Raw genomic sequence first — 72,089 nt, forward strand, 5'->3', positions numbered from 1 at the left:
TGGGACACTGGTAGCCCCTGAGACACAGAAAAAGAGAGACAGCATGAAAATGAGATCTATAACATAAATATGAAGCAGCACAAGGATCTAAAGGTGAACCTAAGTGAAAAACCCACAGTTGCATTAAGAAGTAATTGTTTGAGAGGTTGAACAGCAAGATGGAAGGAAGCAAGCAGGACTGGAAGTAAAAAGGATATACTGTACGTGGTTGCAGCTAGGGGCCTAAAGGACGCTGCAACCCCACTACATGGAGTCTGTTTAGGAGTTCAGAACTCAAGCAACCAATCCTTGAAGAACACCGTAAGTTTTGGAACATTTCACTTCCATAATAATGAACTCCCTCTGGATTTACTATACACAAAAAAAGGAGGGCAAAAAAATTTTTTTTAAAGATTAAAGGTGCTGAATATATTTATGGAAATTCTCAACATCACAAAATACTAAAAATAAACACAGAAAAAGTAACATTACTTCAGATCCAAAAATATTCTTTAGACAATTAAATAATTAAGTTCATTTCAAAAATAGCTGTCACAGTCATTTCAATGAGCTTTTGCCATCTAAGCACAGGCTATGAAATTGGTCATGTAGCCCATTTACAATCAAATTCAATCTTGCACACTAATGAGAGGTCAGCTGATTCTATGAAATGGGTCAACGCAAACTGTGATTCCTTGTTACCCTGACTTACACACTTGCACTTTTTAAATCTCAATTTTCATGTAAACTTCTCAAATTATGCAAAATAATTTAACCTGAATACTTATCAAACACATGTACAGTAAGAAAATGATAAGAATACAGAATATAAACAAGCATAATTTTCTCCAATCGAGAGTAATGCCATTGTAAACTGATCTAAATATTAACTTTTCCTTAGTTAGTTAGTTATAAATGATTTGTTTAACCAGACCTCTGAACTCTTAAATTAACAAACAACTATTTACTCAATATTTAAGACTTTCTAAATTAGTTACTAATTCAACATTATAATCACATACGTAAACATCTTACGTTCTCAGTAAGTTATCTTCAAGTACACCTTTTTCACGATTAGATTATAACCTGAAATGTCATTGTAGAAAAAGACCAATTTGTAACCAAACAAAATACATATAAAATAAGAAGTCACTTTTTCCAATAACATATTCTCTTCCTCATGCAACTGATTATTACAAAAAGCAAAACAAAAAGCATTTCGTAATCGTGGGTAAAGTGTAAAAGAAAATATTTACTACTTCAAAAATATAGTGACAATGGTAATCTAATTATACTGCTATTTCATCCAGGAATTAAGGGACACTTTTAATATATCCTTTATATAACTGATATTGTATCCCTTAATTTAGTGATTTTGGAATCAAACATTTCAGGTACAAACAAAAATTCTAAAACTCAAGAATAATACTGTAACTGCTTTCCAATATGTATCCTTGAGTGCCAATTTACATATTTATTGAGTTCCATTATAGCAAATGATAAACATCAATTTCAAAAACACACTACTGTACTTGATTACATCAATTCACAAATGATCCCATAGAATTAATACATGTGAATCAATATTAACAATGTTTCAAGCTCAGCTCCTGACCCTTTTAACATTTCTTGTTAGGATTCATATCTGAAAGAGCACTTCTCTAATTTTGTTATTACTGACTAGTTTTATCAGACCACTGAGGTGACACCTGCATCTTTCTTAAAACTGCCATTTTCACATTTTGATATGAATTCGGTTCGTTATCTCTTGATAATTGTACCTCACTCCCTTTCTTCATGACTTTTCTGGCTAGTTCCACTACTTGATGCACATAAAGCTGGATCTGCAAGAAACTGGCCGCTTGATGCTTTAACATACTACAGTGAAAGACAACTTGTTATTAAGATAACACTGTTAAATTACAAAAACAGTTTAGCCAGAACAAGAGCTATATTTTTAGCTCTCACATGGCTGGCCAGTGTTAAAGGAATGTCAGATCAAGCCACCTAAAATTTATTCACCCACAAATGGGCAACTGGTCACTGAGGTGAAAGAAAGAAAAAGGCTGGCTGGAGAAAAGACATTCTAACTAAAGCTTGGATACTGGCTGCTCTAACAACGTTTCATGGTCAATTAGCGCTTAAATCTTTCAAGCTTAATCAGACTAACAGTTTCCAGCAAATCCCTCAAAGGGCTCCCCAAAGGCTAAGTCAACATTGTAAGGTATAGGTGATCACCTGACATGAATTTGTATTTACCTCATCGTAAGTAACCTGAACGTTTAGCTGTAGTTTGCAAGAATGACGTATATACTGTAAGTATATCTAAGTTTGAAAAATAACTTATCATATCTAAAATGGTAACATGGAGAGAGAGAGAGAGAGAGAGAGAGAGAGAGAGAGAGAGAGAGAGAGAGAGAGAGAGAGAGAGAGAGAGAGAGAGAGAGAGAGAGAGATTCTGTAAAACAATTTCCAAATGTTAACACAATATAAATTCCTAATCTAGTTTTCTACAGCATGGTACACAGCACTACTCCATAAAATCTCTTGGTAAATGTCATTCCCAGGTAACAAAATTATCTACAACATCAACATTCAGCAATTAATATTAAGCAGACCCATAAGTAATTCCTAACAGTTACAAACTACAAAGTACTGTATCTTCACTCAAGCTACAAAGACCATCAATTCAAAGATAGAATTCCTTTCATCACAATAGAATATAACTAAGATGAAAACTTCATTTGAATTTTAACAAAATCTACAGACCAGTTACACACTAACTCCTGCTGCAAGATATCCAAGAATTTCCTTAAACACTGACAAACACTGATAATTTTTCTGGATGCACATAACCATAAAAAGATGTACCAAACTCTTCACAACAAAATCTGAAATACTTCACAGGTAAACAAATAAATCATCAGCAAGGGGGAGAAGCAGTTTTTGCCAGAAGGAAAGTTACATCACAAAACTGGAATACAAATTTTGCTAAGTCACTACACCTAATATCTAGAGTGTCAATAAGGGTAAAATGATTTTAACAGGCAAGACCTGATAACTGACAAATTCTCTTCTTCCAAGCAGCTTACACAATATCAGAAGACAGTTGCAAGAAAATTCCTAGTCTGGAGTCATGATATCTCCTCACATTATATGTTACTGCACTAGAGTGCAGTTGATTAACAGTATAAAAAAGCTAGTAACAGTGTTGTGTTTCCATCTTAGGAAGAGTTTACTCCAAAGTTTCAGCATGATCATAATCCTTTCTGGAAAATCAACTGACTGAAATGAGATTCAGTTCCCTAATAAAACAATTGCATATTAAAGGTAGAATGCAGAAAAGACTACCTTGACTATATCTGCATAATACAATGTGAGAAAAAATCACAAAATATGGAAATGGCTTATGGCAACCTTCTACACATTTGGAACACATAATAAACATGAAGTTTTAGCACAGATAATAAAAAAAAAACTATTCCTTGCAACGAAAGTGAATTACAACACCTATTTGTTCCCTCATTGAAATACATAATTTTATCATTATATTGGCAGTACCTAAGATTTCTTTTATCACCGGTTCACTTTAAGATTGCATAAAGTTTGTTCGATGTTGAAAAAAAGGGTGTTAGATTAGACTTGTGCCAACATGGGTTCTTGTTCATTGAACAGCCCCTGGATAAAAACACAATGTCAGCACAAACTATTTACAAAAATAGACAAACTAAAGAGCTTTGCAGAAAAAAACAAAAAGTTGTAAACTTGCAAACAAGAACAAGGCACCATCCATAAAGGAAAGGGGAGGTCATGAAACAGACTAAACTGTGTCTTGTCCCAACTGTAACTATAGCATAAATCTGTTTTGAGAATCCTATGGTAACTAAATAAGAAGGTGATTAACTACAGTTATCACAAAATCCAAAAGACATATACAGTACTGTAATCATAGCTAAATTTCTACATAATCTGACACTGTAAAATGCATCCTATTGTCTTGGTGTATTGCAGATCACCTCCTTAAAAATTAAGTTTTTAGAAAGGCGTCGCTAGTTAATCAAACAGATTCCCCAGCAATTCACTAACTACCACTAGCATGTTATCAGTTGGGTAAGTCACAACTAACATTCTTGGCACACTGTAAGTATAATGATGGCATACTGAATTCCAATGTATTAAAGCCTGTCAAATGTAGTGAAAAATCTCTCCTAATGAAGCCGGATTATATTTGGGAAAAGAAACATTGTATAAAAAAAGCACCACATATTTCAGCAAAGCAGTGAAGTCCCAGTATCCAACTCTGTTGAATATACAACAATGCATGCTTTACTGAAGCAGCAAAATACCATCACTTACTGTCAGAAAATGCTTCAAACAAATCTGACTTTGTGCCAAAGGACATTTCCAGGTTATAAAGTATGTTCCTCTTTACTACTGAAGCAGTGTGAAAACTATACCCGAGTGTAGTGCTTTTTTTCTATCAAATCTCTAGAAATTTGCTCTGAAATTACATGAAAAATAACTCCTTTTACTTAAATTCTTTTTATAAATATAGACAACAGTACTTTGATTGTTATTTCTTGCCATATTGGCTTGGCACAAGTTAAGGTTGAAAGGTGGTTGGGACTATGATTCCCAGGATGACCTAAAGGGTAATTTCAATTGCTCTTTCTATCTTAAATCTGAAATAAAATACACCAATTATATATCTGGAATTATACTAATCTAAAGATACTACATTTGTTCTGTATACTCAAATGTGCTAATGGGTTATAATTCAAAGTTGTGTGTTTTTAAACATCAACAGACATTACTAAAGCATAAACTAATGCCTAATGGAAAGCAGCTCAGGAAACCTGGAACTTATGTCATTTTTGACAAACAGGTCAATACCTCAAAACGGGAAAAGCATCCCTATTCCAAGTTAATTCTACAGAGGAATTCTTACCACGTACATACTAGAATGCAGTTTCCAAACATTATATGCCAAACCCACTAGTACAGAGAGTCTAAGCAATGGATTTTAAACACTTGTGTGTGATTACTCCAAAGGTTCCTAAACATTCAAACCATCACATCATAGTATTACACGGAAATTCAAATGTTAATCAATTTTTTCCAGTTTTAAAACAGGCATGTTTTAGAAACAAATCATTCCAGTTACAAATAAAAAACAACATCGTCAACTGAGCACATTCCAGTTTCTTAATTGGGGACAGCAAAATGTCTACAATTCTAGTGCATAAAATATTTATATAGTTCCGAGAAAGTAGGAATAGCTCATAATTTACATAACCTGATATCAGATAAACTTTTTTTTTTTATAAGATTAACCTTTTTTAAGCTAACAGCATCAAATAAAAAATCTTTTCAGACAAAATATAGCAAAAACATATCTTCATTCATTTTAAATTTTGAGTGTCAAAACCTGAGGCAATGGGGGTGGTCAGCTCTCTCAAGCCTGGCCCAAAGGGGTTTGCTTTTAAAAATAAAATTTATATTTTATTTTTAAAATAATCATCCAGACCAATGAGTTAGTAACCTTAACTATCACGGGGCTGTCCCAAAGGTTTATTCTCAACAAGTAGAGTACTGTATATTAAATCTTACTGAATAAATTACCTCAAAATTTCATTACAGTAGTGGATAAACTGAGTGTTTCAGACTGACAATATGTTCCAACTCATTAATTACCTAGTCTATGCATTTGCTGTTGGTCAAGTTTGGACAATTACATAAAGTATGTTTAATGGCTGACTTAGGCATTGCCTTGCATTCTCTGTATACATAGAGTGGGTCTTGTTGGCTTTCCATCAAACAAGTCTACCTAGTGTGACCAGTTTGGAGACAATATAAAATTACTTCAATATGAAGCTGTTTTTTTGGTATAAGAGACTCCACAATCCAATGTCAAATTTTTGTTTCAACCTGCTTAAAGTGATGCCATCAATTCATAATAATGTAGTCTTCCAAATAATGAAGATGAATGGTTGAAAGGATTTTAAATAATGACAGATAGCAATGGCTACATTTTAATGTCATAGTAGTTACCACTTTGGCTGCTATATCATCAACAGCTCCCCTATTGCTCACAATAGCAGGGATCCAATATATTTCAAAACTTAACCAACTTCATATAGGAATGGCCATGCACTGTTTGTATGCCTTCCTAAGTTCAAAGACAAGATAATATTCATGTCAATGGGGTTAAGAGCTTTGGTTATTACCCAAGTTGGAATATTTCTCTCATGTTTGGATGTCTGCAGCATCCTGCATCCTTAAACATACACAAAATTGCTCTAAGAGGTTTTTTCTTAACAACCGATGCTAGTGACAAAACACTGCCAAACTTTCTGCCATATTTCAAGAACATCTTATTTCAACAGGAGTGTCAGCAGCTGCAGACACACTGCTAAGTGCCAAGATGTTTTGTTTCTTGAAAGAGCAGTTGATCTGTAGAACAATCTTCCAGGCAGTGTGAGGAATCTTGACGCTCTTTAATTTCAGAGTAGTTGTAATATGACTTTAAAGCATTATGTTTTTATGTCTTTACTTTCCTGAAGTGTTATGGTACAGAACTTAATTTTAGTTCACTCCACTCATGTTTCACTATTTATTCTCCAGGTTATCTTTCCTCCCATATGGGCATTCTACAAGAGTTATATTTAAGCTTGCGTAACAAGTTTATTACCTTTAAGACTTGTTCCTATGACTGCAAATTATGAAAAATAAATGTCTGACTACTACTAATGTGTTGAGTTGTGAGGGCTTAACAACTTGATCCTTTCACTTAAAACATTCCTAATTAATATGAATATTGTGATGATAGAATCCATAATCATAAAGGAACAAATAAACAACTTCACACAGCACAATGATAACCAGGAATGGATAAACAACTAAAAACGACCTCATAATCAATACCAATCCATTCTTATCTCATATGACTGCCTATACTGAAGTTTAATCCCATTGCAGGGGTCCTTCAAGATTCAGTACCGTTTCCTACATCAACTGTTCCTAACCTTACAAATATTACGTAAAAGGTGCTTCAACCTGAGCAAAAGAAAAAAAACTTGAAATTTTTACAAAGGTGAACCACAGCCAATAAAAGTTTAGGTTGAAGGCCATGTACTATTAATACTACCAATGATAAAAATAAAAAATTACTCAATACATTTGAAACTTACTCTAATAATCAAGTCATACACGCTTGCGTTGCCATAACAAAACAATTAATAATAATGGCAGAACTGCAATACTACACCACAACCAGCTGGAAAGTAAATTTCTATTTCTTGGAACTTTTGGGGATATCAACTTACCACCCCGAAAGTAGCCTAAGCTCTTTAATATACATTGGGCAACTGGCCACATACAGAGTCAACAATCTACCCTGCGTCACTAATATGCCCAGAGTTTTACTTAATTGCTGACCACTCCTCTAAACTTCAGATCTGAAAATATTTTGAGAGCTATTATCCCCAATACAAAAATTACTTTCTTATTTTTTAAAATTCAACAAGCAGCTCTGGATTGGACAGCATTTATGATAAATGTGTTTTTCCCCATGAGTTTCAGATTGACTACGAAAATATCTTCAAACTACATATGTAAGTATAGTTTCCCAAATTTATACTCCTTTTACTAAGGGTTTACTGCATCACCAAATACGGAAAACCAAATTAAATCATACACTTTCACCCAAACTGCAATCAATAAAATTCTTATTTCTTCTTTACAGCATTAACCATACAGAGTATGTCATGCATAAAACACCCCTACCATCTTACAAGCCTAGGCTTAATTATGTGTATACAGATGGATGGGAACCAAACTACTCTTTAGAACATAAATGATGATGGTGATATGCAGATCCTTCACTGATTCTCTGAGTGAAATCCAAACTGCCCAAGAGGCTTCTTGAACACATTATGGTACAGGAACAGAGTTGGGTGCAGCATTATCTGTGTTCATAGTCTTGGCCTTGAAGAACTGAGTTTCTTTGTACAAGAACCACAGGTTACTTCCCCATAGGAACAAATTTAGGAAGCCCAAAATCTGAAAAGAAAATAACTATCTTATAACATCAAATTAGTCTTACATGAACCACCAATCACATATTTATGTTTCCCATTTGCAGTCTTCAAATGTCCCTCAACTTGACAATCTTTTGTCTACTAAACAGAATAAAAGTAGCAATCTCATAGAGCATGTGACACCTGGATGAACAGTTAAGTGAAGTAAGCAATACAGTCAGGTCTGAACATAAGCTAAAAACCCTCTAGTACTATCTATAATGAGCTGGTAAGCCTCATTGTAAGCAGTCGCCTCATACTTACAATGGAGATGACCAACTTGGCATAGTTGGGTTCTGATAAGACATCACAAGGGTACGTTGGTAGACATATTTCTGGATTCTCTTTCATGATGACTGAGACTTCTGTTGCTTGTCGCAAAGCTGTCAGGCTGTTGGCCCAAGCACTACTTCCAGCTAACCACATAATTGCGAAGAAAACATGGGCAGCAAAGTCCTTGGGAAAGAGGCAGAAATTCTTAATATTTAGCAGCAACATAGTTCAACTAACAAATAGAGATTCCATTTAATCATTCTCTGCCTAAACAAGCAACTAATCTATGCCCGGTTATTACTTGGAAATACTGAACCTATGCTGTTTGTTCCTGTAAATGTTCCTGTAAACTCCTCACAATCAAGTGACTTTTTCTTTACCTATGAGCTTTTCTTTTTTCTTCTCTTGTACTAAACACAACCAATAGACCTAAGGCACCTTTTAAATTTGTCCTGTATATATGTTGGATTACTCTGTACAAAAATATATAGAATAAAATTACATGCTAAAATAGAAAAAATATCAAGACAAAACAATTACTGATATACAAATTATGAATGATAATTTTTCAGCATTTTCAGACCACCATTGCTCTCACCTCGGAATTCACGACTGCATGATGACTATCTTAAGTACACAAAAGTTAGATACAGTAGCAGATTTTCACCTACTGTAATAAATGAAAATTTTAATAATAAAATTAATTAATTGGATACTTACTACTGCTAAAGTTAGCTCATATCTTCGTGCGACTAGGTGTGATCGGCATTAAAAAAAAAAAAGGCTTCACTAACCTGCTAGGAATCACCTGTTTCCCACCAGGTGGCATTGGATTGTTTACATTCTTGTCAGAATTCATGACCACCCACTAAAATGTGGGGAGGTTGGGTGGGTTTCCACTTTATTATTATTATTATTCAGAAGATGAAACCTCTTCATATGGAACAAGCCCACAAGGGCCATTGACTTGAAATTCAAGCTTCCATAGAATATGGTGTTCATTAGAATGAAGTAAGACGAAGTAAAGAGAAATGCAGAAAGAAGAGATGCCACTTATTAAAAAAGAAAAAATAAATTAATAAATTAACAAATAGATAAAAATTAATTAAAATTCAAGGAGAATAGTATTAGGGTAGTAATGTACTGCACCTTCGCTTGAACTTTGATAGTTCCAATCGTATGACTTCTGGGAGGCTGTTCCACAGTCCAACGGTGTGAGGAATAAAGGACGTCTGGAACTGAGAAGTCTGACAGCGAGGCACATTTACTGCATATTGGGGCTGCTGTTCAGCAAATCTGGTTGCTCTCAGCAGATAAAGGGGATAATGGATCAATTGTGAATGTGGAAGATTTCTGTTGAAATACAACTTACAAAAAAGCGACAAACAAGAGAACATCTATCGATGGTCCAAGTTGTAACTACTACTATTAGGAAACAGAAACCTACCAACACAAACCACTCTATCTAAAAAGAGATAAATCTCTGGCAGAAGCAGACATCCACACCAGAGAACAGTATCCTCATAAAGGGAGTACAAATGACCTAAAACAGGTTGCACTGTTATAAATATATGAGGACTTACGAACAATACCTAACTTTCGTGTGGCATTTGCTGAAACTTTCATCAGATGTTTCTCTAAGGTCTCACCTAGAATAGTTAACGCTTCAGACTCGCTCAGCAAATTTCCATCCACCTGAAGGGGAGGATGGGGTGGGAAATCTGCACGAGATCTGCTTATCAATGGTGTTTTTGTTTTGCTGGAGTTAAGCCTCATACACCACCAACTAAACCATTCCCTGATCTGGTCCACGTCCCGATTGAGGCTGAGGGCAGCTTCATTTCTCGAGAGTGGAGACTTTACTACACCCACAAGGCATACTGAACAAGCTTGTCTTCCAGGCCAACAACCATGTCACTTGTATACACTAAAAATAAAAATGGACCAAGAACACTGACCTGTGGAACTCCAGACACAATAGGTCTTGGTTCACTAAAGCTCCCATCCACAGCAACTCGCTGCTGCCTACCCGTAACGAAATTTTGAAGTACAGTAATCCTAAAACATACCCACCCACTCCAAGATTCTGAAGTTTATAAATAAGTGCCTTGTGATTTACTAAATCGAAAGCAGCACTATAATCTATCTGAATTACTCTGCACTCAAAACCCTTATCAAGGTTACTTTGCAAATGGCATGCTAAGTCTGAAAGAGCATAGGAGGTAGCTAGCTGCTTCCTATATGCATATTGACTATCAGCTAACAATCCTTTAGATTCAACATATTTATATACTGTAGTGGCTTAAAAATAAGTTTTTCAGCAACTTTGGAGATCACAGGGAGAACAGAGATTGGCCTGTAGTTACTGCAGTCTGCAGATATGCCACTCTTTGGAAAAGGCACCGTTTTACTAAGCTTGCACTCATCCGCAAAGATACTACGTCGACATAAAAATCTAGAGTCTACTAAACTTGGGAGATGACACGCTAGAAACTTTTTTAAAAAACAAAGGGAAGAAACCATCAAGGTCTTCAACCCTGCTATCAAGATTATCCAGAATTTTCTTAACATCCCTGGAGCAAAATGCAAATTTTGTACCATAAAAATGTTCATTATTTGGAATGATTTTTACCAACTGCTAAAGTTAGCTGACTACAACACTGAATGAGGATGGTGGGTTTAGTGCAGCCAGAGAAACAGAGTTCAGCCAAGTGAACTAAAGCTTTTAATGATGGGAAAAAGCTTCTTGACATTCCTGCCTGTTGTATATCCTTACTGGCAAGCACTGTTGCCAGGCATTGGAACCTTAACAGGGTGTAAAGCCCTCGTAACGAGACTTGTCAGAGGATCCTTACAGGGAAAAAAGGACTACTGTATCTCATAAAGTACTAGTGACTCCTGTGCCTGAGTCGAAAGCCCATAACCGACAGTCTAAAACTAAAGACAACTACCACCTTCATATATGAAGGTTCACTCCTATACGCCAATGTGTACTTTCATGCTACCCAAATTCAATAGTCGGATTTCCTAACTACTGATACAATAGAAAGCAAGGTTATGATCAGGAGGAGTCCCCGCCGCAACAACAGGACTAAGGGCTTTACACCTCATAATAAATTTGAACAAGTCACAAATAATAAGAGGCAAAAAAAATTAAATTTCCCGACTTGTGCGATGACCTTCTCAGAGAAAGGTTTTATAAAGGAAATAAAGATGTGCTTATGGTATGGAAGCCATGAGGATTATTTTACAAAATGGTAAAAGCTCAGGAATCAAGTGTGTGTTAATTGACTTACGCATTCTTGGGCATAGGAGTGTTTGGCTTCCTAACACCACACATAAATTCTTAACTCCTCCTTTTAAAGGTTTATGTCTGTCCCGGTAAACCCTTTAGAATTCTAACTGGACGTAAGACAGCCATTCTTCATTGCCTAACAAAGCAGATATGGGGCATGCTGACTGCCAAATTTCAAGGAATTATTGAATTTTAGTTATTTACATACCCCAAAGCAATACTGCTGAAAAAAAATTTTGGACTGGCTTATTGACAATTTTGTTCACTGTGAACCACAAATTTTAAAAGATTTATAAAAATGTCTGTATGAATAATTCCGGATAGGATCAAGTAAGTTATACACTGTTTTGGACTGTTAAATGTGTCAATGAACTTATCTTGAAACGTTATTGCTATAAAAATGTTTAGATTGGTTCAAGGACAATTTTGTTCATCACTTGTGAACAGCAAATTGTAAAAAACGTAAAAACGTCTGTATGCATAAACCTGGATACGATCATGTGTGAGTTATGTTATTACTAAAAAAAAAAAAGTGTTTAGACTGGTTATGGACAATTTTGTCCATTGCTTGTACAGCACTGGGAATGACAAATTGTAAAAAAAAAGCATGTAAATCAAGTAAGAAAAAAATTTATTCAAAAATAATTGTCACCCACTAAAATATCCCATTCTCTCTACAGGACATGTCAGAGAAAACAGGTTATAATGATAAGGGATAACTAGCTCACAATGCCCTGATTCTCTCAGGATTACTTGCTAACAATGCCCGATTCTCTCAGGATTCTTTGAAGTAAAAAAATGATATTGTTTTGTCGTTTTCTCAAAATTACTTTTTTTTTTTTAAACTAAATGCTTATTTCTCCTGGAAGACTGAACCAAATTCAATGAAACTTTTAAAAAACTTAGTATAACTATGTTCAGCATCTTTATTTTCTTGTTGGGAAAATCACTTTTCTGTGCAACTTTTTATTTTTCAAAATTATTTTTGAAAAGTGACGTCATGATTTTTTCAACTGCAAGACAAATGAACTTAGAGGCTGAATTTCTAAATTTCCCCATGAGAGACTTCATTAGTTATAGAATAAGTAGTAAAAATTTGAAGCAAATCCCTTCAATCATAAGGTAGAAAAAGTCACTTACTTTATAATGGGACCTTATGGCATAGGAGCTCCCCTTAATTAGGCACTGTTACAAACCTGGGAAGGGCTTTCACTTCTATATCTTTTCTCTAAGCAATGAAAGAAAAGAGAAGTTGCCACTGGAATACAGCCCACACACAAGAAAGGGCTTGAAGCCCACTAATATAAACCCTTGAGTTCTAACTGGACATAAGACAGCCACTTCATTGTCTACCAAAGCAGTTAAATTAGGCACTGTCACAAACCTGGGAAGGGCTTTCACTTCTATATCTTTTCTCTAAGCAATGAAAGGAAAGAGGTTGCCACTAGAACAAAGCCCTCACACCAGAAAGGGCTTGAAGCCCACTAATATAAACCCTTAGGAGTTCTAATGGACATCAGACAGCCACTTCTTCATTGCATACCAAAGCAGTTAAATTAGGCACTGTAGCAAATCTAGGAAGGGCTTTCACTTCTATACCTTTTCTCAATGAAAGAAAAGAGAGGTTGCCACCTGAACAAAGCCAACATACAAGAAAAGGGTTGAAGCTCACTAACACACTTTGCCACAGCAAAAGCTAAAAGAAAGGTGTCTCCATAGTTCTTGTGATGCCTTATCTAAAGGCTCAAACTGGTTAAGTTAAAATCTGACGGATTAATTCTAAATTTCATCGTGAATCATGAAAAGAAGATTAAAATTTCCAGCACAAAAGATTGAAAACCTATTCAAACTTTATTTTATGAGCGATATTCCAGTCAGCACAGTGCAGAACTGAATGCAATGTAAAACGATATCCTTTGATCGCTGTGACAGAAAACTGCTTGGTGTACCCGAGATACTGGCAGGACTTACATCAGGATATCTAATGGAATGGGAGCTGGATATCACTCTGGACAAGCATCAACATCAATAAACTAACCAATGTTATTGATACACAAGTCTAACAGTGGAGGGCCTTCTAGACTTAAGGAATGCTTCCTTGGCCATTCTAGAAATGCCCTTAGCTCTTAACAGACAACTCATAATCTCCACACAGTCAGAAGAAGCATGTGGAGGCTTGATGGAATCTTCTCAAATAAGGCTGTCTGAAAAGATATTTCCTGAACGGAAAAAGATGAGGAACATCTACTGCCAGGAAAGGAAGTTCGGGGAACTATTCCCTTTGGGGCCACGAATGAGCTCTCAAAATCATCCTTGTGTTCTGCACAGCTCACAACTTGTTGAGTATTTCCTCAAAACAGCAAACAGGTAAAGCATAAAGGTCTAGATTCAACCATACTTGAAAGAAGGTATCAACTGCCCATGCCTGAGGATTCTGGCATGGAGGGCAGTCAATTTGGGAATAGTGTTTTGGGCAGTCATGAACAGATTGGTGTTTGGGTCTCCCCAGAGGTTCCACAACTTCTTGCAAACCTGAGGAAAAGGAGACTATCTGACCGAGGACCTAGCCCTTTTCTGCCGAGTTGGTCTTAAATAACAACGTTTTTCCCTAGGACAAAAAGAGGTAAAGGAATGATGTTGCTGGACTCTGTCCAAAGGAGAAGGAAATTTCTTTGCTAGACTGAACAAATCTCTTGATCTGTCTCCCCTTGTCGTCTAATGTAAGAATCAAAAGGTTGAACTGTTGGAAAAAACTGCCACTGTAAGTCTCTGACTAGATGTTCTGCTTGTGTAAGACCATTCCAAACTGTCAAAAGCTGTAGGCTGTTTGCCTTCCAACTCCCTGATATCAAATGTTTCTCACAATGGCCTCCCAATCTGCCTCTGAGACATCTGAGGACAATGTCAAGGTTCTTGAGGTCTACAGGCCAACCCATTCAAGTTCTCAAAAGTGTAGTAAATTATCAATCCATGTCTGTTAGAAAACTCTCAAAAAGAAAGAGCTGACCTTCATCCCCAGATAAACAACTGACTGGATCAGCAAAGCATAGATTAGTCAACACTGAACAAAATGCCCAGCCCTGAGGCTAAACATAATACAAAATTCTTCATCCTCAAGGTCGGAAGAAACAAACTGGTGAGAACGAACCAGTCGTCCAAATATGAGAAAACTACTCTGATACCAAGCAGATGACTCCAACCTGCTAAAATCTCCAACACGCAGGAGAATACTTTTCTTTGACTGAAGGTGTATGTGGATATGGAAATACGTGTCCTACATGTCAACAAAAATCATCCTTTGCCCTTCCAAAAGGCTGCCATTACCAAACTGAATGACTCATCAAAAAGGGAGCAATATGAATAAACTTGTCAAAACTGGAAATGTCCAAAACTGACCTCCAGCTCCCTTCCTGCTGAGACATTGGGAAAAATAAAAAATTATGGTAAAACTTTGGCAACTAGATTAAAAATGGCTCAATGGCTTCGTTGCTTAGCAAATGTCTTATCTACCCCTCCAAAACCAGAACCTATATGTGTGAAGAGTGTGGAGAGAAAGGTATCAGGAAGCTGACAGAGGTAAAAACATGACAAAAGGTACAAAATATCCTTCTCTCAGAACCATCACTATCAAAGATTCTTCTTGAAGCCTTGCCAGACACTTCTGAAACTCATTCTGTACATGGCCTTCTGAGGATCCGCACAGCCTCCTTGAACTGGGAGTTCAAAACATCAGTTATGGTTACGTGTCATTTTTTCACTTAGAATGTGCGCCAGATCACTACTGAAGCAGAACTCAAGAGTGGTTTGAAGCTCTGCATGGATATAGTTTATCAATGAAACTTTCTGACTGAAAAATATAGAAAATGGTGTACATAATGCAGTACATGTGAGATAACTTGAGAAATCTACCAAAATACTGTGAGCTATTTACCATTTGTTGTTTAAGTTTTAACACAGAAAAGCTCCATGGGACACCATGTTTAGCACCAGCCTCTCAGTGAAGAATGAAAAAACATTAGCAAAAGACAGTCAATATCTCTTATTTTGGTGGATTTTTCAAACTATTTCATCTGTACTGCATCATATACACCATTTTCTATATTTTATTAATAAAAAATATCTCAATGTGCAGCTCTTCCTTAGAATTACCAAACTGTGATGTACTACATTATTATTAATACTACAAGTAGTGCTTGAGTTACGATAATTTGTTTTGCGATGGGGTTAATACTGATATAATATTTAGAAAATATTTTTAAATTTCGCGCGGCCGCAGGCAGCAGCGTACAATCAGGCAGCGAGAGAGACCAAATTACAATAGACCAACTTCTTTTCCTCCATCTCTTTATCCCACCTTCTAGTTAAAAAATACAAGAGAATAATAAAAGTACTGTTGGTAATGCTATACTCTTGCGTAAATGCATACAGCCATAAACAACCGAACGAGAAACTGCTGTTTTGCTAATAACCGAATCGGATAACAACAGCTGTTTTCCTTGTATTTCAACCATTGTACGATAGTAAACAATTACCGTAGTTATGTTACAAATGACGTTAAGTAGAATAGGACCAATGTATTTTTACATTATACCCTTATTCATTATGGAGAAAAGATCGGCAAGGAAATATACTGCTAAATTTAAGCTGCAAGTCGTAGCAGAAGCTGAGAAAACAATGTTCAAGCTGCTAATGACTATAAATTATCATGCAACGGCAACATGGATGAAACTTGACTATGAATATAATTGGAGAGAAACGTATTTTAATCAGAACTACTGAGCATGAAAGAACACATTTATTATGCTGATAAAATCACGTGAAAATAGTGAATGGAATCTTGATTTTTTTTGCACAAAACAAACATGCCCCAATGGCCAAAGTCATTTATTACTGAAAAAAATAGGTAAATTAATTTCAAAATGAGACGTATTTAAGTTATATTTCAACTTAAAAACGCTTTGTATAACGAAAAATAACCTTGCCCCATATAAACAAAGTATCTAGAGATTCGTTTATCCTAACTAAAAGCAAGAAAAGCACTCTGAACTGAGTTAAATATGGCAAAATAAACTTACTGTGTAATCGATTTCCAACCCAAAACATTGATCGCTATGATCGCAATTTATAATACAAAAGCAATATGAGAACACATACAATATTATTGGATACAGTAAAGTAAAATAAAATTTTTTAAAAGATCCATGGAAAAGATGCATATTTATTATGTTGTTTATAAAATACGATATTAATATGTGAATACAGAGTACAGTATAATGTAGCCTAGGCTACCGTATATGCATATGATAAATCATAGTGTAGGCTAAGCTAATCTTTGTTTGTTATTCAATTTCTCTTTATAATGAATTATCATCAGACAATCTGCATGAACCTCCAGAATTAGCTGATATTAATAATTACTATACCGTATACTTATAGAGTATACTTTATAGTGTAGGCTAGGCTACCACATATGTATAGATGGTCCTGAATACCATAGTGTAGACTAGGCTATATTCGAGATAGGTTTTTTCCAACAAACTATGCGTTTTTTTGGAATCTAACCCCATCGTAAGTAGGATAATACCTGTATTAGTAACTCACAAAGTGAATACTTATACTGTATTCGAGATACTACTGCATAGCTAATTGCACATCACCCCTACTCATTGGTTATGAACTTCAAGCCTTTTGTGCTCATCATTTTATCAAAAATACAGGCCTACTAGACAATGTCATTTTTAAATTTTTCTTTTTGCATCTCATCGGATGACAAATATGGTTATCCGAGCATCCTTTACATAAAATACTCAAGATAAATACAATTCGAGCACTAAATTTTAAAACAATATTAATACTGTATTGTAATAAATGACCAACATAGCAAACTGGTAATGACTGTATAAACTAAACATGTTTACAATTCTGAAAGAGTTAATAAGAAGTAACTTGATAACTACAACAATTACCATTAGATATACTTACTGCAAGCGGAGCTAAAGGATTGTTTTCATAAATTGTGTAGAAAAGGCAATAGAGTACCAATGCAGCAATAATATAAAAGAAGGCCAAAACTCCAACAGCCACAAAAAACCTTGAATCAGATGAGAAGTCCCCTCTCATCATCAGTGTTTTTATATTTCCCTCACAGATGTTAAGTACAGGTCGTATCGTATCTACCCTGAAACACAAAAACTATGGTCAGAATTTTTCTACAAAAATAAACTTCAATTGAAAATAATTTTTTTTAAACTGGTTTGTTTCAATACAAAACTTTCCAGTCAAAGGCATAGGAAAAACCTGTCTTCAACTCAAAAGACTAAAGAGCTGAGGCACCCCTACAAATATTATGTATTCCCAGGTCTTCTGCAATTCAATGCCCAACTTTGTGTGTCTAGTGCTGTACACAGCTCACATAATTCCCAAGATCTTTGCTGAAATCAGAATGCCTAAAAGCATTAAATCAATCAGTTCATTCATGTAAAACATCTATTACATCCATTTGCTTATTTTAATTTCATCAGGATCATACAGGAATTGGTGGTAACTTTGTTGGCAGGACGATAATTTCTCAGCCAGATACAGGGATTTTACTTTGGAAGTTAGGAAAAAATATTAATCAGAAGTTTGAAGAGCAAGGTGAAAGAATGAAAGTGAAACAGGCAGAGTAAACTGAGACAAAAAGAATCCACTTACAGACTGAAAGGATGCTACAAAAAAGCAACAGTTGATGAATACAGTGAGACCTATCATGTACTCTGAGGGCAGCACCCCACAGGGGACCAGGAGATCTTTCTTATTATAACCAATAGGTCTTTGGAATATAAAATTTAGGCCAAAGACCAAGTGGTTGGACCTAAGAGGCCATTCAGTGGTGAAATGCAAAATCGAGAGTAAAAAGGTTTTTTAAAGGCGTAATAAGAGGAAAATCTCAGAGTTGCACCATGCAACAATTATTAGGAGAGGGTGGTAAGTAAGATGGAAGAAATAAAACATGAAAGGAGGTGCAGTAAAAGGAATGACAAGGGTTGCAGCTAGTGGCCAAAGGGACCCTACAAAGAACTTAACCCTTAGAGGCCAGGCTAAAATATATACTTAGAACATCCCAAGACCAGGCAAACTTTAGGGTTGGTCAATTTAGAAAAAAACACATCAATGGAAAGAGGAAGGCATGCAAATGCGCATGGTGTAAGAAATTCTATATATTTTCTGTACCTTGGCAGAAAATATATAGAATTTCTTACACCATGTGCATTTGCATGTCTTCCTCTTTCCATTGATGTGTTTTTTTCTAAATTGACCATCCCTAAAGTTTGCCTGGTCTTGGGATGTTCTAAGTATATACTTTAGCCTGGCCTCTTAGGGTTAAGGTTCTTTGTAGGGTCCCTTTGGCCACTAGCTGCAACCCTTGTCATTCCTTTTACTGTACCTCCTTTCATGTTTTATTTCTTCCATCTTACTTACCACCCTCTCCTAATAATTGTTGCATGGTGCAACTCTGAGATTTTCCTCTTATTACGCCTTTAAAAAACCTTTTTACTCTCGATTTTGTATTTCACCACTGAATGGCCTCTTAGGTCCAACCACTTGGTCTTTGGCCTAAATTTTATATTCCAAAGACCTATTGGTTATAATAAGAAAGATCTCCTGGTCCCCTGTGGGGTACTGCCCTCAGAGTACATGATAGGTCTCACTGTATTCATCAACTGTTGCTTTTTTGTAGCAATTGCAAGTAAATATTTCCCACCCTGTGTCGAGCCTCTTTCCATGACACTCATAAAAATAAGCTAATTTTAGTGAGATATACTGTACATGTTATAATTTTATTTTCATTCTATTTTGCGAAATGACAATTACAGCTCAAATAATACCATAACGGATAAGAACTAAAATTAGCAACAATCCCTGAGTATATTTATGGTAAAATATTTATATTTACTGGAATGGGAAGATGCAGTACCTTTTAGTACTAAAGAGTTATATATGTTCTTTCTAATATTTTTTTTTACTACGTATTGAAAAGATGAGAACTATAATCAGCAACAATCCATGAGTATATTTATGGGCAAATATTTTTGAGACGGGGAGATGTAGTGGAAGATTGTTCTTTGGATTTCTTCCTCATATCACCAGCAACGGTGTGAGTGTTGCCACAAGAGTTGCTATAAGTCATTTATGGCCCATTCAAGTGATTTGAACATTTTCCCACAAAATTCATTTGAACTGCATGGTGCAAAATAATAATTCTCACATGAACCAGTCCAGATTGCAACCCAAAGTTATCATTATGTTTCATATGATCACGACCAGACACAAGGGGTTAAGTAATGCCTACAGTGCACTTCACGGAACTATCCCCCCACCATAGGTCCCTGAAACAATTCAACAACAGTCATGCACTGCATATCCTACAGACCGCTATAATCCAAAAAATTAATACAAATAATTGAATATTTGCATGGTTAACCATTTCCTCATGAAGCCTACTTACTGAAATGGATAGGCAATGCCTGCAGAAACAGTGATGTTATTGTTATCATGAGCTGGACAAAATATACGGAAGGAGAACTCAGTGCTAAAGCTGGTAGTTGTAGCAAATGCACTAATACCAAACACCTGAAATATAAGTAAAAATAATGACAGGGATTATATTGGTACAGGTTTATTGTTATATGGATAAGACACAAAAATTGCACTTACAATGTTAACCATAATTTGGATAATCTGATGCTCCCTAACACTATCCTCTTATTCCACTTTTACTATGGCATCCAGAATTTGTATTTTTCCTAACCCACGAACCTACATTTTCATAGATGGAGTAATCCGTGCTTACCTATCTTCGGCTGTTCTTGAATTTTTTCTGAAAAACAAAATCCTAATGCTATACTTGGGTCATGTGGTGTGACCTGGGTCAACCTGCCTGCTTCCATTGTGTGAGACAGCCGGTATGCAGTTATGCTCATCTTCCTAGGAGTGAGCAGTCGACACTACGTGGGGTGGTACAAGGAGGGTAACTTTACCTATATGAAAGCGTAGGTTTATATATTAGGAAAAATACAAATTTCTTTTCAATATGGTATTTGTTTTACACTTTCATATACGGGGCCTCACCTGAAAGTGGGAGGACGATCTCTTAGGTAAACATGTGGGGGTGTTTCCTCTCAATACCCCAAGGGAATGCAAGAGATATTATGTATGACATTGCTGGTGATGTCTTCCCCTCTTCAAGGAGCTCTCATATGGATCTACAGTGTTGCATGACCTGCTGTGCTGTCACTTCCAGGCCCAACGTGAAGGTATCTAAGGACTTGTGTGGTATATCCTTGAGGCGGTAGAAAGAGGTGAATGTTGTCTGCCTCCTTCAGACCCCAACCCAGAAGACCTGACCTATTCCTCCGATGTCAAGAGCCCTGACTCTGGTTGGGCCAGGATCTTTGCTACAGTCCAAGTAGTATGCCCTCACAATCACCTCTCTCAGCCAGGAGGAGACATGTTCCTTGAAATCTCCTGCTTCTCCTGACTCATACTTAAGAGAAGTCTCTATCTCTAATAGGCAGTCTGTGTGGGGCTGTACGTTAAGGTAGGCTCTCAGGGCTCTGACTGAGCCTAGCAATATTTCGTCCTTTCGTTCCCCACAAAGTCCTTTAATGAGGGGATGGAAAAACCATCGAACTTTGGGTTGTGTGTGGAAGGGTTCTGTGTCTTCGCCACGACTCTGGGAGGAAAGTGGAGCTCATCAATGCCCATCCATGGTTGTGGGTAACGTCGTATGTGAGGGCACGAAGTTGCCCCACCCTCTCAGTTAATGCCAATGCCAACAGGAAAACTGCTTTCAGGGTCAAGCCCTGGTTGGACACCCTTCTGAGCGGTTCTTCAGGCAGTTTCCTCAGGGAAGCCAAGACCTTGGTGACGCTCCATTTGGGGGTTTTCAATTACCAAGGGGATAAACTCTTTTTGAAGTTTCTGGTCATGTCTGACAGTTCCCATGACGTTGAAAGGTCTATGTCCCTAGGTTTGAATACTCAGGCAAGGGAGGGCCTGTAACCTTTAATTCCAGACACAGAAAGGTGCTCCTCCTGACAAGGAAGATAAGGAATTCCGCCAAGTCCCTCAAAGACGTTCTGAGGGGTTGGGGATCTTTCCCACAGCACCAACATTAGGATACCTTCCATTTTCTCCTGGAAAACTTTTCTTTCTAAGGAGTTGCTGGATGGCCTCCACCCATGAAGATGGAGGTGGGGTAAGTTGCCTTGGTATGACCATCAGCAGGTGGAGGAGGTCTGCGTACCATTCTGCTTGGGGCCACTTTGGAGCTACTAGTGTCATTCATAGACCTTGGACGCTGCCTCTATGAGCCTCGCTGCTCCCGTTTTTTTCATAATGTTCATATTCTGTACCTTCTGCTTGCGCATGAGATCTGACTTCTCAAAGTTGATCACTATACCAAAGTCGTGACAAAAACTCGAAAAGTTGATCTCTGTCCTAACAACTGCAGCAACAAGCTCGCCAAGACCAGCCAACCGCTCTGGTACTTTCGTACCCATGCAACCAAGCTTGAGAAAGATAAAAACGAACACTCAAGTGAACCCTTGGGGAAATATATACGAGTCCGAAACACGTGCCTTGAACTAGAACACCGTCTTCCCCATGAGGTAGAGAGGAGATACTTGCAGGAGGACTGATGGGTAGGTATTGAACATCAACATCCCTCAAATCCCTGAAACCCAAGAAGACGCCCTCTCTGATCCAATCGAGAACAAAAACAGACCATTCCATCTAGTACAGGTTCTGATGAACGAACCAGTTCAGTGGTAAGAAGGGAAGACTCCTACAATGCCTACCGGGAGCATCGCAGTCACCTCTTCCCACATGGAGAGGTCCTTCCGTGAGCTGGGAATGAACAGTTGGAACCGGATCAGAAAGAGGGTGAGGGATGATGAAGACTCTCAAGATAGCAGAACCATATCTGATGGCATCCACTACTCATACTTCCGCTTCATGTTGCTGCCAATATTGCCCAATGGCTTGACAGGCACCCACCCTCATTGGCAGCAATCATGAAGAACTACCGTACCCACGACATCCTCTGTCTTCTACTGGGGTAGAAGTAGTCTGGGTATCTCTATGAGGAGTCAAGGAAGTCTGGGACTTTCTCGGACTGAAGGGGAAGGGCCAGCCTGACCCTAGGGTCCAGCTGCAGTGCCAAGCAGACTTAAAGGTCTTAGCCACTGACTAGTTGATGAGCCGAAATTTGTCCACTGCTGCCTCCCCCTCCCTTTAGCAGAGGGGGAAGGGGATGCTCCCATAATCAGTCTGTCCCTGAGCATAAAAGTCGACTCGGGACTAACACACCTACAAGTCTGAAACAGCACAGTTTCTCTCCCACCCCCGCTCCCCAAGTTGCTGTCTAGTGGAGGAGGTAGATCATATTACTACCTCCCAGAGTAACAATCTCTTGAGGCCTGCATTCTCTTTGGGTGTATGTAAGCCCAAGGATAGAAACAATCTTGACCAATCACAGACTCAAAGATCATTCTACGAGACTAACTGGAACTCTGCTCTGCCAGTCAAATCCAATGTCACTGCCTCTGCTTGCAACAGGGAGACTCCCTCCACACACACAGACACTCTAGACAGACTGGAACACAGCGAGTCAGATCCAGGCCAACATAAAATATGGCAATGATCTCTCTGAGAGAATAAGATAGTATTTCCTCTGGTGGTTTAGAGGCAGAGGAAGTGCCTGGCATGAACGGCTGGACTAGGGAGCATTCTCTTGCCTGGGGAAGCATGGAGCAAGAAAAGACATCTCTTCCTCAGGATCATTAAAAAGACACATCATTCTAATGATCTCCATAATAGGCCTCCGTATCTCACTAGGAGAGAAACACTCACCAGAGCCCCTGGCGATCTCTTAAATCATTTGGCATACGTCCTGTCCAGTCCACGGACCAGACCAGGGACATAGGCCTCCGTGTTACGGGCCAGAATAGGAACAAGAATGTTCCCGGTCCCAAGACCCAAACCTGTCCAACTCCCATCTCCTGGGCAACATTCTGAGGAGGAGGGAACAAGTGAGAGATTGCAAACACCCTCGCCCCACCTGCTGAAGACCGAAGTCCCAGCAGGTAAGCAAGGCTGTGGGCAATCCTCAACACGCGACGACGACATCCGCCCGGGTCAGGGAGGGTGGTCCCACTCACCTGAACATGAGCAGGGGCTGTCCCAGGGACGTGCTTCAATCTACTTAGAAGCCAAAGCTTATACAAGTGAAGAAGACTGCCTTGCCTTGCCCGAGTGACCAAGCCAGTTGCTGGCCACCATCCCAGGACCACTGGTTCATTCTCTTGAAGAGCAGGAGGGAGCACCTGCAAGAACTCTGCTCACATTTCCTCACTGGCTTGCTCTGGCATCTGGGACAGGGTCCGCAGACCCTGTACCCTTGCTGACCCCAGCAGATGGGCTACCAGGGTTAGTACTGGCGCAGGGCTGGTAGCAGTGGTCCAGACAGGTGGCCTACTGGGACTGGTACCAGTATACCGGGGGTCCGAAGAATCCTGGGTAGAAGTTGCACCCATGCACTCTGCAATGGGAGAAAACCAGCAGAAACAGTGGGGGAAGTAATTTCTGGGACCTGGAGGAGGTTAAGGACCCCTCCTTTCCCACTATTAGGCTGTCCAACTCCTTCATGATACCTGCTACCAACGGGGACCAAGGTAAGTGAATTGTTTGCTTGGTCTCTGGAAGACTGTCTATCATGCTTCAGGTACAAGAAGCTGAGGTAATCCTCAGGTGTCACGCTGTCCGGTTCCGCTAAATCCAACTTCCTGCGAACCTTAAGGACAAAGTTTGTAAAACTCCTCTGCTTGTCTGGAAGCTCTAGGAGTGAGGACTCTACCCCTTCCTCCAGGCCTGCTGCACCTACCAGAGCAGCAGGTTCAGGGGTGTGTGTGTGTGTGTGTGTCCAGTCTGTCCTGTTCCGCCGGGTGGTTGTCCAGTAACGGCCATTGTGGGGAGGCTGAGGCGTATCTGGCGCCACACAAGCTGTCCTGTTCTGGTGACTGGTGTCTGGGACAATAGCAAGATGTGTGGGACCCTGCTCTGCTGCGGCTGCCCTTGTCTACCAAACAACAGTGGCAACGTCTCCCCGACTTCCCATCAGTGTTCCATCTTCGTGAGCAGTGTCAGGAGCAGTGCAAGGAGGGAGTGTTGCTCTGCTCTGTCCTGCTCCTGCTTTGAGGAAAGGCACCTCCACAACCTACCTCTAGAGTGAGATCAGGAATTCCCCCCTGGAAGAGTACTGGGATCAACCACTCCTGCAATGGAGCCAGTATTCCTGTTCCAATCCATCAGAGTAGCAGAGCCTGCTTCTCCTTCTTGAGTGGCTCCTTCGCAGAGAAGAGCTTCATCTGCTGGATGCCAGTCTGGGCGGTGTTGAAGGAGGTCTGGAGGAGAGGTCTGACTGTTGTGCAGGGTCTCTGTCTCGCCTGGCTACATGAATGGTGGTTCAACTCTTCCACCCTCTGATATATGATCAGCTGGGAAGGGTTGTAGGCGACTTCAGCCTGCCCCTTTTCTTCGTACCCGCTCTTGGCTCCCCTGACTGTCATGCTGCTGTTCTGTACCTCTTCCCTAAGGAAATGCAAAAGAACTTGCAAAACTTGTTCAGGTTTCTTCTTACATGCGGGCTTAGAGGGAGGAAAAAGATCTTTACCGAGAGTCACGGGGAATGGAGAAGTTTGCAGCAGCACCAACGATGGGGAAGGGGGGAAGAATGGAGAAGGTTCTCTGGGGATGGAGGTGGTCTTCTTCCTCCGCCGTCGTCTTTGATATTTTCCCGAGGCGATGGCCATGCTGTGCACGCATGGCGCCTCGCGGGAACATTCCCGGCCCCTGCACGAGATACACACTGAATGGGGGCCTACATCTATCAGTGACCTGAATTAATGAAGAACTTATCCTTGCCTGCACAACGACACAGTTCGGGCTTCTTGTTCTCTTCCATCACTGCAGGAAAAGAGAGAGAGAGAGAGAGAGAGAGAGAGAGAGAGAGAGAGAGAGAGAGAGAGAGAGAGAGAGAGAGAGAGAGAGAGAGAGAGAGAGAGAGAGCACAAGAACACTGGGGTGTCAGGAAAACACGACACATGTGATCATGTGGATACAGAAATCGCTCTTCTGGAACCAGTAAAGATCTAAAAAAACTTCTCACACATTATTTAGGCTATATGGACTGGGATGGAATCCCCGACAAAGAAACAACACTTAATCTATGCACTATTCTCTTCGCTCCAAGAGGAAGACACACATGGGTCACTTTCTAGTCCACCACTCTTTGTCCTGCACCAAAGGACAAAAACCAATACACATAACACAGAAACACCAATATACAGTACTGTAATCTACAGAGATGAAGGTGCAAACTAGATGCAGCAAATATGGCCAGACAATTGCTAGGCATGGGGAGCACATACAGTGCTCCCAATCACAAGGAACAGAGAACAGTATGAATGAAAATGAGACAACTTGGAAAACGTGCAAACTCTAGGACGGCTGCAATCACTAAGAAGGCAAGTTGACCCATGTCACACCATGTGACTTAGGTATAGCATTAGGATTTTGTTTTTCAAAGACAATTCAATAATAGCCAAAGTTAGGTAAGTGGGGATTACTCCATATATGAGCGCATAGATATTTCATTAAGGCTTGTATGGGGAAGGACCAAATTTCAATTTAGGATCAACTATGTTGGGCTCTCAACAGCACCTTAATCATTAAAAATTGATGGCATATTTCATATGGGTAGTTATCAAACTCCTAAAAAAATCTAACTATGCCGTTAGCCAGGGATGAATCGTTGCTTCTCGCATTGCTTGCTGAGGACATTACATGAAGTTTCAAATCTGCAGTGATCTGGTCTAATAAAACAGATAATTAAATAGACTTAATTGACTTTAATCATCTGCATATCAAGAAAAAAAAAAAGAGACACCATGATGAACCTTCAATTCTCACAATCCAACAACATTTTACTCCATGGATGGGAATGCTGGGTCAAACTTTGGATTGCCTTTCTCCTGAATGGCACACTTTTGCAAAATGTTAACATGTACTAGACAATGAACAATGTAAGCAGCAGTCTAGGGTGTCAGAAATTCAGTCAAAATACCTAGTGAATGAATCATAACCTGTGAATTTCTGAGGTGCTGTAAAGAGCCCAATGCAGAGGGGCCTAAGTGAAAAATATCACTTTTCCACACACAACCCAAATTTATTTCCTGAACGATAGAAAAAGAAAAACCTAAACCTTTAAGCACATATCCTTCATTTCTATGGCTTATGTAATGTGGCCCTCCTTGATGAACAACAGTAAACAGGATGAATAAAAAGTGCTTGTACACCTGTTGTGTTTATTTAACTTACAGTATTTCAATATGACAGCCTTATGTAAGAAAATTCTGGGACTTTTTTTTTATTTTTACCTGCTCATGTGTACTTAACTTACAGTATTCAAATACTAGATTAATACTGGAAAACCTGATTGTGTATCATGGGTTGCAAAAACACTATCTACAGTATTCATCTATACACTATTACAGGCACAAAAGGTTTTGTGACTAATAAGAAGAGGAAGAAGAATGGCAAGAAAAACAAGCACAATGCTGTGAATAACAAGAAGCGGGAGAAGAAATAGAAAGAAAAACAAGCACAATGCTATCATATTAATTATTTAAAGCGCAATTCTCACGTATCAAGCATGTGTGACTCATGTTTAATTTCCTTGGAGTGACAAAACTTTGGCTAGTGTGTTTGCAGTTAAGCTCAATATGCTAGTAAGTGGACTAGATATACTAAATTTCAAAATACATTTTAATTATTGTACAGTAGTGTTTTACTTAAATAAAATCAACCACATCAGTAAGTTATGCTTTTACTTAAGAATAAATGAATAACGATCTTCGGTAATAATAACAATAACAAGTGGCTATCTGGAAATTTGTAAATTTGTAAATTTTTGTATTTATAAATCAAATATGAAAAGTACTTACAAACTGCAGAATTTTCATGAAACCTCTGGGCTCCTTTAAAACTCTCGTATTCATGCCCGCAATCAACTGCTGTATGCCCTGAAATAACTCCAAGTTAGTATATTACAATTAGAATATTACAATTAGTACTGAAACTGAGTGTTAGCTCAGTTTTTCACCAGGAAGATATGCATCACAAAATATGCACACCTAAAGGGATTACCGCTTCTACAATTTCACAGACATTAAGTCTGGTTCCACCAGACATGTGCTAAGTAGTTCTTTGCTATTGTTGAAGTACTCTGCCGTAAGTAATCTAAATAGACGAGAGTATCTCAAGATTGACTACAGTATTGTTTGTAACCAGTGACACTGAAAATATAAAAGCAATGATTACAGTATCTTAAAAAAATTTAATACAAGAATAAAAATATGCATGTCAGATTTATTTTGAAAATTTTTGTATCCAACAACTGTTGTTAACCCTCAAAGCTAGAAGCATAATATTTTACAGTAAATATTGGAAACCATTTTCTATTATACAAGCACAGATTAAACTTACATACTGTAGTTATCAAATAAGGTTTACAAGTCTTAAATCATTTAGCATAAGTCACAATTACTTCAACTTATTTCATAGAAATATATGCTTATGCCATTCCTCTGGTATTCAAGCCCACCACATGAGCTCCCCAGCCTTGATTGGCGGTACCTGTTACTAAAAGAACCTCCATTTCCCATTTGAGGCTGTTCAATCTTGGTCCACCAGCATAAGCCAAAGAAGAACCTCTCCATACACTGAATGAATCTGAACTCAAGTAGAGGTAAATAAAACAAATAATCAATACAGCCTACAATACTAAAGCATGTCAAGTGTTGATTTACATCAAGTTAAAACAAATTATAAAAATCTTATTGGACTTCTTTATTTCCATTAATAGAGGCACACATTTTTATGTAATAAAAAGGAATAAAGTTTCATTTAATGGCAACTGCAGAGTAGGCTGAGAAAATACAGTTTTCAATTACTCAAGTTCTTTATATTTACAAACATGTCCTTTAAGTATAATAAAAATAGAGGGAATAATTCAAAATAATATAGAAACAACAAAAAACTATAGATTCACAGTATAGAAAATGCATGAAACAATGAACCGTTTTTTTTTTTTAAATAACTTTGTGAGAACATAACCATAACGTAAAAACTGACCCTAGCCCAAAAGCTGTAGTAGTAAAACAGGCAGAAAAGCACTGGATCAATTGACTATATCGTATTATACAGTATATCAAAACAGAGGTCTAGCATTATACATTATCCAGCAGCAGAAAATCTGTAATCCCTTTCCATGAGTACAGTTCATGACACTGTACTGAAACTAGAATACAGGGTTATGGAAAACAAAGACAAAAATTCATACATTATGAAGGTGTCCATTCCATTCCCTTTCAGAGATATATACCAATGACAAAGAAGCTTGGATGATGCATGGCTGAGAGAACATCCACTGAATAAAACTAACAATCCAAAACTAGGAGTATAATCCAATTGTTCCATCACCGTACACTGCATTTTAGATTCATGTGCGACTACCAAATGGAATAACATAACTATCAAGCCTGTCTATTTCAACCATGCAAGAATGCAGTCCTGAAAATCTGAAGTGGCTGTATCTGCTGTTTTCAAGCATCTGGAAATACCCTTAGAGCTAAAGTAACTCTGGTTGATCTATTAACTATTCCATAAAGCTTCTGCTATACAACAAACCACACTTCCTGTAAGGCAAAACTTTACCAAAAGAGTAGGTTGAAGCTAAATGTACACTTTGACCACAAGCACAAAATTCATCAAAGCCTTACCTGTAAATTAGGCAATGCAGGTTTTGGCTGCTCCATATATACAGGAGGTGGCTGCATGTAACAATAAAACAAAGAATTTATGAGGCAATAGTAACAAATGAGCAATAATGTACCACTTCTGTACCTTCATCAACACAGAAAAGATGTTATCATAGTTTTTATGACATTGCCAGTTCAGCTGGAAAAAATCTTAAAAACTACACTACAAAAACAGTTTACAGTACCTACATTCATCCATAAAAACCATGCAATTTACAAAATATGTTTTTCTGAACAGGTCATGGTAAATCCATAAATAAAGACGTAAAAACATCAAGCAAACTTCATGACGGCTGTAACAGGTGAAGCCAGACAATAGTTCATGAAAACACTGTCAAAATCATTCGGCTAAGAGCCTTGTACTACATCATGAACCATACTACACTCAAACTGATTCAAAGGGCATGATTTACTAAGCATCATACAACTTGACAATATGTTGCTCACACAGCTCGGGTACCTGAATAACAAAGACTGGGCGATACCTTGACTACATATGATAATCTACTTTTCTGGTCACTATGATGGCAAATTGGAAGGACTATAGTTTTAAAATACTGGATGAATAATTTTCTACAATTTTAAAAAAGGCAACTCAAAATAGTGTAGTGGGCAATTAAAAAATATTCCAGCTGGGGGTTCTTCGGTATCACAAAATATATACAGTAAAGTAACATAGGACTTTTTTTATCAAGCTAATTACATCATTAGTAAATCATTGTCTGTGTACATCACATACCCATGTAGTTACATTACATTGCAGGAAAATTAATTACTATTATATTTCAATTTGTAGTGAAGAGCAATGTACAACTAATGGAAAAATCAATAAATATGAATTACTATGAAATAAAAATGGCTGAAACATCAACATCTTGCAAAATTATACCAGAACTTTTAGGCTTTAACAAGGCAGACAAATAACAATGTGTGTGGTACAGTAATAAACCATTTCCAATCACTTGTAAAATCAGGTAGATTTCATGAATTAGAGCAATAATACAAAAAAACCATAATAGAAATCAATTAAGGCAAAACTACAGAATACTCATGACATTTAATATGTACTCTACAAAGTTATAGCTCTTTTAAAAATGTTTGCAAGATTATTGTTGTAAAGTGCTGAAATAAGTAATATGAACATAACCCTTTAAGACCTTTCACAGAGCAAATGAAAAAAAAAAACATTGTACATTCACTGTATCATCACATGAAGACAAAAGAAAATGCAAAAGGAAAACAAGTACAGTACCTCCGTCCATGCTCAAACAAAAAAAAAATTAACCTTGTCCTTACTCAGATAAACTTATGGTTAATAAATTTTCATCACTTCTTAACGTGAAGAAGAAATTCAAACAGGCAGGAACTTTTACCTATACAATTTTTTAAATATAAATCACAGCAGAAAATACCTATAAAATACAGTAACACCTCACTATTCCTGTGTAGAGATACATTCTGGATTTGTCAATTGTTTGGACTTCACAAAAGTCTAAATGTAGCCTAGCCTATGTTACTATAAGTCCAAAAGTTACCAAACGTTTATGCAATACTGAATAGAAAGCATGCTATAAATGTATTAGAGGTATTAAATGCCAAAGATGTTCTTTGTTTTACCCAAAGTCTATTGTAACTTGCTCAGTCCCACCCTGGCTACAGGGAGATGTCAACTGCATGGCGGAGATAGGTGTCTGCGGTGTAAACAAAAGATTTTGCAGTGCTTAAGTTTTGTAAGCAGTATACTATTAATAAAATAATTCTTAGATCTTAATGTGTTTATGATTTATTTTACATGCAATTTTAAACTGCTAAATTACTAACTTTATCACTTCTTTGTCTCATATCATGCACATTTCAAAATGTTAAAACACAAAATCCATTTTCCAGGACTTTTTATTCAAATTTACTTATTCCTAAACGCTTTCTAATAGAGAACAATGTTTTAATCTACTGATGTGCATGTTGCCACCCTGAATATAGTGCAAGCTTCCTTTTTAGATAACTGTTTCGTAATTTCTAACTAACCAGATTATCTGGGGGTTAAGATTTTAGGAAATCTGGATTGGCAAGGGTATGCTATTACAGCTTTCAAACATCAGCAGAAGTGCTCTTTGCCCTGAAAACAAAAAAAATCATACAGTAATTCCCTTCCAACCTTTCAGTATCCTTACTGAGTATGTACTCTTCACTCAATTCTAACTTGCTGCTAATTCGAGGCACAATACTATACACAGTAGGCCACTTACAATCCATTTTTACCTCCTTAATTTTATTCTGTACAAGTTAGTTCTAGACAATAATGTGAAATATCCACACAAAAATTGTGACGGTTGAACTATAATAATAATAAGTGTGACTACAACTTGAAATGTCCTAATGCTGTACAACTAGAGCAACAGTATCTATGCGAGGCGTTCCTTAACATACGTTTTGTTTCTTAGCTACATTAGTTACTAGACAATGTAATTCCTTTGACAAAACACATAAAAGTTTGCAATATAATCCCTTTAGCAAAGCACATGTGTGTTTGTAATGTGTACAAACTTTCATCAGTATTTTTCTGCTTAACTTTGCAATAAACTACTATGTGTCCAAGGCAAATGCGGTACAGTAATCCAAAATAACCATGATTAATAAGGTTGGATTCCATAGATTCTCCACCATAAAAAAACATGCACTGTTGAAAGTTCTAAGTACAGTCTGTATATAATGAACAACACTGTCGTAAACAAATACTGAAACAATTTGTATTAATAAAAAAATACTACCCCAAAGGTTATAAACACTCTAAATACTAAAAGTAAGCTCATCTAACAGCAATTTACTTTAGCAAACTACATAAGCTACATAACAATCTACTGAAGGAGTTGATCACATGATTGAAAATGCTACTTTTTTTTCTACATACCTGCTGTTCATACTGCATAGGCATTGGCTGCATGGAAAGTGACAGATTGAAATTTTATGCAAATATCAAAAATTAAAACTACCAAACACTGTAGCTAGCCTTGAAGGGATGTCAATAGCTCAGCAACTTAAAAAACCATTACCATAGAAAAATTGAGTGCTTTTTCCACCACTTACAATAAAAATAGCATCCTGGAGTCCCATTTGGTTAAAGACAAATAAACAATGATATAATACAGTGTATACAGAATAGTACAGTATAACCAAAGATAATGCATACTTCCATTAACATGTAAACAAAGCCACTGAAATAAACCCAACTTATTTACAAGAGGAGACATAAGATAAGAATTTGTTGACAAATATATGTACAGTGAGTGATTTTGAAAACATGCACTGCTGTAGTTTCAATACCTGTGGTTCATCCTGAGGTTGTCCCTGTGAATGGGGAAAACAATTTTCTTAATAAAAAAAAAAAATTTATGAGACAATAAATTCTTGTGTTTGATGTAAGACAAAATTAGGTTTACTGTAGTCATTACATATTAAGAGATTATGTTACGTTTAAAGCTACAAGTAGCGAAAGCTTTCCTAACCTCATGATAATATCAAGGCTCTAAAACTAGAGCAGGGTATTTAAATTACATAAAATATGTAACTCCTTACTGCCAGCAACAATAACTCAAAAGGTATCTACCATTATATTTTGATTTAGTACAAATTCCTTCCTAAAAATTCTAACGTTCCCAGAAAAATTATGCAAAATAAATCTTGCTTAGTTTTAAATACTGTATGTGCTTTATGTCTTATGCATAACCTGACAAATCTGACAAATTCATCTTGATAGATTAAGATTTTCTCCTGGTACATATTTGGCTGTAGATTAGGAAATCTAAACTTGTTAACGACAAATAAAAATACAGTAGCTATCAAAATTTAATATATTATAGCTACTTGACCCCCTGACTTCCCTATTAGGAGGTCGTCATACTATTTGTGTTAGTGGGTTCCTTTCCTCATGATATCCAGCTCAAAGATGGCATTCTAACTCGATCATAATTAGATATTACTGTAATGATTAATTCAAACTGTACCCTCTTTCAACATCTGATGCCTTATTGTTAAGGCCCAAAGCTGACTGACAATAATTTTTAATTATAATTATCACAATCAATAATATCAAAGAATACTGTACATACTTATATCACAAAATATACACTCCAGAAATGTTGGTTTTCAAAATTTTTTTATGATATGCCCTGTACCTTACATTTTTTTTAGTTTATCTTTCTCACCTTTACAAGAGTATATTTATGTATGAGGGTGGTTTCACATACCCTGCGATTGGGTATTACCCTAATCAACTGAAGTACCTGATCCTCACTTGGCCAAGGTCAGTCCGTAACTGTACTTGTTGTTTTACACCGTCTTTGCTCCAATTTCTTGGCTTATAGTTTTACGTTTCATTTATGGCTTCCCCTAACTACTAAGACTTATTTTTTGTACGGTGCTGCTTTACAACTCTCTCTTCCTCAGAATATTATATAGAATTACAGTTGGGCCCCCTTTTTTTTTTTTTGAATGAACACATACACAGTCACTATTGCTACAGCATTGTTATAAAACTTAAGAACACTGAGTAACAATTGTACACTTGGCAAGAGCTGAAAACTGAAGAAAGTCGGTCAGCTGAGTAGGAAGAGCTTAAAGGGAGACACAAATAAAGAAAAAAAACATTAGGTAATACAAGGGGAGGGGAAACAGATGCTGTACGCAATGCTGGTACCATCATTCAAATTTTAAGATATCCCAGGAAGTACCATTATACATTTGGGAGAAACAAAGTGGTTGGGATATGTTCTAGTAATTACCACACCACATTTTCCTGCTTTTTGCCTCATGTTTTTTCTTTACATAATTTTTTGGGAGTTCATAAGAAGCATAGGCCTACATTTTTTCAGTTAGTTCCCCTTTGTTTTTAGCATATTTCACTACTTCTGTCAGCTTTACATATTCAGTAATTTTTGCTTCTCCCCAAAACATAAGTGTTTCTTAGATTCAAGGAAAATTTGGGAAAAGGACTCTTGATATGAGATTCCAATTATGTTTCTGAAATTCCTCTAATACTCAGTGAAAATTTGGTGCACAATCAAAAATATAGACTAGTAGGCAAAAGGGATGTATGAAATGATATCAAGAGGAATGCTCCAACACAAGCACCCCAGAACTTTGTCAGACAGGAGTCAGAATGTTCTTTGTAAAGGAAAACACAGAAGACCCAATATACAGTAGACCGAATATAGAGAATGCTAGGTAGAAAAGAGCGAAAATGCCTTAGCACAACAGAAAAGAAAACGTACACTATGGTAATAATGAAACTCAGGATGAACACACCTTAATTGCATGACAACTATGGGCAAGGAATGTTAACCAAGTGAACATCGGTACAAATTGGAAAACTGACTTTTTAAAATTCCAGACTTATAAATTCAGCCATGAAATAAGGAGAATAAAACAGAAACAAGCTTAGAAAAAAAGGTGATTATTCACAAAGAGAAGAATGATCATTAAAACAGGCATATGTGTTTATGTATGTTTTATTTATTGTGCAACCTCCCAAGGCTGCCTGTGGGTAATTTAGTCATAGCTGAAACAAGAGCTATGAGGAACTAGGACCCAGCACTTTGGATGTGACAAAACACCAAACTTAGTCTGATTAATCAAAGTCCAGACATCAAAATAGGCAGTTCTAAGTGTTTTTAGAGGGATTTTATTTATTTGCGGATCTTAGTTATTCACGGGGCGGGGGTGTGGTATGCATCCCCCACGAATACTGGGGTTTACTGTAACAAGTACAGTATTTCCAAAATGTGTGACGTTAAAGTAATCATTTGAAGACTGCCAATACATATAAATATATATTTTCTTGGCTGATAAGAGCTTGGGGTTCCACACCAATCATTATGCATACTCTGTTTCACACCTAACAACATTTATGGGCTGATTTATGGCAAGAGCCTTGCATGTTCTGACACAATCCAGCATACCCTGAACCAACCAATCAATGACCTATTTTCTAAAATCTTCAGCCCAGCCATGCCTATGCTAGGCTAAAGCAAACTATTAAGTAGCCTACCCCAGCTGATTCCAATTTCATTACTACCTTGGTAATTACAAAAAATCTTCTGTGTGTTAAGTCACAAATGTACAGTTACAGAAATACTGTATCTGTATGGATGCAAAAATTATACATTTTGAGGAGCATTTTTCATGTAGTAAGCTAATTCAGTCTCATATAATGCCCTCTATCTATCTCCTTAAACCAATTACGTGATCCTTTTGTTTTGTCCGCACTTTTAGAATACCTGAATCACCTGTATCTGAATCTTCACAGGGTCTTCAGTCTATGTTCAACCATAAACACATTAAGTTTCTCAGGTGATTATCAAACTGGTAGTTACTGAACCAGAGGGGTGTGGTAGAAGTCCTCCATTTTACCATTTTTCAATTATTTTTTGACGTTTCAAATTGCTCTCGACAGTAACTTCTATTGGAAAGGCTTCATTAATGCTTTCCCACCACCCTGTACCCTACATTTATCAATTTCCCCCCCCCCCCCCTGGAAATGTGCCAATACTGTACTGGTAGTGGTAATGTTATACAGTATATAATTCTATCATCTTGAAGTGGGCGTGTATCCTTATAGGCTATATCCACTACTGAACTATATTTCCATGACTAGGTGTGGGTAAGGCTAGGTTAGGGGGGTTCATCATACTACAGGCCAGGTAACAACTTGAGGTAAAGCAGCAGACTACTGCTGCAGCCTAATTACAGCTAGCTGCTGACTCATGTATTTTGCTTTGTTTTTAGTTTTTGCGTATGTTTATCTTTTTTGTTGACATTCATAGTATAGTACTTAATGTCTTTTGCTCAAGTTTTTACTTTCATCCCCAAGGGGCGGGCACTAAACACAGTGCCCTTTGTGCCCATAAACTGGTAATTACCAAACCAGAGGGGCAAGGTACAGTAGTAGTCTTCCATTTTACCATTTTTCAAATAGTTTTTTATGTTTCAATCACTTTGACAGTACCTTTCACTGGAAATGTTTCCCCTCACTACATCATCCCTAGATCTATCAATTTTCCCCTGGAAATGTGCCAATATTAGTAGAGGCAATGTATACTTTTATGCATTTAAAATAAGCACGTATCATACTGTAAATGTAAAGGAGATGGCCACATGATGATATCTTTTAATAAAATAATTTTTTGGTTAAACAACTTAGAAAAAAGTACATAATGCACTACAAGTGAGGTAATTTGAGAAATGTACCATGATAAAGAGATTTACCATTTTTTTTTTGTTTTTACATTCATCCCCAAGGGGCTGGTACCAAACATGGACGAAGCTCCGCAGGGCACCTTGTTTAGTACCAGCCCCTCCAGGAATGAAAGTAAACATATAAACAAAAGACTGTAATTTTCTCATTATCTTGGTATATTTATCAAATGATCTCATCTGTACTGCATTATGCATATACACCCTCTTCAATCTGTTTCAGTAAAAAAAAATTAACATACGATATCTGTGTGCAGCTGTGTCATTTACATTTAACCCACTTTAATCTATATCCACTACATTTTCATGACACCAGTTACTGGTGTGGTTGGGTTTTGGGGGTTCCTCATCCACCAGGCTGGATAAGGACTCTCCACCCCAGTTTGGGTTAGGGAAAGAGAGCCAACATAGGTGATGACAAGGAAGGTTATACAGTATTAGGATGCATCCCTGAATTTTATGGTAAAACTGAACACTACTGCTGCAGCCTGCTTCCTGCCAGTTGACAACAGTATTACTTACCACCTTTTGCTCATTTTTGTTTTAGGTTTATGCCTTTTGTTTGAGTTTATGACATTTACTTTCTTTTATGTTTTTACGTTCATCGCCAAAGGGGCTGGTACTAAACATGGCAGGCATTTTGCACATAAACTGATAGTTACTGAACTGGAGGAGTGTGGTACTAGCCTTCAGCTTTACCCAATAGCCAATGTAGACGGAGGTTGTGGTGTTATTTAGATGTCTGGCTTTGTGTGACTGAATTTGTTTTTACCATTGTGATGTTTTTTCTATTAAGTTTATTCTATGTATTTTTTGTTGTGAATGTCTGATGTAAATGTTGTTTTTTCTTCTTTTACTTGCAGTTTGCTTGAGCGAGATAATGTTAAGATAGGCTCCGCTCCCCTTCACCTGAACCGTGTGAGCCTGCAGCTATAATAGGATTTCTATTGGCAATTACCAAATCAGGAGAACAGCTGAAGAGGTCAAAACCAGCTGATTACAGCTACAGAACGTCACTTTCTTAGCCGCTGCAATCAGAAAGCACTTACGGAGTAAGAGGACGAGAGATAAAAAGCAAATAAGACATAAATGGTTGGACAAGAGAGAGAATGAATTGCTATCAACAGAGGATGTTTACAAGATGCAGTGGAAGTGTTTGATAGTGTGTTAAAGAGGTGTATTAGAGAGGGAGTACCTAGAAGATGGCCTTTGTTGTTGAGTAAATGGATGCGGCTTGCTGAGAGTTTTGTGTTGTGTGAAGGAGTGGTGATGTATGTTTCCAGTGTTCTCAGTGAGTAGAGCAGTAGAGATATGCATGTTAGTCCATGAGAAATATGGACATACAATGGAGTTTAAGTTATTCGAGTGTATGAGAGAGCGAATGTTTTCCCCATATTTGAGGAAAATTTGTATTGACGTGGCAGTTACGTGTGAAGAATGTTTTGAAGTTTAGTACGAAAGAATTGTTTGAGTTAGTGGTGCTTGACAGTGAAACTTTGCCATTAACTGCAAGAGGAAATGTAGGAGTGGTTGTTAAGGTAGATCATAAGAGTAAGTTTTTAAGTTGTGCAGTGGTGAAACATAAAACTAGTGAGAATTTTGCAAGAGTGGTCAGTATGGTCTTGTTGCCTGCATGTGTCAGGAAGCCAGTAAGAAAGTTAAGTGACAATGGACCGGAGTTCGCTGGTAGACTGTTTGACCAATGCTGAGAGAGAGGGGTATCAAGCATGTAGTAACAACTCCACACATGCCAAGTGTGAATGGGTTGGCTGAACGAACTATAAGGGCTCTGAGTGAAATGTTACAAATGTTGACTGATAAAGAGAATGAATGGGATTATTTGTTAGGAAGAGTGGTAGTGATGTATAATGGGTCAGTACATAAAAGTACTGTTATGCCTCTGAGTGAATATGTGATAAATTGAGAGGTATGTGAGAGCGAGGTTGGATTTGAATGAAGAAGAGCAGGATGTGTGGAGGGAGACAAATGAGAGGTTTGAGTTTCAGAGTAGGTGATAAAGTGTGAAGGAAGTGGCCAAGAAAGGAAGATTGACTATGAGTGAGATTAAAATGTGTGAGAAGTATAAAAGTCCATATGTAGTGAAAAATGATATTTTCATAATAAAATAAATTTTTGAACATGCTTACCTGGTAGTTATATATATAGCTTAAGTCCCTGACGTCACGGCAGAATTTCAAAAACTTCGCGGCAATCGCGATCGGTAGTCAGGTGAACCACCTGTGCGCCCTCTACCCAGGTACCTGGAACCATTCCAACTATTCCTTAGATCTTCCATGCCCCTAGTCTCTAGAGGGGAGGAGGGTGGGAATTTAATTATATATAACTACCAGGTAAGCATGTTCAAAAATTTATTTTATTATGAAAATATCATTTTTAAACATCTAACTTACCTGGTAGTTATATATATAGCTGATTGACACCTTTGGTGGAGGGTCAGAGACAGCCAACATCGTTGGAATTTGTTAAAGTTAATAAACCAACTTAAGGTCCTTACCTGGATTAAGGAAGCTGACTTCAATGAACTCCCTCATTTTGTCTGCTTTCCTTAAGAGGTCCAGCGATCCACTCAGGGGGCTGAAGACCTCTAGAGGAGCTGCCAACCGGTGTACCAACCTCTATGTGACAGACAACCTATAATACCCTTGTTCGAGCGCCACCAAGGAACAAAATGATCATCTGACTAAAATCAATGATTGTGGAAGACTGCGTTCAATCTTCACAAACAACCATCAAATTTCAACCATTCCAAGGTAAGAACAAAGGTATTGTTTTATGGAATTGGATTAAGGAAGCTGAGTTCAATAAACTCCGCCTCATTATGTCTGTATTCCTTAAGAGGTCCAGCGATCCACTCAGGGGCTGAAGACCTCTAGGGCTGCCAACCGGTGTACCAACCTCTATGTGACAGACAACCTATAATACCCTTGTTCCGGGCATCACCAAGGAACAAAATGATCATCTGACTAAAATCAATGATTGTGGAAGACTGCGTTCAATCTTCACAAACAACCATCAAATTTCAACCATTCCAAGGCAAGAACAAAGGGTATTATTTTATAGGATTGGATTAAGGAAGCTGACTTCAATGAACTCCCTCTCATTATGTCTGCATTCCTTAAGAGATCCAGCGATCCACCCAGGGGCTGAAAATCTCTAGGGGCTGTCAACCGATTGTATAACCTCTATGTGACTAGACCTCCTCTCAACACCCTTGTTCCAGGGCTCTACCAAGGAACTTTCATCCCAATGATTGCGGAAGACTGCGTCCAGTCTTCACAAACAACCATAAAAATTCTCAATTCCAAGGTAAGAAAAAGGGTATTGGTTTATGGGATTGTAGGGGTATTCCTCTCCCATTACTGAATTAGATGCTATAAACGGGCACAGCGTATAGCAATCTTCGCATAATGTCTTGACTTGTTTTAGATAGTGAGAGGCAAATACTAACTTGCTTCTCCAGAAGGTCGTGTCCAAGATACTCTGCAGGGACCTGTTCTGTTTAAGAGCTACAGAGGTTGCTACTGCCCTGACCTCGTCGTCTTTACTTTCAGAATCTTGTAGTCTATCTCTCTACATTCCATATTTGCTTCTTTTATCAACTGTCTGATAAAATAAAACAGAGCATTCTTCGACATCTATACAGAGAGCTTTTTGACTGAGCACCAAAGCCCTTCTGAATTCCTTCTAAAGTCCTTTGTCCTATCCAGGTAGAGCCTTAGAACCCTTACCGGGAATAGGACTCTCTCTCTCTCCTCCTGTTATGTCCGTTAGGTTCGGAATCTCGAACGTTCTGGGCTAGGGTTGTGATGAGTATTCATTTTTGCAAGGAAGCCTAGTTGCAGTGAGCAGATTGCCTTGCCTTTTATAAAATCTATATTCTTGCTGAGAGCATGTATCTCACTAACTCTTTTAAGCTCACTGGCCAAACTGACCAAGAAAAGAGTTTTCATCAGTGAGTCCTTTAAAGATGCCCTCTGCAAGGGATCATGAACTACTCCCCCATGAGGAACCTCAGGACCACGTCTAGGTTCCATGCTGGTGAGTTCTCTATATACAAATTTGGGTTACAGAAATATTGGAAGAGGACACATGGTTGTCCTTGCACCATCCTCTAAATACCTCCCACTTGGATTGGTATACCTTAATGGTGGATAACCTCCTTGATTTGCGATAGCGCCAGCTGCCTCCTTGAAAAACTTCTGGCTCTTGTGAGTTTTCCGATAGTCCAAAGCAGTTACTAGTAGCGCTTGTAGGTTTTGGTAATATCTTTCCAAGTAGGGTTGTTTGAGTAGATCTACTCTCTGAGGTAGGCTACTGGAATGTCCACCATCAATCCAGTACTTCTGGGAACCAATCTCTTGTCGTTTAGTAAAGGGCCACAAGGGTCATTCCGGTCCTCTCATGTGACACAAATTTTTTCAGTACCCTGTGTATTATCTTGAAATAGGGAAATGCATACACGTCCAAGTTGGACCAGTCCACCAGGAACAGCGTCTATGTATATAGCCCCGGGATCTGGTACTGGAGATCAGTAAGTGTCCAACCTCTTCGTTTTGCGCTGTGGCGAAAGAGATCTATGCAAGGACATCCCCAAAGTCCTGATGTAGCGTTCATTCTTTTGAGAGGACTTTATTTCCTGCTCAGAATGTCCGCCCTCACATTTTTCTCCCCTTGGATAAAGTGGGTTACTAGTTTTACATTCTCCTCCTTTGCCCAAAGAAGAGATTCTCTTATTGTCTCGTATAGAGACCTGGAGTGAGTGCCCCCTTGTTTGCTGATGTAGGCCAACGCTGCCGTGTTGTCGGTGTTGACCTGCACCTCTTTGTTCCCCACTGTGTTCGAACTCCTGAGAGCTAGAAGGATTGCAGTTAATTCCTTCTAATTGATGTTTAAATCCTCCTGCTCTCTGGTCCAGGAGCCCGAGACTTTTTATTTCCCTCGTGTTGCTCCCCATACTGAGTCCGGCCGCGTCCGGATAACAACACTAGGTCTGGGTTCCTCTAATATAGAGAAGGGACCTCCTGGAGCTTGACGGGGGCGTTCCACCACTACAAATACGGTCTTATTGGTTCCGAAATGGGGATGCAGGTGGTCTCAGTTCTATTTCCTTGTCCCAGTTCCGATTTAGATGAAACTGTAACGGGCATAGAATTAACCTCTCAAAGGAGACAAACCGTTCCAGCGAGGAAAGGGTTCCCAGCAGACTCATCCATTCCTTTGCCAAGCATGACTGTCTCTTTATAAAGTTCTGAAATTTTCTTGAGGCTTGTCCTGTCTTTATAATAAACGGAAAAGCCCGAAAATCCTGACTCTGAATCTTCATCCTAAGGCATAGAACCTCTTGGGATGGGATCGGCTGAGATTTCTATCTGTTTATCAGTAGACCTAATTCTTTGTTAGACGCTTGATGCCAGTGCATCTTGCGTCCTGAATCAGCCAAGGAGATTGTGTTCCACTGAAAGAAAAACCCAAATTGGCAATCATCCTTGTAGAACTCCACGTCTTGGCTTCCAATATCTTGAAGCCTGGCGCCCTGACGTCAATGCCTCGGCGCTTGACGTCTTGGGTTCATTGACGCTTGTCATCATGGTATTTCACTCCTAGATGCTTGACGCCACTGCATCCAGCGTCTAGAGTTTCATTCACTCGTTCAGCGTCTTAAACTTCTGGACGTCTAGAAGCTTTAGTTGGACGTCTATTATCATTCTTCTGTTTTCCTGGTTGTCACGCTTGCAGCTGGGAAGACAAAGTCTGCTGCATATTTTATAGTGAAGCTATATGCGGGGCTTCCTGCTGCTGGGGACAGGCTGGGAAGCCTCAACTACGGCAATTATTTCCTTCTCATCGTCAATAATGGACCGAGGAGGGTATTCATGAGCGAGTACCAATCCGAAGGAGGAAGAGGAGGATGTGCGGAAGGCAGCACATTGTCCGCCACGCTCTTGCAGCCTGGTATCCTGACTGAATAGAACTGTCTATGTTTGTTCTTAGTAGGAGAGCTACCCTTGGGGCTGGAAGGGAAGAGCTCCGGCTGCTGCTGTGGCTACAATCTGTAGTCTATGAAGTGTTATCATGACGTCCCTCAATATTGGGTAACTTGCTCTTGAGAGGTCTCGGCTCCAGAGCCAGGCGTCAACCTTGTCTGTTTAGGCGAAAGACAGAGACCGAAACTATAAAACCTTTCCCGTGGACGAACTTCAGAAAATTCTTGGAGATCGGGTGCATGGGGACGTGAAAATACGCATCCTGGAGGTCCAGTGAGGCCATCCAGTCATGCTGTCTGACCGCTGCTAGAACCGATTTTGTCGTTTCTATAGCGACCTTTGTTTATTGCACAAAAAAAAAAAAATTGAGTGCAATCCCGTCTAGCACCGGTCTCTAACCCCCCAAGTATTTGGGGATCAGGAATAACCGAATGTAGAATCCTGGGGAATTCGGATCCTGAACTCTCTGTCTGGTCTCCTTTTGCAACATCATAGACACTTGTTGCTGTAGAACCTTTGCCTTGGTTCTGTCGTTGCATTTGGCAGAAAGGTCGAATTGTCTTGTTACTAGAGGGGGGCCTACTCAGGCTGGACAGTCCGGCTCCTACCGCAGTCTGCAGGTGAAGAAAGGCAGGTCCTTCTTCTTCCCTGTGTAGAGCCTCTTCGCGTTATCATTCATCTACCCGCCCTAGAGGAACCTCTATCAGAGGGCCGACCATGAAAGAGCTGAAATACCTGAAACACAGGAACCTCAGCCTTACTCTTTTTAGCGATGAAAGTCGTAGGTAGGACTTTTCTTGCTGTTTTAGATCTTAAATCTTACGTGGTTTTCTGGGCCAAAGATGAAAAGGCCTCTATACCAAACCTTGAGAGAAGGGGTGAGAGGAAAAAAGAGGTATAAATCAATTCTGATTTTGATTGGACGTGACCCCATTAGCCAGGAAAGAGCAAAGATGGGCCCTTTTCTTCAGAGTCCCGCTGAGAAAGGTGCAGTTGATTCTTGGAACTATCTCCGAGTCCTTTATCCATACACGACATCAGATATATGAGGAAAAACAAAGGCTGTCTTTCATTGTTTCTCCTTCTTCCAAAGTATCCATTCTTCGTAAATGCTGCCCTCTTAGACTCCTTCACAAGAGTAAATTCTGAAGGCGGGGAACGAGGAGCAGTCAGGATAAATTTCTCTGGGAAAAATTTCCGAAAATATCTTCATAAGCCTTTTCAAGTCTGATAAAAGCTGATGGCCTTTTATATTGTCTTCGTCAGAAATTTCTACAATAGGATTCACAGGAGAATGCGAGATATTATCATTCTCTTCTTCCGATTTTACGAAGACGGAAGTAGCGACGTCTTTCAAAATATCATCTTGACGCCTGGCGCCCTGGCGTCCAGTCTCTTGACGCCTGGCGTGTTGGCGTCCATTTTCTTGAAGCTTAATGTCTTGGCGTCCAGCTTCATGACGCCTGACGTCCTGGCGTCTAACTTCTCGACACTTGACGTCCAGGCGTCCAGCTTCTCTACGTCTGACATCCTGGCGTCCAGCTTCTCGGCGCCCAGCGGCGTCCTGGCGTCCAGCTTCGCCGGCGCCCGGCGTCCTGGCGTCCATACTTCTAACTTTCGCTGTCCCGTCAAACCTAGAGGTTACTTGAGAACTGGCCGCCTGTCGACATCGGTCAAAAGCTTCCTCCGGTTGACGTGCAGCAACCAATGGACGAAAAAACACTTTAACCTCGCCTTTCCTATGGCGAGGGTGAGCGTCCTGGGAAACGTCAACAGGTGCGCTCGAGGGGACGACTGCTTCGGTAGCTAAAGCCTCTTGCCTCCCTTCGTCTGTCGACTTTCCTTCTCACAGGGGTTGGTGAGCTTGGAAGAGGTCTCTAGGACTAGGAGCACAACAGGACCGAGCGGTCGCACCCTCCACTGCACTTGCACTAACAACATATTAACACTTGTATTTTTTAGATCTCTTATTATCGATCACATATTATCCCTGTCTTCTGAGAGGATTTTACCTGTTGGGCCAGGGTCTGAATGGCAGCCAACAAATCATTAAGTATTGGGTCCTTACCTGTTTCAGTAGGGGTTCAGAGACTACCACTACGGGAGAAGGATCAATAGGATAGTTATCAAGGGAAAAGAATTAACTATTCCCTGGGAATATCTGGAAGAGTGAGAAACAGTACTCTTGGCTCTTCTGAGCCGGTCTTTCATTCCGTTCTTCAGACATACTAAGTGGGGATCCAAGGAGACTTTAGCAAGTCGCTTGCATCCCCACACACACATTTCACACTCGATGAAGTCAGATATGTTATAAGAAAATCCAAAAGCGAACAAGCGAAAGCCAAGCCAAAGTGTACTTCACCAAAATAAGTTGCGAAAAACACAGGCTACGAGCGAAATTCCATCGATGTTACCGACACAGCGGCAGGGAAGATCTGAGGAATAGTTGGAATGGTTCCAGGTACCTGGGTAGAGGCGCTGGGTGGTTCACCTGACTACCGATCGGCGATTGCGCGAGTTTTGAAATTCTGCCGTGGCGTCAGGGACTTAAGCTATATATATAACTACCAGGTAAGTTAGATGTTTAAAATGGTGTGGTCAAATGGGTTAAGTTATGTGTTAGAAGACAGGAATGAAGGATATGTAGAGGTAATAAAAGCACACTATAATCAGTTGAGAAGATGGAGAGAACCACTAAAATATACAACAGAGCATCGCATTAGGAAGTTGTTAAGGGACGAGAAGGTAAAGGAGAATGAAGAAATAGCAGATATAAATTGGGGAGATAAACAGCTAGTGTTGGTGGAACAAAAGAGAAGGTCTATTGGGAGAAGAAGTAGAAAGAGTATGGGTATGTTTAATAGGTTGCTTGGAGAGAGTATGCGAGATAGGCTTTTGATTTTGAGGGGTTTCAGAAGTCTGTAAGCGTGAGAAGTGACAATACCCTTATAGTGTTGTTTGGTGATAGCGTGAATGAGGGTGTAATTGATTTTGAAGGATTTGAGTGGGATGTGGAAGGAGTGAACTTGGAGGGTACAAGGAATGTGGAAGAGGATACCCAAGATTTGGATGGATTTGAAACAATGCCGAGTCATGAGAAGGACGGTATGTACAGTGTGTGAGGTTCCTTTGAGTGAAAGTGTTCAAAGTGTAGCAGAAATAAATGAGAGTATGGAAGAGATGATAAAAGCCATGTCAGGTGTTAGTGAGACTGGAGCAGACATAAGTCTCCAGAGTTTGAATAAGGTTGGTTTGAATGGCTCAGAACCAAGGCTGGGTGAGACTAATGTGGTTGGAGAAGTGAGTGAAGAAGAGGTGGTGAATGTGAGGCCATGGACCCAAGTCAGGGTCCAGTTCTGGAGTATGAATGGGTAGTGAGAAAGGGATTTTGAAAAAAAAAAAAAAAAGGAAATGAGATTTCCTTTATTTATTACAGAGTGTGGTGGCATTTAGAAGTTTGGGTTTGTGTGACTGAATTTTTCTTTTTACCATTGATATGCTTTTCTACTGTTTATTTTGTGTTTTTTGTTGTGAATGTCTGATGTAAATACTGTTTCTTTTTCTTCTTTTACTTGCAGTTTGCTTGAGCGAGATACTGTTAAGGTAGGCTTCATTCCCCTTCACTTGAACCTTGTGAGCCTGCAGCTATAATAGGATTTCTATTGGCAATTACCAAATCAGGCTGGAGAGGCCAAAACCAGCTGATTACGTCTACAGAACGTTACTTTCTTAGCCACTGTAATCAGAAAGCACTGATAAGACATAAGTGGTTGTAATATGACTGTAGTGGAAGGATACAGAGAATAATTTTCCGAAAGCTAATCTGTTATTCACTCGGTTTTTATACTCGGATTGAGTTTCTGCAAGGAAGTGTAATGCTCAGACAGAAGAGAGAGAGAACTATTCCCGAGAATGCCGAAGCCTTAAGTACAGTGAACTATTCCCGAGAATGCCGAAGCCTTAAGTATAGTGAACTATTCCCGAGAATACCGAAGCCTTAAAACAGTGAACTATTCCCGAGAATGCCGAAGTGTTAAGTACAGTGAACTATTCCCGAGAATGCCGAAGCCTTAAGTACAGTGTGTTAAAAGGAGAAATCACCTCAAAGAGGGAGACAGAAAAAGAGCAAGACTGTGAAGTTTGAGGTGGTCAAGGAAGGGGAAAAGGTAACTGAAGAAGTTGATGCTGACAGTGAAAACTACAGAAGTAAAGAAAATAACACTGGCTCTCCGGATTCATTTGACATTAAGGCTTTGAATGATTCTTTGGAAACCCAACGCAGGTTTTGTATTAAGACTTATAAATCAGGTTAAGACTCTTTTTGATGGTCCTTGAAAAGCAGCACTGAGATTCATGAATTAGGTTAAGATTCTATTTTGGTGGTTGTTGTAGATTAGGATTGATGAATTAGGTCTAGGTTCCTTTTGATGGTTGTTGCAGTATTAGGACTGATGAATTAGGTCAAGGTTCTTTTTGATGGTTGTTGCAGTATTAAGACTGATGAATTAGGTCAAGGTTCTTTTTGATGGTCGTTGTAGTATTAACATTGGTGAATTAGGCTAAGGTTCTTTTTTGGTGGTCGTTGTAGATTAAGATTGATGAATTAGGTCGAGGTTCTTTTTGATGGTGGTCAGAGATTAAGACTGATGAATTAGGTCAAGGTTTGATGGTTGTTGTAATATTTATGGTTAATAAATTAGGATACCTAGGTGGATATGTTTTCTTTAACCTCTGAACCTGTTCCCATTATCCTGCAACAATTGTGTAAAAGAAAAAGACCCTACAATGTGTTATGGGTTATATAAGTATTTCCCACGAAAACAAATTTGAGATGCATCGAAACCACATGAAAAAAATATTAAAATACAAGTATAAAAAATATGATATTTTCCGCCTAGCCTACACTCATCTAGTCAAATCAATAGATTCGATTTAAACGTCTAGACTAAAGGAAGTCTAAGTAACTAGAAAAGGCTGCTAGACTACTTAAATGCCCTACAGTTACTAAATTCACACGACAAATACACGTTATCTAATGGGACTCTAGTTAGGTCAGGTGGTTTTAAAAGCCAAAAGAGATTGGGCCATCAGTCGACGTAGGCGGAGACCACCGGTTTTCTTATGCTTCCATTCAAGCATAAAACACGCACTCTGAGCCTTTTTCCTGTAGAATTAAACACGTAACTGCTATAATTACCTCCATGCCGCCGTCTGGGTCGATATCACCGAAGGAAACCAGGAAAATAAAGGTTGTTTCTGGTGAGGTTTTAGGTTATGGGAGTCCAAGTTCAGTGTTACCAATTCACGAGTCACGACCAACCAAAACTGAACTACCGCTATGTAGCGATGTAGCAAAGACTCTCTCTCTCTCTCTCTCTCTCTCTCTCTCTCTCTCTCTCTCTCTCTCTCTCTCTCTCTCTCTCTCTCTCTCTCTCTAGGAATAATAGATTACAAGTACAAAGTACAATGACATTATAATGCTTTTAAGATATGATATCAGTCTATTGTCTCACATTTATAGTTATAGCCTATACATGAACGTGAAACTTTTTTGCATTCTTTGATATAGCCTACTGTTCTTATGAAAATAGTTCTGTATTTGATGGAAAACAAAATATCTTTTCTTTGCTGTCTATTGTATTTCATTTCATGAATCCCTGTTTGCATGCATTACTTATTGTACAACTATGTTTATAGTGTAATTTTGACAATAAAAACTTTACCTCTAAGGAAGTGAAAATCAGGAGAAATTTGCATTTAAAAACACAGCTACCACTTTTTTTTTAATTTAACAGTTTTGAGCTTGAGACAATACATCAAGTATTGGAGACACTAGGTAAATGAGATCGCCATCTAAGAAATTTTTCATAAAAACAATATAAGTTTAATATAAGCATAGATCCCATAATAACAATTAAACATATCTATTTATCTATAACATGGGAATCATTTATCTCCTTTTATAACGGTGTCTCCAATCCCTCACTGAAGAGGCAGATGGGCTCATCTGATTAGGTAGCCAAGTTAACAAGCATTCTACAAGTGTTACTAAAGCAATACACTTCCCATTACATACGCCCAACCATCTGCTATCTAAGAGCATTCCATTTAATTGAATCATACAGACAGGTGGGCGATCTATTTGCATGTACAAGGTTACCATCTTTGCGTTAGTTATTAAAAATGAAATACTCCCAACTCGTGTAGGAGGAGTTGCGATGATAAGGTAAGCGTGACAAACAAGCTGATCGATAGACAGTCCAAGAGACAAACGAACTCCCTTCATACATATGTATCAGATTTAACCGAAATCCCTTAAACCTTGCACTGACGGACAACAAGACAGACTTGCATAGACAAAATCGGGGTTGGAGATGGCCCCTTGATTTCATTGGAAGAAGCTTAATAATGAGTAAAACTTAACCGTCACCCTAATAAGGATTCGCTTGCTGTCTACTCGGACAGTAAGGTTTAAAAGGTATGATTTGATTTGCAAAGTGATAAGGTATAGACTAACATTCTGAAGAGACCTCTTTGATTCGCGTATATATATATATATATATATATATATATATATATATATATATATATATATATATATATATATATATATATATATATATATATGATGCGTCAATGCACGTAGGAGCATGAGCAAACATAGATTAAAAGAACCATTGTACTAAAAGCATATACGGGCACACGTCACCCAGGTCAGTCGTTGAGCTGCCCTAAGAATTAAGGAGACGAACAAATTACGTTAGAGATACTTTAGTCAAAATTAAAGATGTGTCCTTTACAAAATAGTGTTATATTGACGAAATAATATGAGAAAGCACACTAATCCCTATGTTATGGTTCAAGGATACATGCAGCTTCGTGGACTGCTAGGCTTAGTCCAGAGATCCACGGACATACCAAACGTTAGCCTAGCGTTGCACAGCCCAGAGACGTTAACCCATTTTTGTAAGTTATCAAATAAGAAAAATGGAAGCGGAAGGTAACACATATCAGATATTCAGAATCACAAAGTATAGTGTTACGTAAGCAGCACAATTCATAATGTCATCCAAGCAAAAACGTCTTAGTAGCCTATCATTGGATGTTAGTTTCATACTCACTACCTTAATTTCGTATTTTGCGAGAGTAGAATTGCAACGAAACTAGAATAGGAATGAGGCTTGGCCGGATACGTGTCCAAGGCTTTAGAATACTGTGTTAGACAATGTAAGAAGTCATTTGGACTGTCTTGCTGTAATCCTCTATGCAATTTCTTTATTCTGTACCTTAAGCTCTTATACAACGCCAATAAGGGTAAAAATTGTTAATGTCATCCTCCAGTACTTATCGGTTTAATACACGACCTCTTGCTAGACATAAAAAATTCAAGCATGAACAATTTCATGTCTTAAATGCGTAAAGGTGTAGATTATCTTAGACTCATCATGTATAAAAATGGGACGAGATTTTGCAAGGGTATGATCAAAATTAGTTTCTTGAAAGATTTAAGCAACAGGTTCCTACACAATGCCACCATGAAAGAAGAAGTCTAGTGGGGTCAGACGTCTCTTGCTGGTTGAAGCAAAGTCTTAGGTCAAAAAACTGTGGGCAAATCATTACTGTAATATGTATAAGGTCATTGAACGGGAGTGTCGTATGTTACAAGAGCCTTACAGACACTAAAGAGTAACATTAAAACATTTTTAATTTTAGTATCAAGATTATTTAGGGAGTGAACAAACATTTTTTAGACACATTTCCTTCTTGTTGACACGGAATTCTGTGATTCATTGCAGCAGAGATTGAGAAAAGTAATAAAACGAACATTTGCTTAGACAATTCGTTGACAGAAACAGTTAAACTTCATCATATGAAAGAAGTGTTAAATTTATACTAGCGTGTCTCTTGTGACGAAAATCAACGACGCATTCGCACTGAAATATTCCTTAATCGTGTAACATTAGGTACAACCTTCAAAATTACGCACAACAGGATTTTGCGCTTCCGGTTGCCTTAGACTTACGCTCAAACCTACAGTCTGGTCGTCTGGTTGGGAAAGTATATTAGCTGCATTGCATCTCTGGTTGGTGGAAAAATTGCAATATTGACAAACATCAGTAACTTGCTCTTGCGATCCTTGACAGCAATTGCACAGTTAACACATGAATTACTTATTTGTAGCAAGATCTCCGTAATGTCTTGCGATCCGTGAGGAGGGAGGGGCCATCTATGTTCCAGTGTCACAACTAAGTTTCTAGAAGAACAATAGCAACAAATACTTATTATGGAAATGAATAAGAATCCTTTACCTGCAACACAATATACTTGGCAACTGCTTCATGTTCGGTAGACATATGACAAGAACAATCAAAGTTACAAGATATAAATATACTAATAAGCAAAAGCCGACGCCAGTAATAGCTGTCGATCCTTGGCGTATTGTCTAATCATTCTTTATTTCATTACAAGACCTGATTTGCTGCCATAAAGAGGAATGAATTTAGAGACCATATTAAACGAGCTGGAATGTTGAGAAGACGCTGTAGCGTGTTTCTGCCAGTTCTCTATACTTTAATAATTTTCTTATTGTCAGCCGTTGCTTTCTAAAAAAAAAAAAAAAAAAAAAAACTGCTGCCTTCCTTGTGTGTATCTGCACGTGTCCTTCTCTGGCGCAAAATAAAAAAAAAATGGTATTATTTAATATCCTTTGTCACCTGAAAATTCCTTTAACTAATTCCTTGCCTCTACCTTTACAAACAAGTTTGAACTGTCATCAGAAGCAACCTCCATAGGTGCTTTAGACGTCTTCGTTATACTTTAGTACCATCGTCTAACGGTCATGTCTTTGCAGTTATCAAAACAGAAATTGAAAGATACCCAAATGCTTTATAAATTCTCTTACCACGTTCCATTCAGGCTGATAATTCGCTCAGTTGCTTGTTTCATTTTCATCGGTGAATATGGAACTTAGAGGGAAAGGATTTGCTCGTCTTTTAAAACTTAGATCTGGGAGCTCAGGTCATAGGCCTACAGCATCAGCCTTTGGCTTCGTCATTCCTGGTGACTGGGTAGCTTAGATCAGGATTAATCCTGGCTTAGTCAATCATCCATTCATTTGCTTAGTTGGCGGTAAACCTCCTAAAAACATTTACAAATTAAGAAAGTGAGGCTCAAAATAAGACTGAAAGACCTGAAAGACGTACTTTGTTCACGAAAAATCAAAAGTTCCAATCTGTGATTTTTAATGGGCAACATCCGTAGGGAGACTGTTCCACAGTCCAGCGGTGTAAAGAATAAAGGACATGTGGAACTGAGAAGTTCGACAGCGAGGCATACTGCATACTGGCGCTGCTGTTCAGCAAATCTGGTCGTTTTTGGCAGAAAAAGAGGATCAGGGATCAAATGAAATCCATGAAAAATTGACAAACAAGTGATCATCCGTCGATGGTCAGTGTTATAACTGTTAATGTTAGGAAACAGAAACCACTCTATCGGAAAGAGATGAATCTCTGGCAGAGGTAAACAAGATAAAAAAAAAAAAAACAGTAGTTTTGGTTACAGTGGCTCTCCTTGGAATCACGGACAACAGGAGTACTTCAGACCCTCCAGCATTTAATGTACCAAGGACGTTCTTACTTCTTGGATACCAAAGGCGAAAACATCCCATTTTCTTTACCTTAACATAAATACAACAGTCGTGCACATTAAGGAGTAAAAGGCTAAAAAATCTTCATTTAAAAAAAAAAGTCTTTTTTACAGTAATTCAGGGTAAAGTGGTGCAAGAACCATGCTTCCGGTTGCCTATCTGAAATGTTTTGCCGTTCACATAGAGGATGTCAATGTTGACATTTTTTTTTTACTCTCCCTCTCTCTCTCTCTCTCTCTCTCTCTCTCTCTCTCTCTCTCTCTCTCTCTCTCTCTCTCTCTGTTATCGTTTACGAAGCCAACAAAACAAGAGCAACTACAAGTAGGCTACGATCTCCCGTAATACCGGTTGACGTGCAACAGAATTCGCAGGTTGTATCCGAGGCCGATCTAATTGCCGTCATCACGCGATTGTGCATGCAAGCGTAATTTATTTAAAACTTTGACTCGGATCGCTGGCGTCTGACTTGATGGCTGCAAGACGCTTTTCCTGGAAGGCTTTTGTTGGGACCATGTATTGGCTTGGGTCAGTCATGAGTTTTCGCAACTGACTAAAGATTTAAGTCTGCTAAATGGGTCGCACTTAGGACTGTGCACACTAAGCGCTAAGTTTCTGCAGATTTCTAACATTGTGGAGTATAAATGATAAACACATGAAGAATCAAACAGAGAAAAATGATGAAAAACATAATTATTTTGGCGTGTTAGCAAAATTTATGCGGGTGTATTCAAGTGTTTACTAAATGTATGTACATATTTAAGGGCTCACTTCTACACTCAGTTCATAAGATCAAGAGCCCGCACTAACACAAGACCGTCATAATTATCAACAATAACACAACAAAACACTTTCAAGTACCCCTCAATAGCTATTGATAATTTCATCATATTATTTGTAATAATCACGAGTTTTCTATTTCGGTCTAAAGTTACCTCGTATTAAAAAAAGAAAAAAAAAAACAGAATGAATAGCTATTCAGATCTACGAGAGGAGCCTTTTATCATCTGTCTCACTATCACACAGAACTGACAAAACATGATAAGCGCATTGACACCCCAAGTAGTGTTTTCATGAATTGTTTTATTTTTATAAGGCTCCTAACAGCAGTATTACCAAAGCTTTGTAGCAGAAGTTAGCTTTAAAGCAAGTGCTCGCTCCTAGACTGTAATAAGGATTGCAGGTCGATGAGAATGGAGAAGAGGATTTACACAATATTTTGAAAAGGCTATTCAGCATAAAGAAAAAAAAACAGATTTGGGTAGACCCATTTGCACTTTTTTGTTATAAACATTAAATGGATTACTCGTTAAGTCTAATGCTCCAGTAATGTTTATCAATGAAAGTAAAAACGGGTAAAAGTTAAAAATAATCATTTGGTCGGCCCCAAATGAAAATAATTACTTGTATAATCAATATATTTTTTAGTGTATTCGTATAGTGTACCCTAGGCGTAAAAAATATAACGATAATATCCTTTACTGCTCTTGTAGTTTTGATTGTTCTACAAAGTTTATAAGTAGAAACGCATTTTTGTATTGAGCAGGCTCACGCGAGTCTTGTTTCGTAGCTTTAATGTATTTGTTTTTCTTTTTAATTTCATATATATACTGTATGTAGTTTATTCTTTATTCCTCAATTCCTTTTTTTCTGTACTGGGCTGCTTTCCTATTTGGAAGCCTGAGGCTTGTAGCATCCTGTTTTTCCGACTAGTTTGAGGCTTGGCTTGTAATAATACTGATGATTATAATAAACAGATGGTCAAACCTTCATTTATACAAACATTTTCGCTTTCTCTTGCCATTTCGTGGGAAAATTCCTAAGGTTTCTGCAACGGATTTTTGCTGCTGTTGGATATAGTGTGCTAAATATAAATGCATTCACACTGCATATTTCATGTATCTCTACAGACAGAATATGACACTTAATTGTATTTGCGCTATAGTTAGTTCGTGACGAAAAAAACGACAGATATAGATTCAGCTTCTTTAGATAATCTCTGGCGGGTGTTTATTTAGAGAGAAAGAGAGAGAGAATTTATTGTACTGTAAGTAGTTTGAGGAAAACGCTAAGCTTTGAAAACAGAGCAGACAGGAAATCGAGCAGCCTTATCGACCGTGTTATCAGTTCTTTTATGCGCCCTTTTTATCACTAAGCGAGGCGTTGTCTTTCGATACTGTGTTTTGAGAGAAAAGTAAATTGTAATTGTGGAATTAAAACTGTAGAGGATACCTACTGAAGTATTTCATATATTCTTGGCTTTTCTCTCTTCTGTCTCAATTGACTAATACTTCACTAAGCAAGGCATTTTAGTGATTAAAGCTGCCTTGTGTAACCACAGTTTCAAACTACGAAAGCAAAATCTTGCGAAGAATATGGAATTCTTCTAGGTTAATGAACGGTTGTTATAAAATTTAAAGCTATGTCCAAAGTTTTATGAAAGTTAAGGATAATTAGGACGTCAAATTCTTGAAGGTTCGTGGAAGCAAAATGATTCAAAATATTTAAGGCGTTCTGTTTGCCGCAATTCTTGCATTTTTAGTAAGTAATAAGGGTGTTTGAACACTTTCTATAAAAGAATGTAGTGTTTGGTTTATTAGATTCATGAAATTAATCACCTTGCACTCTGCACTTTACATGATATCGTATATCTATTAAATATAGCAACCTTAGCAATAACAGACTGTCTATTATCGATAGCTAAAGGATGAATCAGAGTTTGACTGACGTCTTATTTTTCTGTGAAACCACCTCTTCTTAGAAGGACTAGCTTTTGCTTAAAACAGATGGCGTATTGTTTATATTCAAATAGAAGAACTTGACTAATGTAGCCTGGCGTATGCTGTTCACTCCGATGAGGAATTCATCTGTAGACTTACACGCGGTCTTACGTTAGCTCAGGTGCCGGTCCGGTGATCAACAAATTCGGTTTTCTAATGTGGCCTGCATTACGGATCATATTTAGTACGAAAACCCTGTGTAGAGAAGAAGTATCATCTGCCCTTCCTTTTGATATGCATCAAGGAAAATATAGTCATAACGTTAGGGAACTTTACCGTTGGTTGTCTATACCATCCACTATCGTCGTCCCAATCTTAGTTGCTACTAAAATTCAGTGGCCTTTGAGCTTAAATGTTCGTGCTATTAGGTCGTCAAGATTAAGTAAAATACGCTACGACTGATGCTGTAAAATCTGGAGAAGTTTTGTTAGAATTAGGTAAAGTATTCAATGTAACCAATTACAATCAGAAAGACGAGTTGGAATTTCTAAATAAATGAAGATCAAATTTGTGCACTTAACATACAGCGATGAGAAGAATGTTTCTAAAACTCGAAACTATTTCCCCCCCTCTCTCTCTCTTAGCATTTCTGATTACCCTCATCAAGCCTCTTGAGGCCTCATTATTGATCAACACCGCTCGCGCCGAGCGAGACGAAATTTCTCTTCCTTTCTTTGTTTTAAATCTGCATTAGGTTACTCTTAAGAGTAAAAAGCTTTCGATATTTGAGAAAAAAGTGGGAAGATTGATAAACTAGTTCCCGCATTCTCATCAGTAATAAGCCAGATGTGTTAAGAGCCATGAGCTATCCGAAACTAAACAAGTAAACAACTTTAAGTTTCGGATCGAATAGGTAAAGGCTTAATTTGGTCGTCTCTCTCTCTCTCTGCCCTTCCTCGAACACCTGCCAGTTTAATGATACACACGTGCGCTTCTGCTAGCGCGCGCGATGCACACACACACACGCATACGCACATACACTCACACACACACACACACACACAAACGCATGCTTATATCTGAGTATAGTGACCATTTAAACTTGGGCCTTACACTAATCAGTTTTACAGCCAGAAAATGTTTATCAAGCCGATTCGTTTATTTTTCTCTTTTACAAGATTTAAGTCTGAGTATTTTCTTTCTTGCTGTAAATCTATCGATGCTTTCTCAGATATTCTAGATATTAGGGCCAATTCCTTATAATGCTTATGCTTGACTGTCAACCTACATGTGCTTTTCCTTCCTCCAAAGATGTCTTTTTAAACATCCTTTTCACCAACATATCTTCCATTTCTTCCACATGACCGTAGCACTTCAATACACCCAGTTTCATCTTTTCGTCTGTTCTCATCTTTCAGCCACTTTTATGCACATGCATTTTTGCCCATTCAGTTATTCGTACGGCACAAATTATGAGGATACTTAGTTGTAACAGCTTGCATCTTTATCCTTCATTTACTTTCTTGAATAAGACGTAACTGCCAATTATACAGTAATTTGGACTTAACAGTAGGCCTACCTTCATAGCCCACGCTCTTTCTAGACAGCGATATAGCCCACGCCTTTTCTAGACCGTGATATAGCCTACATCCGTGATGAAGCCCACGCTCTTGCTAGACCGCGATATAGCCCACGCTTTTTCTAGACTGTGATATAGCCCACTCTCTTTCTAGACCGCGATATAGCCCACGCTTTTTCTCGATCGTGATATAGCCCACACTTTTTCTAGACCGCGATATAACCCACTCTTTGTAGACCGTGATATATCCCACTCTTTCTAGACCGTGATAAAGCCCACGCTCTTTCTAGACCGCAATATAGCCCATGCTCATTCTAGACTGAGTTATACCCCAAGGTCTAGACCATAATGCAGCCCAAGGTCCAGATTGTTTTATATCCCAAATCTCTTTTTCCTGGACGCTAGCTCAATACTCATCATATAGCTCCCACCTTTGTTGTTTTACCTGTTCTATGACTCACCACCTTATTCATTCTACCGTCATCTGCCTTCCTTGCTTACATTTACTAACGCCATTTGTATTCTTGCCGAGATTTATTTTCATCTTTCTATTTACTTTTAATATCATCGTTCAAATTGTAACATTCTTAAACGACGTCACACATTTCTTAAGGCATTCACATTTGTAATGATGCTTAAATGCAACAGGTGTTGGATGCTGATGGCATAAGTCTATTTGCCACATGCAAGCGCAGAGTGCTCCAACCCATTCTGATTCAGCCTATAAGCTAGACTATGCGACTAGCCAAAATCATCTCTAAGGATTCTCTACAAGTTCGCGAATATTCTGAGAGGTTAAAGCATCTTGCTACTCAGTGTTTTCATAGTTCTTGATACTAAATCTTAAACTCCAATATTTAATTATGTGTTTCCAAGTCTAGCCAGCAAGCATTTATTGATGACTTTTTATCTAGAGCAGAGGAAAAACTGTAACAATTTTTAGTTTGTGTATTCCATAAACACATTTACTTCCCTGCTGTTATCCATTGCATTAATGAATGAGGGACTTTCCCTATTTTCTATACCTTTATAAAACGCCATTTGTTGAGTTTTGAGCCAAAAAGAGCGTCGAGAGTTTTAATATTTATTTCAAGACGTCTTTTAGGAACGGTAGAGTGATGCCGCTAGTCTCAAAGGAAGAGTCTTTTTCTCAGTTTTATGAGTTATATCCGCCTTGAAGGGATCTTAACCCTTTCAAGGTATTCCGAGTCCTTAGGAAGTAATACATTGGTGTCCTAGGCTAATTACCCTTCCTCAGATAGTAGGTTCACAGCTCCGTACCTCCGTAGTAGCAGTAGATTATTATTATTATTATTATTATTATTATTATTATTATTATTATTATTATTATTATTATTATCAATCAAAGATCATTTATATACAAATATTATTTATTCCGTTGGTCTTTGGATAAAGCTGAAGATATTTAACTAACACAATACATGAGTTCATGCATATTTACATATAATTATCCCATCAAAAACGACAACTTTCAAGCAATTTTGCAACTGCATTAGACTTGTATCACGTACAATATGTTCCTCTGCATTTTATTCCTTAAACTCTGGTGATGCTTAATATTGGAGTTCACTATTCTTAGACTACTGGTATTACTCATAGAAAAAAATATTATATGGGTACACAATGCTCTTCATATAGCAGAATTATTATTGGCTTCATGGAGAAAAATGATCTCGTGGGTGAATAATTTTGTGAATAAATGTAGAATATCAGTTTCGTCTATTATACAAGGCTACTTCACGTACATACAGTGTATGTAAACACACTCATGAATATGCAATATAATACATACAGGAGGGATGGGGTGCGGTTTATACGTATTATTCACACGTAGGTGTGGCGAGGTAAGCCAGGGCGTGTGTTTACTTAATGAAACAAATGTGCCTCATTCCACATTCGGTTCTAAAGCTCAACATCTGCTACAGTCCGATAAATTTCAGTATTTTGTGATACGGGAAACTGACGTAAAATGGAAACTAATCGCCGGCGTTCAAGTAGAGCTCTCTCTCTCTCTCTCTCTCTCTCTCTCTCTCTCTCTCTCTCTCTCTCTCTCGCTGTAACAACTTCTTATTAGCTAAGTATCCTCAGACCCGGAAACGACACATCAAGGTATTTCGCCCTGCCCTGAATTTTTTAGGCACAGATGAACGAAAGCATTATAGCGCTTTATGAACTCGGGAACGCACCTTGGCGTTAGCGGGAGGAGCTTAATCAAAGTAGTACTTCCCTAACACGAAGAAAAAGCTGTCTTCGAGTTTGTATCTTTAACTTCAAAAGTTCATGTGATCTGGTGTCATATGAGCTCTTGATTTACTACGTGTTAGTAACTTATTCACGTTTACATCGTATAGCCAATACTGGTCGTAGAATTAGACCCAATCGGGTATGGCTGACGCAGACTAAAGAAACTACTCGGTTTGAGTTACGTAATCAGCATTAGTTACTTGGCCCAAATTTTAGTCCCAAGATACTAAAAGACGCATGAAAGCGTGCTCGTGAGACGTTGCATCAACAAATATCCAACATCCAAAAAGACGCGCCTATACACGACGGGATTTAGCCAAGTAATGAAAGGCTTCGACATCTAGGACTCTCCGTTCTCCAGACAGATTGATTGGCCGATACCGCCCTCTTTTGAAACGCGAGGTAATCAACTGAATTGGGAGAGGCAAGAAATGTTATCAGTTCGCATCCTGTGAGGATAACACGACCAGTAGGTACAATCGTGAATGCAGAGAAGGAATCGACCATGAAATGAGATTTTATGTGAGTTCCACCTAAACCTCTCTCTCTCTCTCTCTCTCTCTCTCTCTCTCTCTCTCTCTCTCTCTCTCTCTCTCTCTCTCTCTCTCTCTGTTATTTCTTTTTGGCATTAAAATGACATGCGATACTCTCCTAATTCATATTTTCCCGAATGCTATCTTCTTTTTTTCAGGCCTCCGCCCTTTTTACGTCTCCCTTTTCCATCTTCCCTCTTCATCACATATCTCTCCATATCTCCTTTCGTAAGTTCTTGAACATGACATTTATCATCTTAAAATCCTCCCTCTTCCTAGACAGCTGAAAAATCAAATACAGTTTACTAAACTTTGGTAAAAGAGGATCACATTAGGATTTGATTCCATTTATCAACCCAACAGGTGCACGCTGTCAAATTAGGCTTGGCATGAACGGTTCCGGTCACAGCTGCTTCCCAGCAGCCCTGGACTTCACAATACTCGCCAAGAGCTTTAACAGAAATGTAATTTAACATACGAACAAATACTACGTTATTCAAAGAACAACTTTGGGTTTTATGGCCACTTCCAAGGAGTGGTACAGATAGGGAACCGAAGAAATTGACATTCATGCGTATTTCAGATATTTAAGTTTAACGTAACATAGACTAATGATTAAAAATGCTTTGATGTAACATTACCGTCATTCGAACAGATTTGATCTTTTCGCTATACATATACACACAGAGATATATACTCGTATAATGTATATACATATACATATGTGTGTGTGCATGTACTGCATTACTCGTGAAGTCCCAGAAGTTATTAGGACCTGGTGAACTCTCAAAAGGATTCAGGTAATTGTATCAAGTTAACCAAAGAATTCATGGAAGGATTCTATTGACAAATCATTTTTTCTCAGTGTTGGTGCGTGGTTTTTCAACTGACGAAGAGGAAGTCGAAAGTTTGAATGCCATCCTTTTTCATGTGCATTTCTCTGTATACGAGTAAAGATAGCGTGCCAAAGATGATAGTTCAAGCGAGAAACAGACACCGTACAAATAGGCTAATGATGAGGAGATCACTGTAATATGCACTTCCGAGCAAGCAAGTTATCTGTCTCCTGCTAGCCAAACAATGACTGCCAAACTGCTCGTATGAGTAAATCCTAATGAAGCAATAGTTAGGAGACAATAAAAAAAAAAATGATGTTATATGCTGAAAATGAATCTCAAATTCGATGACAGCAAGTTTTGTCAAATTGAGACTGACATGCATTTTAATGTACATCGTTATTTACATTCTTTAATCAATACTACTTAGTTAAGATGATTCCAGGATAAAGTGCAATTTTTATTGTCAATTGTTGGGGGTGGTTGAGTGCCTTGTGATATTCCTTTTTCACTTTAACTGGGGCTTTCTTTGGCACAGATTGCATAGTAGGCATTAAATGCTTAACACTCTTAGCTTATAAAAACTTTCTGATGTTTTAAGTATTCCTTCGAATGTTTACCATGAAGAAAACGGAGGGTGCTTTGGTTACAAAAGAATTCTCCGAAAATGCATTGTACGTAGCACGGTAGCTCATTATCACTTGAAGTGTCACTAAGACAAGGTCAGTGTTGTCGCCTTTCCGGTAATTAGCAGTGCGTCTCAGGTATAAGGTACAAGGAGATACATTTTTATTTTTAGTAAGTACAGTAATACATAAAGCCCCGTACTACATATACGTGCTTTTATGAAGTCGAATTGCGATTTTTGTTTGGGCATACAGTATACTGAAAGTTATTTTAAATACTTAGAATTCGATATGTTTGTGTTTCTTGCAAATGTTTGGAAAAGATTTGGAAATAATGCTTCCATTCTCGTCAGGAGGTCTAAGAGTGTTAGTCCTGAAGTCCGGTAGGCCTAGGATGAAAAAGGAATTGAGAATCGAAGACGTAAGGAAATATAGACCTACATCAGCTCTCGTAGGGTGTGTTGCAATCGCTGCTAGGGAATGGGTGGTGAGGGGGAGAGGACGCGCCTTCAGTAGGTAAAGTAACCGTGAAAGACATATGTTTGAAGTTCATATAAAACTAGGTTTTACCCTCAAGGTTTTCCCTGTCTGTAGAGACAAATGTATTCATGTTACACATATATCTGCTAATAAGATAACAATATGCCTATCCATATACATGCAAGCCTGAATGAATGTTTACAAAATAGTCTCATACCAACAGAAAGTGTGTAATATAAAGGAAATTTCTACTCACACAATTCCCTTAAATCGGAGCCTCATTCTGTGATCACGAAAGCTATAACTACAGTAGTGTTACAAAAGCAACTTTATGATCTACTTTTATGGCCAGAGAACAATAGAATGATTAAACCGCCAAATAGTTACCCAGCGGATTCCCACCTTTGTTTATGTGAAATTCCTTCTTTAATTTTAACGCCGTCGTAGAGAGAGAGAGAGAGAGAGAGAGAGAGAGAGAGAGAGAGAGAGAGAGAGAGAGAGAGAGGCCGTGTTTAAAGTCTTTTCGTCCTCACTTTCACTACAATCCAAGGAACAAGCCTTAACCACTTAACTACTGGTAATTGTATATCGACACATTTCCCTGCACAGCTGACTGTAAGTCCGCGTTCTCGCAAGGCATAGAACTTAAACTGTTGTAAATTCTTCAACAATAATCAGATTTAGCTGCTTTACCCCCCGTTATGATGATGTTATTATGTAGTGCAATGTTACCGTCGGCGCTATCAACTCGTTTTTGTTTTCCTCACTAAAGATTCGGTTTCCAGGTGTGGGCCCCTTAACCCAATCTGTTGCTGAGATATATATATATATATATATATATATATATATATATATATATATATATATATATATATATATATATATATATATATGAGTTTATTATCATATCTCGTGCTTCACTTTAATTCTCCCACAAGAACATTTTATTCTGTGTGTAAACTGTAAACAACTTACTGAGGCAATGGAATGTTTTATATAAATTTCTAATAATAATAATAATAATAATAATAATAATAATAATAATAATAATGATAATAATAATAATAAAAATTTATGGTATTTTTCACTTATGGACATTAATTGCAACATAAAATATAGGTTTTTCTGTTGTATTATGATGTGACTTGAATAATTTATCCCACAATCCTTCCCCGGCAAATGATATACTGTATTTAATAAAATTACGACTTGTCAGAATACTGCCCCCTCTCCATAGCTAATGGCAAACTGTGTTTACTTTACAGTTTTGCCGTATTAGCTATGGAGAGGTGGGGTGCAATCGGAATTTTTATATAAATTTTTTGCGATAATAAACCTCAAAATCATGTAAATCACATCATAATAATATTTTATGTTGAAAGCAATAATAATAATAATAAAAATTTATATCAGAAGTCTAACTCTGGAAATGGGAGTTAATATATGCTATAAATTTTAGATGAAATAAGGCTATATGCTATTACAAAAATGCTATTATATGTCAATGTGTATGCATACTTCAGGACCCAGCCGGAGTATGAAGTGCAAGGAATCCATTGCGGAGAAACGAGGTGAATACAAGGATACGGCACACAGGAAATGCTCACGCTCTGGTGCATATGTTAAACGAGAGTGTTTTGTGGTTGCCAATTTTATCCCCCGTATCTTATTACGTTATTTTATTTCATTAGCACTACGCCCACACTGTTTACAACCGAGCGAAAAGACAGCGTTCGTATAATATGATGTGGCTTTCTAGTCTCGACGCGCTTCATCCTTTTTCATTCACAGCTTATTCTCGATTGTCACAGGATTATCTGCGTTGAATTTTGAATGCTGTTCACTTCAACATACAAATTGTCGGCTTTTTTCATAAACTGAATGTTGCCTTGATTGTCTGATGTAGTATCAGCTAGCATGATTCTCTGTCTCTCTCTTTGGATATGAGTCTTAAAAGTTTAAATATCTCTTGTTTGTGTTTTTGCGTTTGTAAAAGAGAGAGAGAGAGAGAGAGAGAGAGAGAGAGAGAGAGAGAGAGAGAGAGAGAGAGAGAGGTGTGGGGGCGGGGGCTAAGTGCATTAACATTTCAGCAGTCTGGCTAATGTTCAACTACAGGCATTTGTTATAGATAAAGCTAGCCGTATGTCAGCATGGCTCTAGTTTCCGGAGCTCACCCATAGAAAGAACAGAGGAAACAGGTGTCTTGTTCTATAGGTTACGCAACAGTATCTTGAGAACAACTTATAGAGAGCAACTGTCAGGTTAGGCTTACATAAAATATTGTATTAAATCAAATTAACAAAGAAAACACAGAGGCCAGGAAATATGACGTCTAAGCCACGGTACTAAGGTGATTCCGGAAATTAGACGAGTCTTGCTGTGTAGCAATTGGTGGGGAATCGTGCACCTGTGTAGTAGAGATGACCTTGACCTGTCACGTCCATTGTCATTTCCGATATTTACGGCGAGTAACTGGTATCGTTACTGATGTGCTGATGTGACGGAACAATGGAATACATTGTGTACGGCATTCTTACCGTTCATGTAGAATTTTATACATGCAGTACTATATTCGAAGCATCTAGACGTAGACGTAGGCCACAGTGCCGAGAAACGATAATAGCCTACTGGTCTTTTAGATAGTTATGAAACTAAGCAGTTTAATTGCGCAAGATCTGCTACATAATTAAGAATTCTGTAAGGCAGGGCACATACATTGTTCAGTTTAGAAGGCATGCCATAGTAATTACTCTATTCATAAGGCATATCACTAATAAGACACTAGGATTTCATGCCAAGTTACGAAGTTCACAGATTAAGAAAGACTCAAGTTTTCATTAACTATGATGTTCCGTTCTCTCTCAATATCGCGCTAAGGGAATTGATGAAACAAAATCCTTATTTTTTAAAAAATTCTTATTTTGTTTACTGTGTTGCATTGCTACCGTGTCCGTGAGGGAAGTAAATTAGTTTACCCTTCCTTCGTTGTAGATTCTGGAGTTTCTGCTCGCTTAGTCGTTTAGCCTATTATTTAACGATAAATTTCATATTTTTTTTCTTAATCCTGCTGCTTCGTGAAAATGGAGCAATATGGTCCTAATATTAGTGTTTGGTTAACAGAGGTTATACTGTAATGTAACAGTTGTATCGCAAGATAATACTTTGTGTGTGACTGGTACTATCAGATAATGCTGCAGCTTAGGTCTACGTGATGAAACCAGCGTCTGCTGCTTAAGATTAAGTAAGGGCGTTGTGCCAGCTCGGGCTCTTACTTAAAGAGCAGGCCGTAAAACAAAAGTCAGTTGGAAGTACTGTAACATTTACTGTTAAGCGCTCTCTCTCTCTCTCTCTCTCTCTCTCTCTCTCTCTCTCTCTCTCTCTCTCTCTCACATGCATAGCCTATATATATATATATATATATATATATATATATATATATATATATATATATATATATATATATATATATATATATATATATATATAGTGTATACATTTACACATTGTTACCACATCAAAATAAAATCCATTTAAAGTGGAGCAAGAGAGTAGGTGCAGTAGTATAATGTTATGCAGGCGGTTGGGTGTGGGGTTGGGGGGAGGAGTTGGATAAATAGTGTGTTGACATGGATTGGAACATCTTCTCAAGTGGTAATGCACTTGAACTATAACCCCTGGAGAGTTTTGAGCAAAAGGCCTTCCTTCAGTCAGTGTTGTTTTACACATCGGCTGCTGAAATCAACGGTTAGTTCAAAAACAAACAAACCATGGTAGTCACAAGATTGTGAGTTAAGGTTTATGATAACGTGACCCGTGAGAACTTGGTCGACGGGGTGAATGACGTCAAGCCCCAAGGACCTACTGCATGAGAAAATAACTGAGCACGAAACTACACTGCGCTGTTTCAGTTGCTCACACAGCATTCTAAGCACTTTATCATAGACTAACGAGGAAAAACCAGGGAAGTAATTGCATGCTGTGCTACAAGATTTACTTAAAGAATGTAGTATTTTCCTGTCAGAAACACGAACATTGTTTAAAAAACTTTTTAACATTTTTTAAAGTTATTATTGGCGCATTGCAGAAATGGCCATTTGAAGCAGTTGTTTCGGACGTTTAATAATATTGCCGTTCATTATCATCCATTTTGACAAATGGAATGTCTGTGGTTGAGTGCGTTACATAACGTTAAGAGCAAGCAGCGTTCCATTTTATTATTTTCGTGTAATAGACAAAGAGATAGATAATGCAGTGATACTGGTGCAAATTCAACGCCTGGTATTGATTTGGTCTAGTCAGTGGAACTCTGGGGTGGATATAGGCCTATAAAGATGTTCAGGCATGTTTTACTGAATTTTATAAGCTCTGTCGGAAAAAGGGCGGAGAGCAATTCTTAATTAAAATGTTTCTGAATAGTTAATTTTTCTGTGGAAGAATTGCCGGAAGGCAGTTGCAAAGCGATTAGTCAATAATGGCGAGATCTGAATGAAACCAAGGTGTGGTTTCCACCTCGCCTAATCCGGGAAAGTAAGACAGACTTATCCATATGTTAGAACTTTGAAGATTACCAATGTTGAAGTTAATTTTTGTTTTAATATGAGAGAGGAGGGGTAGGGGGTAGGGGTTGGGGTTATTTATGCCGGAGAGGTACCGTAATTTTTATTTTTTAAGTCCATGAGGGCATGTACACAAAAGCGTAAGCAGATTCCTGTGTTAATAAATCTGTATGTACTGTATGAGTCTTAGGCATAAGTAGAAGTTATATAGTATTAACTGCGTTGTATACATGAGATTCCTTAGTTCATACACACACACACACACATATATATATATATATATATATATATATATATATATATATATATATATATATATATATATATACATATATACAGTATATATATATAAATATGTATATACATGAATGTCTTTTCCTGTAATACTACAGTGTAATATGAAAATAAGAAGGCCCATAAAACACTATTTAAACGTTGAAACCATATATTTCGGGCACTTGTTTCTGTGCCCCTGTTCACTGGTAGAATATGGACAGGTGGAAAGTTACAATGGTATATATACAAAAACATGAAGGTGTGGCCTTAGGCCTCCGATGTTAAGGAGGTGGCGTTTCTTAAGAAGGAGGAGATTGACCAAATTCCCTAGTGGTTTTTGGCCTCATTAGCTCCCTTTTGGCGATGGATCTGGCGGTCGCGTTTCTTGGGTCATCTTCTTCAAGAGGGGTCTGAGGATTAAGGTGTCAATGGCGTCCGATTTCCAATGTCCTCCTGACAGGTTCATATTGTTGGTTTGATTGATGATAGCAGATTCCAGCATCTTTCTTTTGTACATATATATATATTTATATATATATATATATATATATATATATATATATATATATATATATATATATAATGTTTTCAATTATGCTTGTAGTTGTTTTCCCGCGCGAATGGCAAATAAATCAGGTAATGGGTCGGGGTGGGGCGGGGAGGTGGCTATGTTAGCGCTGTTTTCAAACCTTTTACTGTGGCACAACCTTAGTTTTGGGTTGGGGTTTGGGGTTCCTTGTTTGAGGGTATAACCAGATGTATTTTCCTTTCATTTATATGTTATTGTATTACCTGTTTCATTGAAAGCTGCCGATCTGCCTTTTGTAATCAACAGTTAATCGCATTTGGGTCTTGTTTCTGTCTTCATAGCTTCGTTTCTCTTTTTTCGTTTAATACAGTGGCGCCGTGAGGGTTGCTGGCGCCCGGGGGCAAAGTGCTTTATGGCGCCCCCAAAGGGGGGGGGGGCGCCCGGGGCGGGGAGGACTATTTTTATTTGAGTGTGCTAATCTTGGCAGGAAATGTTTGCCTTCAATATTTTAGATATATTGTGTTGAAAACAAAACATTCTAATTTGCATACTAATATTCTGGGATGGTAGAACACAAACCGAATTTGGAAACTGAAATAGTTTATTTTACATATAATAGATATACTGTAATTAATTAATCATTAGCCCTCATAAATAAATTCCAAAATGTTGATAAGATAACTAAAATGGAGATTATAGTAAAGCATCACAGTAACTAGTAACTCTTAATAACCAAAGACAAATGGCAAATTGAATAAATTTGACTAAAAAAGGAGTTAAACATTAGGGAATACAGGGGGCTCAGAAAATCATGAAAATGTACACTTTGTTGCCATCATAGAAGTTAATACTAGAAAAAAAAATAGATTTTGTGGTAAAGACTGAATAGTTATAATGCCTGAAAAGAAAACTGATAAGAACAAAGATGAATTAGTTCACTAACTATAAACCTTACTTTTCTCTACTTTTAACATGCGTCAAAATAATGAAAACAAAAAGATTAAAGTGGTAGTTGCTTAGGATCAACCATATGCAAGGAAATAAAACGGTATTAAGGTATTAGAATGTAAAGATAATTAGACAGATATTGATAACAGAAAACCTAAACAAAGAAAAGGGCGGGGGGCGGGATAACCTGTCCAATATCTTTGCACTGACTAAGTCACTGAACCATTTATTTTACAGTATAAGTACGTAATAAAATTTAATGGTATAGTGATTAACACATGATTACATTTATATATAATCAACATTAAAGGAAGTCAATCTTCATTAAATATAGAATATGCACTGAAAACCCATAAAAACTTGAAGATTCTAAGTTACTGGTTTCATCACCCCCATTTCCCCCAAAATAGATGTCTTCCCAACTTCAATTTGGCGCCCCCACAATGCTGCGGCCGGGGACATATGTCCCCCCCAGCCGCCCCCCCTCTCCACGACGCCTCTGGTTTAATAGCATTGCATGAAACCACCTGATTATTATTATTATTATTATTATTATTATTATTATTATTATTATTATTATTATTATTATTATTATTATTCAGATGAACCTTATTCATATGGAACAAGCCCACAGGGACCATTGACTTGAAATTTTTTTTACCTTTTATTTATTGACTTGAAATTCGGGCTTCCCAAGAATATGGAGGTCATTTGAAGAAGTTACAGGAGTTGAAGGGAAATGCAGAAAGAAGAGATCACTTATTAAAAAGAAAAAAAATAATTAACAAATTGATAAGTACTTTGATGAAAATGTAAGTAAATTATTATTAATAATTAATAATAACATGGAGCACTTTACGTTTGCGAAGACGTCTTAAATCCCTCTTTTTACATTATGATTGCATGCCATTCCTCTGTTGGAATTTCTGCCGTCCCCTTGGTTCTATAGGCACATTTTTTTTTTTATTATTTTCCCTCACATTATCTTTGGCTGTAGATCACATATAAGTTTGTGGTGTTTTCATTGCCATTTGAATGGCAGGAGATTGGATTATCGAAGATAAGTTCATCTGAGGGTGAGGTGCTTCTACTATACCATGTTTGATGGTCACAGGAGAGACAAAGGTGTATGGGTACTTTCTTAAATTTCTGTTAACATTATCTTCAGTCAACAGAAATTTAAGAAAGGGGCAAACAAAAGGAATGATCACTGATTGTATGGGTGCTTTATTCACTCATATTTCTACATAGCATTTTGGAACTCCTCAAAGGATAGAAACGGAAGTATTTGATCCTCCTTAAATGTTACTGTTAGTTAGAACAATGTTTACATTTTCGAGACCGACCCCTTGAACGCTATTTTTACTTCGAGCTTTGTTATAGAAAACGGTTCAAATATATGTAATAGAAAATGTAATTATTTTAAGCTAAACTATTACAATCTTCACATATCTCTCACCTATACCATCTATGTCTTTTTACTTAGCACTGAGCCTTATTTTCGGCAGGGTCTGGATGATAGTCTGTAATAATACGTTAGTTATAATTAATATGAACCATTTTCTGTTACAGAAAGTTTACTCCAAAGAGAACTTCGACAAGGGTGACCGAAAGAATGTTTTTCATATTTCGTCCTTATTCCATTAGCCAAGTTTTTTGCCTGCCACGTTAAATCACTTGGTTGCAGTTGTTTGTAAATAATCGTTCTTTCCCTCAGCAGGCAGGCCTTCTGGCGAGTTTCTAGTTCCACATAACCGGTGGCAGTGTTTATTCCCATTGCTTATAGTGTTTCATATTTTATATATACATTAATTATCAAAATAATTGTTTATTCCTATTGCTTATAGTGTTTCATATTTTATATAAACGTTAATTATAAAAATAATTACAATCTCGTATGTTACTCTTGCGTTTTAAAACATGCCAGACAACATATCACTTACTTAACCGTGTGAGAGGTTACGTTTCATTCCAAATAAATATGGTTAGTTATCCATTTATTTAATCATTACGTTCTTAGCGAAGTTTCCAACAGCAACAAAAACAATGATTAACTGATAATATTTAAAGCTTATTTTGAATAGGTGGATGAGGAGAGACTAATGTATTACCCTCTCACCATCATAACTGCTGCATAATCACTAAGCACAGTCCTCTGTCCAAACTATCATCGTACTTCATTGTACAATTACAGAAAAAAAAAAACAATTATCTAATGTCCATGGGAAGAGAATCTAACATTAACAAGGTATTCAAAAACTTTATTGAGAAAAAGAATATATGTACAAATAACAAAAAATGGTAAAAATCAAACTTAAAATTATGAAAATACATGAACAATGAGATGCGTAAAGTGTCACATATTGGCACCTGCTCCTGGCAGTTTATGAAGTTTCCCCAGAAATAAGCAACATTCGCCTTTCCCTTTTATGGCTGATGTATCTCACATGGAAGGTGGGAGAAGCAAAACTGTAAACAGTAAAATAATGAATTGTATAATAAGCCGTCAAGAGCAGGTTATTTAAATCGAGGTCACTGCTATGTTAACTGAGCTGTTCTGCAGCCTGTTGCCATTGAAGATTATTTTTTATTAGGCATTTTACCTGCTACTTGTTGATTTAGCACAGTAAAGCTAATAGCAATAATGGTTAGATGAAGACCCCTTGATGTGGTCCAGATAAAAAAAACCATCTCTTCACAATTACAATGGTGAGTGATGGTGACAGTGACAAGAGTTTCTTGTTGGGAAAAAAAATTAAAAATGAAAATGGACGATACAGAAGATATCCTATAAAAGATCATAACGAAATATTATAGAGAATGCTTTAGTTTAGTTATTGGAAAAAAACAAGTGATTTGTTGGGAGAATGAGATGTATGATAAATATCAAGAAACTTCAAACACAAACGAGATGAAAATTGATAACAAACAAGATACATAAGAAAATTCCGATGAACAAGATAAAAATTAACCTCAAATTTGATATGTTTGTTATACGGACCCTAATCTGGGAGCCGTTTGACACTATTGTACCCAACTTAGACTGAAGTTAATGTACCTAACATAACTGAAATCATATAAAATTCAACAACTAAGGGTGCGACCACACTACAGTAAAACATGTCGTAAACAAAAGTAGGAAACTTATCGCATGCATATCGCAAAGTTGATAACAAGCCAACGACCGCGAGTGGAGAACGAATCTTTGGCAAAGGCTGGATCATCACACGAAGCACTGTTTAGAACCACTAATAAGTCGTCGACTTGTACCAACATCGTGATGTGTTCGACAAGTCGTCAACATGTTGATGGCATGTTTTGTTGCAGTGACGAGCCTTTCTCTAAGTGAGTTTCTTTTCGCACACGAAGTAGGTATGATTTTGGCAACCGAGATTGCCAGCCTTGAACTGCCTGCCCGCGTCGAGGTAGAGGCAGTGCTGTAACTTGCCATCGGGCTGCCCAACCGACCACTCGTCGGCGTCCAGGTTCAGAGGTGCGCCCGACGCCCATCGCCAGACGCCCGGGTTCTGTTCGTCCGTTCCTCCTAGCCAGAAGAATCCCCTGATTGTGTCTGAAATGAACAGAAAACGATGCTAAAATCAGTATTGTGGAAAGCCATCAACAGGATTAGGAGCATTCGGTAACATTTAATAATAATAATAATAATAATAATAATAATAATAATAATAATAATAATAATAATAATAATAATAATAATAATATAATAATAATTTCTCATTCTTTATAATTCGTAATAAACAAAGGGACATACGCTTAACTAACAAGCTTTTAAGGTATATAATATACATCCCTTTGTGAAGAGGATATTGAGGCAAAAAGGCAAGGTGGTTGGAGTAGGAATAAAAGAAGAAAATATAAGTAGTGAGTAAATACATAGCAGCTAAAGAAGTAAATGGTAAAAATAGCCAAAGCTGAGGAAAGTGTTCCAAAGTCTGTGCCTTCAAGCAAAAGGAAGTCAAAAGTAAGAATGTGGTGAGCAGCAATTCGTCTTTTTTGGTAGACTGCTTAAGTCATCAGGCCACTCGTTCTGTAAACCACTGATTTGAGAGGAAAAATGAACTCTTCGAAACTCTTCATACCTGCAGTTTGTTCTTTCCAAAACTAAATTAGCTGAAGACTGGTGTTTTTTTTTTTTTTTTAAATACAGAGCACCGTCTTTTTCCAAATGAAGAAAGAGGAATGCATATCAATTGATATCAGTTATAAAAGTATATGTTCTGTCAACTTCCCCGAGTTCTGGTAAACTTCGTTACCAGAATGTTTTCCTGTCATGTGGAA

At 37.9% G+C, this 72,089-nt stretch overlaps 3 protein-coding genes across 8 annotated transcripts in view; 1 reads left to right on the forward strand and 2 right to left on the reverse strand.

Annotated features, from left to right (window-relative positions):
* Positions 1-2,349: 2,349 nt before the first annotated feature.
* On the reverse strand, positions 2,350-48,136 carry LOC136829454 (synaptophysin-like). Of its 4 annotated transcripts, XM_067088131.1 has the most exons (9): positions 47,997-48,136; positions 32,868-32,891; positions 32,455-32,481; positions 29,508-29,558; positions 27,672-27,749; positions 20,114-20,238; positions 17,608-17,803; positions 8,322-8,513; positions 5,102-8,040 (listed from the first exon to the last, which is right to left on the reverse strand). In XM_067088131.1, exons 1-9 carry the CDS (start codon positions 48,000-48,002, stop codon positions 7,912-7,914), a joined length of 828 nt encoding a protein of 275 aa, XP_066944232.1. In that variant the 5' UTR covers positions 48,003-48,136; the 3' UTR covers positions 5,102-7,911. The 4 variants fall into 4 exon arrangements, with proteins under 4 accessions (XP_066944235.1, XP_066944234.1, XP_066944232.1 ...); XM_067088132.1 differs by lacking the exon at positions 32,455-32,481; XM_067088133.1 differs by lacking the exons at positions 29,508-29,558; positions 32,455-32,481 and having other exon boundaries at positions 4,520-8,040.
* A 12,938-nt stretch (positions 48,137-61,074) lies between these two features.
* Positions 61,075-72,089, forward strand: part of LOC136829455 (neurotrimin-like) — a 108,669-nt gene continuing 97,654 nt past the window's right edge. The window contains exon 1 of one of the 2 annotated variants that reach the window (XM_067088136.1): positions 61,075-61,173. The gene's annotated coding sequence lies outside the window, so the exon portion shown is untranslated. The remainder of the gene's footprint in view (positions 61,174-72,089) is intronic. The other variant, XM_067088137.1, reaches the window with a different exon arrangement.
* The window catches only part of LOC136829456 (C-type lectin domain family 4 member F-like), a 19,524-nt gene continuing 17,465 nt past the window's right edge, over positions 70,031-72,089 (reverse strand). For both annotated transcript variants that reach the window (XM_067088138.1, XM_067088139.1), the window contains exon 4: positions 70,031-71,361. In XM_067088138.1, the coding sequence (XP_066944239.1) occupies positions 71,132-71,361 (230 nt within the window). In that variant the 3' untranslated portion in view covers positions 70,031-71,131. The remainder of the gene's footprint in view (positions 71,362-72,089) is intronic.

This window comes from Macrobrachium rosenbergii, chromosome 44 (assembly GCF_040412425.1).
Source record: "Macrobrachium rosenbergii isolate ZJJX-2024 chromosome 44, ASM4041242v1, whole genome shotgun sequence".
NCBI lineage: Eukaryota > Metazoa > Arthropoda > Malacostraca > Decapoda > Palaemonidae > Macrobrachium > Macrobrachium rosenbergii.

Bases quoted from the DNA above. Each gene is read 5' to 3' on its own strand.
- LOC136829454 (XM_067088131.1), bottom strand. The intron at 20,239-27,671 runs GTAAGTACTTTT...CTTATATTTCAG, and splicing joins TCATGAAAATTCTGCAGTTT to GTGTTTGGTATTAGTGCATT. The intron at 17,804-20,113 runs GTAAGTAGGCTT...TTTGTGTTTCAG, and splicing joins GGCATTGCCTATCCATTTCA to GGTAGATACGATACGACCTG.